Here is a 72,089-nt window from a genome sequence, read left to right on the forward strand (position 1 = left end):
TGTGTTTTAGTCAGCAATTGATGGGGAACTGTGAGTGTTAAGAAGAAATTCTCACATAGACGCCATCTTAATTGGTTGGCATAAGAAGACTGTGCGGCCGAGGTGCACTCGAGTCAAGCCTCTCAATCCCACTTCACAGGTTCATTACAATCATTATTTTTTTACATGCATGCATTTGTAGTTAAATATTTGTGTTTGTTTTTTGTATTGTGATAGCGGTCAATTATAATGAACTTCACGTGAATGGATTGCCATTTAATCGCTACTCGTGGCTCACCACTCACAACTCTTTTGCAAGTCTTGGACAGACCAAGTCTGCAACTGGGTCTGTGATTCTTGCTCCAACGAATCAACAGGACTCCATAACCAGCCAACTCAATGTATGTTTCGTTTCTCTTCTTCTCTGGTTGCCAATTCAGTGTGAAAACTTTATATGAAAAGATTTGCATGTTTTTTGAGGCAATTTTCATGGCTATTGTTATGTTTTTTAAAAATTTGCCAACCTATTGTTATGTTTTTTAAATATGTAGTTGGTTAATTTTAAAGCGCATTCATGGTTGAGACACGGTATAGCAGTAGGTAGAGCTGACATAAAATAAGAGAACCCAGAAGCGTTTATGTTTGGGAGAAAGAAGGGAAAGTGCTTATACACCTAAACCTTATAATTTTATAGGCATCAATTAGTGGTTGCCGGGTTTTTTTTCACCTAACCTCTATTGATTAAATGCCATTAAGTGTAATTTGATTTTGTTTGTTATCTCTTCCCCTCCTTTTCTAATTTAAAAGGTTATAAGGTTTAGAAATATGGCGATGGTAGTACCTGTGAGTTCTTGTTGAAAAAGTCCCTTTGACTCGAGGAAATTTTTTTTTTAGAAAAAGGGGAAATTGTATATGTTAATTACATGTGATTCTCCATCTGGGTATCAGCATGGCAAGCCAAATAATTAATATTGACTTAAGTATTGCCACCATGCTTTGTTTATAATACAAGCATGAGTTTTCTGACTAGTTCTGGGAATCAATTTGGTCAACCTTTATAAAAAGAAACTCAAACTAGTGGAACAATATATCAATAATTGATGTCATTACGCATGCATTCTTCTAATGCATTCCCAATAATTGAACTTTGATATAACGCACAAGGGATTCTTTGCTTAAAATAAAAAGTCTCAGGGTTACCTATACGAATAAACAAAAAGAGAAAAAGAGATATTGGACACATTGTAACAGATGTCGCTACTGAAATTGTGGTGTTTTTTATGTCTTTCCCCTTGGTAAATAGAACTGGTTAACATTGCAATTGTAAATGGATACTAACCGTTGATGATATCTATGATGATTTGGCTATATATTTATCCTGTGGTTCTATAACAACTTAAATCAGAAATGAATTCTTCTTGCAGAATGGTGTTAGAGGTTTAATGCTTGATATGTTTGACTTCAAGAATGACATCTGGTTGTGTCACTCCTTTCAAGGGAAATGCTACGACTTTACAGCTTTTGTAAGTGACCAACTAGTGTTGGAAATTAAATTACCACCATTTGAGACATCATTCCAGTTTAGAATTTGAACTTTAACTATCTTTGTAAATCTTGGAATCTTAATAAATGATTTGTTATACATTTTTCAAGTTCTTTTAGTGACTGCTATTCATTCATTGTTTCTTCGGAACTCTGGAGGTTGGGACAAACAGTCGACCTGTTGTCTTAATTTTCAGCAACCGGCTGTAAATGTTTTGAAAGAGGTTCGAGCTTTTCTTGAAGCAAACCCCATGGAAATTGTCACTATTATCATTGAAGACTATGTTACACTTACATCACCAAAGGGCCTTACTAAAGTGTTTGATGCTGCTGGCCTGAGGAAATACTGGTTTCCAATATCTCGCATGCCCAAAAATGGAAAAGATTGGCCAACAATTGAGGATATGATCCAGAAGAATCAGCGTTTACTGGTTTTTACTTCAAAATCCTCTTAAGGAGGCTTCAGAAGGGATTGCCCATCAGTGGAAAACCAATGTTAGTCTTTCTGGTATATTTAAATTTTAACTTTTACTGGATCTATATAAGAAAATTTAATTAACTGATCATTATTGGCCTTGATACGTATTGCAGATGGGGACGGTGGGATGAAAGTTGGTTCATGTCCAAACCGCGGAGAATCAACTCCGATGAACTCAACATCTAGGTCATTAGTCCTAGTGAATTACTTTCCTGATACACCAGCAATAACGCAAGCTTGCAAGCATAATTCAGCTCCATTGATAAGGATGATGAACACATGTTATGAAGCTTCAGGCAAACGATGGCCTAACTTTATTGCTGTCGACTATTACAAGGTACACATTGTATGCGAAATGTCTTTTAAGCTAAAGCATGTATATGATGAAATGGTGCCCAATTTGGATTACTGTAAAACTAAATTGTGTATGAACATTTCAGAGAAGTGATGGTGGGGGAGCCCCAGAAGCTGTAGATGAGGCTAATGGTCATCTTGTTTGTGGTTGCGATAATGTTTCCTCTTGCGAGGTTTGCGGAACTTACTTCAATCTTATCCTTGACTGCAAGGATGTTTTAGTTATGTTTAACTAATAGTTAGTTATCTGATTTTTATGCAGGCAAATATGACTTATGGAGCTTGTAACGTGCCTGAAGCTGCTGCTGTCCCACCTGCATCTGAATCAGTAGCAAACGAATCCAACTTCATACATTCAAATAGAAGATCAGTTCAATTATGGTGGTTGCTTGGATTAGCCTTGCTGACAATTCTTTTGTAGTTGCAAAAGTTGTTTTGGTAGTTATAATTTGTAACCAATAGATAAATTATTTGGGATATGGTTTGGATGGAAGTCATGTGGTTACAGTAATTAAATGAATAAAGAAGACCAGAATCTTTTGTAAATCCAGTTATCTAGTGTTTTATTAATGGCTTCAATGTGAGTGTAGTTATTATTATTAATCTATATCCATCATTCCTGGTTGAATATAGAATTTGCAAAGTTTAGTAGTGTCTTTCTTTTTGGCATTCAAAATACTACTGAAATAATGTCTTTTACTCGCATAGTATTGATGGGCATCGTGTGATTGAAGTGATTAAATTGTTCATACTTCGTTGTCTAATCTGGCTGCCGATCATTGGAAAAATGTTTGCAATTAGTTTATAGAGATAAATTTTCAAAAGGGTATAGTGGCTGCATGTAGCCAACAAAATAAATAATTTCAAGGCTTCAGGAAGTATTAGCTGTAGAAGCATGGTAGTGATTATAGCCAAATTAATCCACTGATACATCACAGAAAAACTCTATTCAATAATAGTCTGAACCTCCTGCAGATCTCATGTAGAAAAACAAGTAGGTGGTTTCCATGGCCGGGTCTCAAACTTTAAGGTGGCAACAGTAAGAATTCAAAGTTTGATCATTTACAGTAGAATCAATCTAAAACTCTTTTACCAGAACCAAATGCATTTAACTATACATAGAGCACCATGCAAGGAGGGCATAAACAGTTGTGGTAATCAATTGTTTCTTTACTTGTTGGAACCAATAGAACTGTTATGCCTGGGAAATCAAGGGCTGACGTGGGAAATCACGTATGGGGGTGACCTGCTCCCGTCAGAACGGTAAGCACACGTCAGGCATGCAAGGCACCGTGGAGCTCCCACGTGTCCATTTCCCTATTCCAAATCGCGTAAAATCAGCTTGGAAGGTGGGCAATGGGACGTAAAGCCGGATTTAGTCCTGACATTCGCACCAACCCACGGATTTAATGATGGTTATCTACACTCATCTCACTATAAAAAGGAAGGATCTTTTTATTAAAAGGATTCGGCCTTCTTGCACTCTGAACTAGCTTTCTCTCTCTCTGATCATTATACTTTTGTATTTACTTTTCCCGAATTTTTTGTAAGTCAGTCCGCTGTTGCGACCTGACCCACGATTCTAACACAAACTATCAGTGGACATAGGATTTGCTACCTTAGCATCCGAACCACTTTAAAAAGCTCTCATTGTTGCATTTACTCTACATTTCATCCATAATCACGTATGTCTCTTGACCAATCAACGTTANATCGACCATCACCATCAGACAGTGGTCAGAAATCATTGAAATGACATACAATTAATTGAATTTGATCGATCGTGCATCGATTTAGCTAAATTTACTATGAGATTTGACCGTTGATCGATTTAGCTAAATTTACTATAAGATTTGACCGTTGAGGACCACATCTTGCTAGCAAATATGTATTTTATTAGATTGGATATGATAGTTGGGGTGGGGGATATCAATTGGAGATTATGTAAAGTAAGTTGAATCCGTTTTTTTCCCATTCGAAATATATGGGTTAACTTATGGAGTTGACGACTTTTTTCCAATCAAATAATGGTGTAATGACACTTTGGCTTTCAAAATACAAATTTATTACCTAAACATTAGATTTCGTTAACAGTTTTCCGTAAAAATATTGATATTCACTGTAAGATCGAAATACCCCCACCAAAGACCAATCCCCAATCCCTAGCCACTGCAATTTAAAGTTTCGCGCGCCTCAGCCTAAATTCTGACCGATTCCAACACCGAAAATTGACCCCGTCCCCACCATTCAACTCACTGAGGTCGCCCCACCAAAACCCCCCCTCACCCCCACACACAATCACTCCTCAATCGTCGAAGCCACTTGGAGTGGGGCAATTTGTCGAGCAATTGGTGTGCACCAACGAAGGAGTGCCAAATGGCCGCCGTCGGCAATGGAAACAGCCTAGAAAACCAACACAATCATCCCTCAAACATTCAATAAGCCCAAACAGACGCAATGAAACATCAAATCGAAGCCAATTTCACAGGAAAATAAAAACCCAATCACGGCGATGGAGGCGAGTTCGGCCGACGATCGATGGGCTAACAGGTGACGGGGTTTGGGGGGTTTTGTAGTGTGGAGTTCGGTGGTTCGAATGGTGGTGTTGGATTGGATTTTGGCCGCCATTAGCCACTATAATTTGGTTTAGAACACGAAACCCTAACAAGGCGATGGTTGGTGAACGGTGGGAGGAGAGGATTGGAAACGTTGGGGGTTTTGGTTTATGGAGGATGGGGAAGCTGGTGGAGGGGTGGAGGAAAGTCAACAACATCGGATTCTAGCCAAAACAGTCTGGAGAAGGGGATGCGCGCATGAGGACTCCAATGGTGGGTTCGATGAGGACCGTGGAAATGCCGGAATTGGCCAACGATGAAAAAAAGGCAGTCGAGGAAGGGAGATGAAGAAGAAGATGATCAATTAATTTACATTGACCATCTTGCCCTTATTTATAAGACACTTTTGACTATTCTGTAATTCTCTATAGAATAATACTTTGGGTACTAATGGATGAGTACTAATATGTGTACTAACTAAAGCATAGTACCCGTACTATGCGCATAGTACGGGTACTATGCTTTAGTTAGTACACATATTAGTACTCATCCATTAGTACCCAAAGTATTATTCTATAGAGAATTACAGAATAGTCAAAAGTGTCTTATAAATAAGGGCAAGATGGTCAATGTAAATTAATTGATCATCTTCTTCTTCATCTCCCTTCCTCGACTGCCTTTTTTTCATCGTTGGCCAATTCCGGCATTTCCACGGTCCTCATCGAACCCACCATTGGAGTCCTCATGCGCGCATCCCCTTCTCCAGACTGTTTTGGCTAGAATCCGATGTTGTTGACTTTCCTCCACCCCTCCACCAGCTTCCCCATCCTCCATAAACCAAAACCCCCAACGTTTCCAATCCTCTCCTCCCACCGTTCACCAACCATCGCCTTGTTAGGGTTTCGTGTTCTAAACCAAATTATAGTGGCTAATGGCGGCCAAAATCCAATCCAACACCACCATTCGAACCACCGAACTCCACACTACAAAACCCCCCAAACCCCGTCACCTGTTAGCCCATCGATCGTCGGCCGAACTCGCCTCCATCGCCGTGATTGGGTTTTTATTTTCCTGTGAAATTGGCTTCGATTTGATGTTTCATTGCGTCTGTTTGGGCTTATTGAATGTTTGAGGGATGATTGTGTTGGTTTTCTAGGCTGTTTCCATTGCCGACGGCGGCCATTTGGCACTCCTTCGTTGGTGCACACCAATTGCTCGACAAATTGCCCCACTCCAAGTGGCTTCGACGATTGAGGAGTGATTGTGTGTGGGGGTGAGGGGGGGTTTTGGTGGGGCGACCTCAGTGAGTTGAATGGTGGGGACGGGGTCAATTTTCGGTGTTGGAATCGGTCAGAATTTAGGCTGAGGCGCGCGAAACTTTAAATTGCAGTGGCTAGGGATTGGGGATTGGTCTTTGGTGGGGGTATTTCGATCTTACAGTGAATATCAATATTTTTACGGAAAACTGTTAACGAAATCTAATGTTTAGGTAATAAATTTGTATTTTGAAAGCCAAAGTGTCATTACACCATTATTTGATTGGAAAAAAGTCGTCAACTCCATAAGTTAACCCATATATTTCGAATGGGAAAAAAACGGATTCAACTTACTTTACATAATCTCCAATTGATATCCCCCACCCCAACTATCATATCCAATCTAATAAAATACATATTTGCTAGCAAGATGTGGTCCTCAACGGTCAAATCTTATAGTAAATTTAGCTAAATCGATCAACGGTCAAATCTCATAGTAAATTTAGCTAAATCGATGCACGATCGATCAAATTCAATTAATTGTATGTCATTTCAATGATTTCTGACCACTGTCTGATGGTGATGGTCGATTGCAATAATTAGGTGGGTGGAAGAGTTTTTTTTCTTAATTTATAAACTTTTATTTGTGGGGTGAGGTGGGGTGGGGTGGAGAGGGTTAAAAAATAATCTAAATTTAAAAGAGGGTTAAAAAATAATCTAAATTTAAAAAAATACACCGAACATATTTTTAAAATTCTATTCTATGTGATTAAATCCTATTCAGAATAGAATACCATTATAAAAACGTAAATAATCGAAGCCGTAGCGAGTAGCAACATCCATTTAGATAAAATTCACTGTACCAACACACTTTCCAAGAGGGAATTAAACTGTGGTGATAGATAAAATGACCATTTAACCGTGTCTCTTGAATGATAAAATGAAAACAAAATACAATGATAGAAAAACTAACCAATCACAATTTTGTAGAGCAACTAATGTAAACTGGGACGCGTAATTCAAATGTAGCTCAAAACTAGTTAAAATGAGAATAACGAAATGCCAATATAGAGGGTAATAAGACAGAAAATCACCACCTCTAAATCTATCATGTCTTCTAATGATGAACCAAGAAAACTCCTTCTCTACGTACTGGAGTTTTCTCCACCCAGTCTATGAAGATTCACAGTTCGATGAGGAATCACAACAACGGTAACTTTTAATCAATCTTCACGGATGAGAATAGGTAATGGACAAAGTAGAAAGACATTAGGAAGCCGATGGTGCCAGTGGACAACATGATAGCAACTGCCATAATCAGCGAATAACCAAGATAAAGTACAGCAGACACCGGCCCACTCAAACTCTGCAGGTCAAAGACCAAGTAATTGATCGAGTACAGGAACACATAGAGTGCAACTGAACCTGAAGCAAAGAATGCCTTCCACCACCACCGCCAATCCTCAACACAAAGATGCATGTATGTAAGAACCACGGATACTTCCGCACAAACAACAACCAGCAATAACAAAACTATCAGCAGAAACCCAAACACATAATAGAACCTTCCTAGCCAGATGCTGGAGAGAATGAAGAAAAGTTCAATGAATAGGGTTCCAAATGGAAGAGTTCCTGCACCAAGAACAAGAAGCCATGATGGATACTTGCGAGCAGGTATTTCTCTAGGAATCTGGTTGGTTCGTACAGGATACTGAATTGCCTCAGCTTGGGTCCCAAAGAATCCACCCAATAGAGTGAGCGGCACAGAAATGCAGAACCAAAGTGACAAGAGCACAAAATAGAGAGAAATGGGAATGGCACCAGTACTCTTGCTGCCCCAAAGAATGAAGTTCAATACTGTTAGAATAACAAAGACAATTCCAGGAAAGAAGCACGCAACAGACCAAGAGACTGATCTCCATCCTTCAGAGGTTCCCTTGATGGTTCTCCACATACGTACAGCAACATAACCAGCAGCAATACCCAAGAAAAGATATAGAAATATCATCCTTGTCAATAGCATTCCTCGTGAAGCTGGTGACATGAAACCAAAGGCTGCAAAAACAATTGTGACAACCGCCATCCTAGTAATTTGAACTCCATCTCCAACCATCACACAAAGAAGCTTTGAATGATCTGGTTCTCTGAATACATCACCCACAACAAGCTTCCAGCCAGAAAGTTCTTCATTCATTTGTGCTTGAGCTTCCTTGTCCAATTCCTCGTACCTTGTCAAATCCCTTCTCACAGTCCTCAAGAATATGACAAACACTATACCAACCAGGAAAACTATCACCATCAATGAATTAAGGATTGAGAACCAGTGGACACGAGCACCTTCCATCTTCAAGTAAGCATCCCACCGAGATGGCCATCTTGTACTGCTCTTGACAAATTCGACCTCGTATGTGAATGATATTCTCTCTTGCTCCCTTATTATTTGAGACTTGTCAAGCTCTGAGGGGCACTTCACTGTTGTTATGTTATCATACATGTGAAGTTTTGTCATAACTTCTGGATCATGCTTAACACTGCAAGGTACAACCTCAAAACCAACAATCTCATATCCAGCGGCCTTCTTATTATCAGATTCTGAAATCACACCCATACCTTCTTCACCAGTACCGATAATCTCAACCCCACTCCCCACATACTCATGAACCAAAACAGTGAACTTGAGATGATTAATAATGTAATCATCATTACTATTAGCCGGAGTATACCCCACTGGGAATCCAGTCCACTGAATAGTAACCCCATTTTGCTTTGCATATCTCATCACAGGCAAATTGTCCAAAATCATATTCACTTGGTACAAATCCCGTGTTCTCTGTTTCAAAAGCTTAACCTCATGCTCACTCAATGGATTCATAATGCAAAGAAAAATTGTCTCATTCAGATTCATACGAAACCGATATGGGGAGTTATCAATCTGATCTCCCATAAGGAGTTCTCCAAGATTCTTCGCACTTTTCTTGACCCCACCAAGTGGTGTACAATAAGGCAAACTATAGTAACTATACGGAAGCTCAGTCTCAATGGAAGTCAATGAATTAACTTTGGCAAATATGGGCTCCCTATTTGAGTACGTGTGCATATAACTTCCGGGCAAATAAAACCCATTGCAAACTTGCAGGAACAACAACACAAGGAGAAAAGCCCAATTAATTGTGGGCATTTTCTTCTTCGGTTTCAGTGACAAAAATGCCCGCTCAAATCAACCAAATAATGCAAACACTCCATATTTTCTCTCAAACGACGTTAACATGCGCATTCAACACGAAATCTACATCCAACAAACTTAATTTTGTCAACCTCTCAACATCATCTCTTGTATAAAAACAAGTAAACTAATAACAAATTTCTACTCTTAAGTCTTAACAAACATGCATAGATCCACAAACCGACATGTTGTATTTTAATCAGATCAAATTAAGTCACATGCAAACAACACATACAAAATCTACAAATTAACAACAAATAGATCAAGCTTCATAAATATAAATGACGAATCCTTGAAAGCTCACACAAGCAATAAGAGTGAAGTGATAGAAGCGTACCTGAAGCAAATCTGGAGAGATAAATTGGAGATGGGCAGAAATCTGGGAAGGATCCGAATGTGTGAAAATGAAGCAGAGGGTGTGGTGCGTTAGTTTAATTGGTTGGAGAGGAGATGGTTTCTGAAAGAGAAGGAGAGCATGGGTGTTGTTTTATATTAGGTTGAATTAAAGTGAAAAGTGAGTAATAAAACGATAGAAATGCTAAATGTTGTGATTAGTTTTTTCGGGTAGTTTTTAACTCGAGTTAGATCTCGTGGTTAGATTTGACACTCGATTTCGCGAATGTTATATTTATGGAATGGGCCAGCCTATTCGCAGTTTCTTGGGCCAGCCTTCGGGAATGGTTACAATGTAGTATCCATTTACAATAACAATAATACTACATCAATAACCCTCTCTCACAATCTTGACGTAATAGTTTATAATTAGTTAATTCATGACGGATCCCATATAAATTTCACTAATTAACTACGAACTGACCAATTACGAATTACCACGTTAAAGTTGTGAAAGAAAGTTTATAAAAAATGATTGTTTATATAGTATTACTCGTAGGAGGCCTTTGGTTGGAGGTTATGTGAGATTATTGGGGTTAAGTCATCTTATATTATTTGATTATCATGTTTAATTGTCAAGTAATATAAGGTACCGGTAATCTTCAAATACCAATAGTAACTACTATTGGTAATATTGGAGGTAATCTGATTACCTCAAATTTCTTAGGTATCTTATCCCTTATTAATAAAAATTTTGGACAATAATGCCCCTATTTTAAAATAAATGTACATTAATATCCTATTTCAATTTTACCCTTGTTTTATTAAAATTTTAGACAATAATACCCCTATATTTAAAACAATTTACAGACCACCACTGTCACCCAGCCACCACTGCCGACAGCAGGCCAACCACCACGGACTGCCGCCGGGAAGTCGCCGGAGTCCCTAAAAAAGAACGAGATTCGGTGGGAGGCTCCGGGAGGCTTCGATATGGTCGTTTCAAGCCATATTGATGGCCGAAAATGGTCATATCGAAGCCTCTCGGAGCCTCCCACCGAATCTTGATCTTTTTAGGGACTCCGGCGACTTTCCGACGACGGTAGTTTGCGGTGGCAGCAGGTGGTGGCAAGGGGTGGGGATGATTTCGTCATAAATTAAAGTTTTATATAAGCGGGGGTGTTTTAGCTAAATCTGAAATATTGGGGGTTAAAAAATTATTCAAAAATTAATAATAAAATTAATATTATATTAATATTTAAAAAGAGGACAATTTAGTAATTTAAATAACATACCTATCAATTTATTCCCCCTAACCAAACATATTAATATAACATACACACCAATTAACCAAACATATTTTCCTAAAGATTCTCAGTAATCTTCAAGGTAATATAAGATTCTAGTAATTCAACATTCGCTGAACTAAACGTCCTCTTACAATAAATGATTCTTTCCATGCAGCTGCAAACAAAATATTAAGCGTACAATACACTATTCAACCGTAGGGCTTCCTAATTGTAATTTTTTCCATTTTGTATTCGATCCAAGGCCCATGGCTCTTATGATGCTCCCATACTCCTGGTAAAAAAAACTCATAAAATTAAAAACAATGAAACACTTTAAAAATGGGGATTTAAATTTCAAATATTAATCATCTAGAATTCCAGGAAGCGTGTCTAGTGTCTACGACTGAATACTGATAAGCTGCTTGATGCAATTAAAGTTGTGACAATTTATGACAGGTGGCTGTATAGTGACGATCTTGCAAACGTTATCAGTCATGTTCTAAATAGTTTCCAGTAACATATTGAAAATGGCTTTGGAAAGTGATTTCTTGAGTTCACACTTCTACAGATCCTTTGAGCCAATTTGCAAGTAATGGCAACTGACAGGCGAAAACAATTTCTGGGCCACCCCACCAACAGACTCCCATTCAGGCATTCACTTTTGATATCCATCAACTATTCCCACATATTTCCTACTATTTTTTATTCACCCAAAAATGAAATCTAGAAACATGACTGATGAGATGTCTGTCCAAGCCTTTTGACCGATCAACGGCCGTTGGACACCTTATAAATACCACCACCCGACTTTCTCTCAATGCATAACCTCCCGTTTCCATATAAACACTAGCCAAACATGTCGCTTCAGCTTTTAACTTCATTTCTCCTTTTCCGTCTCCCATTACTTGTCTTCTTTCTCATCACCAAAGCCAGAACCACCAAATCTAAAGGATCATCATATCCTTCCTCTGATATTTTCCCCAAATCCTACCCATTAGTGGGCTCCTTCTTCTCCATTTTAGCAAACCGAAACCAATTAATCCAGTGGTCTACTTCCATTCTCCAAAACACCCCCACTGCAACATTTGCTTTGCCCAAGGTACTGGGCACCGTCACTTACTTGACTGCTAATCCAGCCAATGTCCAGCATATTCTCAAAACTAACTTCTACAACTACCCAAAAGGCAGAGAATTCCGAACAACTCTCTTGGACTTTCTTGGCAATGGCATCTTCAATATTGACGGCGAACAATGGAAGTTCCAAAGACAAATTTCGAGCCACGAATTCAACACCAAATCTCTCCGTAAATTTGTTGAAACCGTTGTTGAAACCGAGCTCTCTGATCGCCTTATTCCCATATTAGAGCGGGCTGCAGCCAACAAGGACGTCCTCGATTTTCAAGATGTTCTTCAAAGGTTTGCGTTTGATAATATATGCAAGATTGCTTTCGGGTACGATCCTGAGTACCTGTTGCCGTCTTTTCCAGAAGCTAAGTTCGCACGAGCTTTTGACGAAGGTGTTAGGATTAGCAGCGAAAGATTTCACGCACCTTTACTAATACTCTGGAAGATAAAACGAGTTCTCAATATTGGTTCTGAAAAGCGTCTGAAAATTGCGACTTCTGAGGTTCAGGAATTTTCTAGAAACATCATAAAAGAAAAGAAACAACAACTTAAAGAAAACTCCTCGCCTGAATCCATGGATCTTTTGTCACGATTCTTGAGCTCCGATCAATACGACGAAAAATTTGTTAGTGACATAATCATCAGCTTTACACTGGCCGGCCGAGACACCACATCGGTAGCTTTGACATGGTATTTCTGGCTGTTATGCCTGGGAAATCAAGGGCTAACGTGGGAAATCACGTGATGGGGGTGACCTGCTCCCGTCAGAACGGTAAGCACACGTCAGGCATGCAAGGCGCTGTGGAGTTCCCACGTATCCATTTCCCTGCTCCAAATCGCGTAAAATCAGCTTGGAAGGTGAGCAATGGGACGTAAAGCCAGATTTAGTCCTGACATTCGCACCAACCCACGGATTTAATGATGGTTATCTGCACTAATCTCACTATAAAAAGGAAGGGTCTTTTCATTAAAAGGATTCGGCCTTCTTGCACTTTGAACTAGCTTTCTCTCTCTCTGATCATTATACTTTTGTATTTACTTTTCCTGAATTTTTTGTAAGTCAGTCCGCTGTTGCGACCTGACCCACGATTCTAATACAAACTATCAGTGGACGTAGGATTTGCTACCTTAGCATCCGAACCACTTTAAAAAGCTCTCATTGTTGCATTTACTCTACATTTCATCCATAATCACGTGTGTCTCTTGACCAATCAACGTTTTGCACGTGTCGATTAGTTGGTGTCAAAATCACGCATCAACAGTTTTGGCGCTAGAAGGAGGGCCTGGTTTAGTGTTCATCCTTCATCAGGAGAATCTTCAACCTACTGGTCCTATAGCAACAAATGGCCCACCAATCTGAACTTGAGCAAGCCAACCAGCGCGTTGAGGGAGTTCCCCTAACCCAGGGGGATACCCCTTCCAGGATACTTCTAGTTTCACAAAATGTTGCGGTAGATATCCCGGCAGCTTCGCAGCTTGACCCCGCCATCAGAAGCTACCTGGAGAGGTTCGACAATACTCTCCAGACGGTCAACCAGAGGCTGGACCATTTGGACCAAGGCATATCATCTAGAACAGCTGGGGTGGTGCAACCGCCAGAAACGCCAGCAAGTCGCATGAAAGCACGGCAGAGGGAAATAGCCTGTGCCACGAGCACTGCAGCGCGTAGACGTAAGGGCAAGCAAGTGGCAAAAAACAAGCCTACACGCTCCTAAGGACCAGCGAACACAAACCGTGCCCCAAGCAGGGTGCCGACAAAGCTGAGATTCGACGAAAAAGTGAATCCCGAGCTGTCCCATGCCATGTCACAGGTGAACCCGAGCAAAAGTACCGGGCACGATGATTCCTATCACCGCCAACAGAAGGATCCTGAGATCTATCATGTGGGTGGTCCTCACACCTCGCGGGGCGGTTCGTACCACCGCGAGGGTCGTGAAAATGCCCCGTACAATCCATCGCCTTCACACGCCTCTAGTCAGCATGTGTCGAGAGCAGCCAGAAATGCCGGCTGAGGCGAAGAGGAGTCTGACCTCTGAACTTTCCTGAACCGTAATCGCGAAGGCCGAACTCGCATGGGTGAAAGCAATCCCCAATTAGCTCCGTTACCACAAATTGAGGAGCTACAGCGAGCTCTGGATAGGTTGAGGGAGCAGCAAAACAAGCAGACCCAGGTCACCTCTGCATCCCCTTTCTCTCCCAAAGTGCTAGCTGCTCCATCCCCGTCGGGGTTCAGAATGCCCGACATGCGGCCGTTTGATGGGAATCATGACCCGCAGGATCATTTGTATGAGTTCAACGACCTGATGGAGCTCCATCAGGTTTTGGATCTTGCAAAATGCCGTTGTTTGGTCGTGACGCTGACTTCTCATGCCAAGTGGTGGTTAAGGTCGCTCCTAGCGGGATCGATCAGTTCATGGCCTCAGATGAGTACGACGTTCCTACGACATTTCCAAGCAAATCGAAAGTTTTCGATGCCTTTGAGCTACCTCAGCAACATAAGGCAAGAAAGAGACGAATCCCTGCAATCTTACATCGACCGTTTCCACAGGGAACTCAACAAGTGGCTCATGCCCCCGAAGAGTCTATCCGAACACTTATAATAGCTGGAGTTCGCCCGCAAACCAACCTGTGGAAAGAACTACAGGCTGAGGACGATGTTTCCCTCACCAGATTTTACAACCTTGCAAAAAAATATCTCCGAATAGAGAATTCATTGGCGGCACTCCGTCATCGCGATCACGGTACTTCAAGCAGTATATCTGGTTGGGGGGAAGGTAGGAGAATTGATCGCAAAGGAGACATCGACGATCAGCGAAAAGGGAAGAAACCACGCTATGAGCAAAAAAGGTCCCATGCTCCTGTTCCTCGTCGCGACCGAGACAAAGTTCAATACACTCCGCTGAATGTGTCCATATCCGTAATTCTTGACAAATCTGAGGAGGCCAGCTTGCTCGGTGAGTCGGAACCCATGAAAACCCCTGCTGTGGCCAAAAACAGCAAAAAATACTGTCATTTCCATTGGGACAACGGGCATCACACCGATGAATGCCGAGCTCTAATGCAGGCAATCGAAGAGCTCATCAAGAAAGGGCACTTCAAGGAGTATATTGATGACTCTACTCCGAAAGAGAACCAAGGGGAGCAAAAGAAAAAGCGTCGTGATCGCAGCGGATATAGTAGTGTTAACATAATCTTCGGAGGCCTGCACCTCGCGAGAAACACGCGAGGTGCGCAGGAAAGGCATGCTCGTGAAGCATATCACGACCCGATCAAGGTAATGAACACTTCGCAGCGATCACAAAAGGCTTAAAAGGAGGAGCCGATCACCTTCTGCGAAAAGGAAGCAGCTCGCTTGCACCATCCTCACGAGGATGCCCTGGTGATCACGCCCCTGATAGGGTGCTATAATGTCTGTAGAATGCTCGTGGACAACGGAAGCGCTGTAAACATTCTGTTCCAGACCGCTTTCGAAAGGATGAACCTAAACGAGGCCGACCTGAAGCCGCCTCGATACCTCTTTACAGTTTTACAGGGGACCACCTGATCCCCAAAGGAACGATCCAGCTCCCAGTCACGCTCGGCGACTATGACGAGGTGACTAGGGTTACCGAATTTTTGGTCGTGGATTGCCCATCGGCCTTCAATGGAATCTTAGGGCGACCTCTGTTGAGAAGCTTCAAGGCAGTCACTTCCATATACCATCTCAAGATGAAGTTCCCAACTCCAACGGGGATAGGGGAAGTGATAAAAGAATCAGCATGCATGAAGAGTGGTGGAGATGGAGAATGAAAGCATGGATTCTAAAAAACGGTTTTCAAACAAAGCTTGGAAAAGAGATTATACCTACTCCTTTGCTTTGGATTGATGAAGATCAGCCTCAAAGTAATGAGACCTCCACACTTTAACAGCACCTTGAGAGGTTTAGAGAGTGGTCGTGGCTTTTAGAGAGAGTTTTGGTTTTGCTTTGAGTGAACAATGTGTGTTATGAACAAAAATGCAACCTTTTGCATTTATATATACTTGGGCAATTTTGTAATTATTTATTTTTCACTTCAAAGCCCAATAAAATCTTATTTTATAAAGAGACCCCATGAATTTATTATGCTACCCTTTGAATAATCAATATTATTCAAGGGCCCATGTAAACTAAACTAGTTTACAATGACAACCCATAAAGTTACCCTTTTACCCTTTAACTATTAAAAGGTTATTTTTGTTCATCTCATTAATCTTAACACTTTAAGATTTAATCTTAACACTTTAAGATATAATAATTAAATATAATTAATTATTGCTTGACCATTTTAATCCTTAAAATGTCACAAATAGTTTTCTATGTAACTATTACCATAGAAATCCCGTTATTACCCTCGGAAGGTGCTAGCCCTCTTCGGATAATCATTTCTCTCTCTCATCCTTCTCTAACTTCCCAAGGCTATTGGTGTGACCATGTAGGTCCACCGTGGATTAGCCGTGGGCCGGTTCTGGATGAATCCGGAAACCTGTCCGGAGGCCCAACGACTATGGTAAACATCTAGCAATGTGCCATAGTCCCTAAACCACGATGAAGAAATACTTCATCGAACCCATTTCAGATCATACGTACCATGCAGGTAAAGTCCCTCCATTGAGATATCCTAATCGAGTATGGATTCATGGAACGTCAAAATCCTAAACTCGATCTTCTACCGAATTGTCGATCAATATGTCCGGAACTTGTCATCACAAACTTACTTTTGTATGACTAATAATAGACTCTGGCCAGAGATTCAGTTTTCCGACATTTATCGATGTTCGTCTAGGAACTCGAATCCGGATGGAGTCAGCGGTACTCCCGATCCTATATTTTCGAGTCAATGGATCCCCTCTTGACCATCGTTCGTTTCCGCATATGAACAACGCATGACCAAATAGGCTTTATTGTACGAAACATGATTAGTCTCGTACTTATACACCGTATGAACCATACGCATCCATATCGGATCCGACTACAATGTCTCAGGTCAAAGGACTACATCGTGCACTGATATAACCAAACGATAAATCATTGACTACATGCTTTTCCAAGTGATTTGTCGTTATTCGGTCACGTTCGAAAAACAGTTCACCAACCGTTAATCCATACCAATGCCCTAGTGACATGACTATCATCGTCATCCGTACTTATATCAACTCATGATATCTTTCGGAAGCATCCGGTATGCCTACTGTGCAATATAGTTGCCCAAATTTATATTGCTTCCGTAGGAAACCCTTTTCGATAATTCATTTACCTATTAAATGAATCATCTGGACAATTCATATACATACTTTATCTTAAATGCATGACTGAATAAAGGAAGCAATTTACATATATGAATTGAAGAACTCTTTCTTCTATTATTTATGATATATATAGATACAAGACAAAATGCTCTGAAACCGACAATACGAATGGTTTCTAGGGCATACACTAATATACACTAACAAGTGAGTGGATCGCAAAGCGCATCTCGCGAATGCTACGTAAAAGCGGTGTAGATGGCAGGCAAGGGAAAGGGCATTTCGCGATGTGTGCCTCGCTTGGCTATGGCAATCAGCCGGATCGAGCCACAGCCTGGTCCAGTGGAGGATAATATAGATCCTCGAATCTAGGAAATCTCTCCCAGCAGCCCGGTTAAGGATCTATTCGAGATTTCGGTTGATCCAAAAGAGCCGAGCCGAGTGTTAAGAATTGGAAGCTGTCTCAACCCTCAGCTCGCTTCCGAACTGATAAGCTTCCTGGTTGAGAATATCGATGTGTTTGCCTGGTAGCATGCAGATATGGTCGGGATCAGCCCAGACATCACTTGCCATGCGTTAAACATCGACTGTGAGGCCAAATCGATTCGCCAGAAAAGAAGAGTAATGGATCCGGAGCGGTATGCTGCATTAAAGTCAGAAGTGGAAAACCTCCTCTAGAATGGGTCCATCCGAGAGGCACTCTACCCGACCTGGGTCATCAACCCGGTCCTGGTAAAGAAGACAACCGGCAAGTGGTGGACCTGCGTTGACTTCAGCGACCTCAACAAGGCTTGCTCGAAAGACGGCTTCCCTCTGCCGAGAATCGACCAGCTCGTTAATGCCACCTCGGGGCACGAGCTACTAAGCTTCATTGATGCATACTCGGGATACAATCAATTCCCGATGTATGGGCCACACGAGGAGCATACGTCCTTCATTACGGACCGGGGGCTGTACTGTTACAAAGTTATGCCTTTCGGCCTCAAGAATGCTGGCGCAACCTACCAGCGGCTGGTTAATCGAATGTTCTCTGACCAGATCGGAAAGACAATGGAGGTCTATGTGGATGACATGCTGGTCAAATCCTAGGTCACCTCAAAACACATTGCACATCTCGCTGAGATGTTTGACATCCTCCGACTGTACAGAATGAAGCTAAACCCTCTCAAGTGTTCGTTCGGGGTATCGTTAGGAAAGTTCCTGGGGTATATGGTTAATCAGCGAGGGATAGAAATAAACCCCGAGAAGATCCAAGCTCTGCTCGATATGGAGAGCCCGACCAGCAAAAAGCAAGTCATGAGTCTAAATGGGCGAATAGCAGCACTTAGTCGCTTCATATCGAGACTAACAGACCGCTGCTTACCATTTTTCAATGTTCTGAAGGCCAACAAGAAATTCGAATGGACTCCCAAATGCGAACAGGCGTTCCAGAGTATAAAAGAACACCTCGGGAAGCCACATCTCCTCTCTAAGCCTCTTCCGCAGGAAATCCTGCTCATCTACTTGTCCGTCTCTCAGTTCGCGGTCAGTGCAGCTCTAGTGCAGCTCTAGTGCAGGAAGAGAAAAAGGCGCAATGGCCAGTGTACTATGCAAGCAAGCGTCTGACGGATTCCGAGATGCGGTATCCGGAAATGGAGCGACTAGCCTTTGCTCTACTGATCGCATCCAGAAAGCTGCGACCTTACTTCCACGGCCATACGATCCACGTAATGACTAATTACCTTCTCAGGTAGGTCCTTTAGAAACCAGAAGTCTCGGGTAAACTGCTCAAATGGGCCATGGAATTAAGCCAGTTCAACCTAAAGTACAAGCCCAGGTCGACCATTAAAGGGCAAGCTGTTGCTGACTTCATCTCAGAATTTTCCTATCTTCCGAGCGAGCAACAGCCTGGCGAAGCCATCCAGGAAAGTATTCAGAACCTGTCGACCTGGAACCTTTACGTCGACGGGTCATCAAACAGAAAAAGAGCTAGCACGGGTCTTCTCCTTGTAAGCCCCGAAGGGACTCGAATCCATGGTATTCTCCGGTTCAGGTTTAAAGCGACCAACAATGAGGCTGAGAATGAAGCTCTGCTTGCCGGGTTGCGACTTGCCAAAGAAATGGGTGCAATCGCGATCAGCATTTACAGCGACTCCATCCTGGTCGTCAACCAAATTTTAGGAGAATACCAAGCCAAGGAAGAGAACATGGTCCGCTATCTGAAAGAAGCTAAGACCGCTCTTGGGTCGTTCAAGCACTTTGAAATCACTTAGATTCCCAGAGATAGCAATTCTATAACGGACGCCCTAGCAAAGATAGCCTCGTTGTTGGATTCAGAAGCTCCAGATAACATTCCCATTCGGTTTGTCGATGCTCCAACTATCAGTTCGACCGAACAGGCCGTAAATATGACTCAACCAGACTCCTGGATAACTCCCATTTTCCAGTACCTCAAGGATGGGACCTTGCCAGACGACAAGGTCGAGGCAAGGGTCCTGCGAGCAAGATCTGCTCGTTACACACTCATCGGAGACCAGCTGTACAGGAGAGGATTCAGTGCCTCTCTCCTCCTATGTGTAACCAGTGAAGAAGCAGACTACATCATGAGGGAAATTCACAAAGGGATCTGTGGCAATCACACAGCTGCTCGATCTCTTGCGAACAAGGTTGTTCGTCAGGGGTATTATTGGCCCCGGATCCAAAAAGATACGCACAATTTTGTCAAGAAATGTGACAAGTGCCAGCGGTTCGCGAACATTTCGCGAGCCCCCTCTCACGAGCTGATAACGATGTCTAGCCCCTGGCCATTTTCCATGTGGGGGATCGACCTTATCGGTCTCATGCCAGTCGGAAAAGGAGGAGTCAAATATGTCGTGATCGCGGTAGATTATTTCACAAAATGGGTGGAAGCTGAACCGCTGGCCGCGATCACGACTAGAAAGCTAAACCGCTGGCCGCGATCACGACTAGAAAGCTGAAACACTTCGTTTTCAAGAATATAGTGTGCCGCTACGGAATTCCCCACACCCTCATCTCGGATAATGGAAAGCAATTCGATAACGAGGAGTTCAAGCAGTTCTGCGACGAGCTGGGCATCCATAAAAAATTTACCTCAGTCACCAGACCGCAATCAAATTGCCAGGTTGAAGCTGTCAACAAGACCATCAAGCACACTCTAAAGGCCAAGCTTGGGGCAGCCAAGGGAAATTGGGTCGACGATCTCCCCGAGGTCTTATGGGCGTACAGGACAACTCCAAGAACCTCCACCTCAGAAACCCTTTTTTCGCTAGCTTATGGCTGCGAAGCAATGATTCCTGTAGAGGTGGAAACTCCCCAAGGTCTTATGGGCGTACAGGACAACTCCAAGAACCTCTACCTCAGAAACCCCTTTTTCGCTAGCTTATGGCTGCGAAGCAATGATTCCTGTAGAGGTGAAAACTGGTTCTCTTCGGAGAGACTTGTACGACGAGAATGAAAACGAAGCACTTATGAGAGCGAGTCTGGATCTTGTCGAGGAGCACCGCTAAGGATAGCAGCCTACCAACAGCGTGCGAAGAGATTCTTCGATTCAAAGGTCAAGCGAAGAGACTTTCAGGTCGGTGACCTTGTGCTAAAAGAAGTTCTCCCTGGAACCAGGGAGCCAAGCGCGGGAGTATTAGGACCCAATTGGGAAGGTCCGTATCGGGTCAACAAGGTGATCAGACCGGGGACTTACCATCTCAAAAGGCTAAATGGTTCCAAAGTACCCCGAGCTTGGAATGCCGAGCACCTCCGGCCATACTATCAGTAATCCCGAGCTCAGCTCTCATTGCAAATTAGGTTTTAATTTTGTTAGATTCCTTTTTATTGTAAAATATTATCATGTTCGCTTGTAACAATTCGCATGTGATATTGCCTATGTAAAACGAACTGAATTGTAAACTGCATTCATATATGATTAAGCGAACAGCAATTAAAAGCGGTGTATTTCATGTACAAAAATTGTTCAAGACCCTATTAATCCCTATGGAGTCAGTCTCATCGCACTAAGCCTGGTCGGTGGGGGGAACCTTCGAAGCAAGACCCGAACCTTTAGCCTGATCAGATCCTCGGGCGGCCGCTGCTGCTTGATCATCTTCCTTCGCCAAAATCTGCAAGGTCTCTTGCCACCCCTATGGGAGGTCGGACATATCCAGATCTGGATTCTTTGGTCGCAGGGTATAGATGGACCCGATCGCCCAGTCGGCGGCCTTATCCTCGATCTCCTCTAACTGGATCCGCATTTCTTCAATCAGGGAAGCAATTTTTTCCTGACTCTCCTGGAGTTTGGCCTCGAGAGCTAGCCTTTCCTTTTCGGAGGCCTCCCTTTCTTGTTCTGCTCGCTGGGCCCGTGTTAAGATCGTCTGGAGCTCTTGGTCCTTCTCCCCGACTTCCTTGGAGAGCCTAGCGGTTGTCCTCTGAAGCTCTTTTACTTCGTCCACACGCCGTTCGAGCTCCGCCTTTTGGAAGTCAACTGTCCGCATAGCGGCCTTCTTTTGGCTCAAGTATCTGTTCTCCGCCTCAAACGATTGCGTTCTTTTGGCTTCGACAGTCGCCAGGCTCTATTTGAGCTTCGCGATCTCCTCTTTCAGATCATTTGCCCCCTTCGCGGCCCCCAGCCAAGCTTTCTCCATGGACATCCTCATGGCAAGCAAAACCTGCGAACAAGAAGTTAGAATGAAAATGACGTACAAGCTTTAAGAATAGTTCGTTTACCTTACTTAGATGCTGGAACGACGTGGTCAACAGGTCGTCGCCCGTATCAGAGAACTCATCATATGACTCCGATAGCCCACACTCGAGCAGAGAGTAGACTATCGGCTGCAGGTATTCGGGCAGGTTCCCTAGCGAATCCAGCACTGGTGTGTCCTTCGCCTTGTCGATAGCGACCGTCTCATCTACAGGCTCCTTCTGACGTCCCGCCACGACCTTAGTGGCTCTTCCTCAGATTCGGTCTCTGACTCCTCGACCTGAATCTGCTTCCTTTTCTTCGACCGCTGGGCCGGAGCCTTCCGCCTTGGGCGACCAGGTGGCTGAGCGACTTGTTCTGTCTTGGTCAGGACGAGACTGGGAGGGCATGACAGTTCGCACCGGTTGTGCCGTTGGGCGAGCAGCTTCGACTTCCCTTTCTTTCCTCGAATGAGGGAAGTTGAATGGTGCTCGCCGGGGCTGCTCGGATTCTTTCGGAGGCATGGTCGCTGCGTAAAGGTGTGTTAGTAACTAAGCAAAAATTATTCCACGACCAGAAAGGAATCAGTGTGCAACTTACATTCTGAGGACTCTAAAGACGCCTGGTCATTGAAAAAACCGTACTTCCGTAAGTTCACAGTCGTCACGAGCTTCCTCGCGTCCCGGCTTTATTCAGGGAGAACCCCAAAAGACACAATCCTGTCCAGGTCGGTGAGCAGGTCCAGGCTGGTCATCTTGTTAACTGCAAAAGAATACAAGTCGTTAGAAAAGGCGTTCACATAGTTAATGAATTTAGCAAAGAGGGACCTACTTGGTTTCTGAAAGCGGCAGTAGCCATCATAGCAGAAGAAGAAGAACTTCATCTCATAGGCCCCCGCGTTGCCGGGATAGCTATGTATCCCTTCGGCGATGGTAGATCGCCGAGACAAATAATATGAGTCTTTCTCCTTGCTCCTTTTTAGGTAATACGAACAGCCGAGCTCCACCGCTGTTAATTCGCCCAAGCCGCTCTCAAGGCACGCGATGTACATCGCAACAGCGATGACATACGCGTTTGGCGTTAATTGCATTGGTGCGATCCCGAAGTGATCCAGGACTGACCTAATAAAAGGGTGGAGAGGAATCAACCCCCCACCCTTGAAGATCTCTACGGAGATAGCAGCCAAGCCATCGAAAGGATGCCGCGATGACTGGGTGGCGTCGAGAAACACCTCTGCGTGGACGCTGAACTGTTTCTTTATCCTATCGAATTCTTCTCGGGTGAGAACCGAGAAAACCTCGAGGGATTCATCCACGGGAACATCCTGCGAAGACAAACCGGCTCCTTCTTCGGATCTGGATGCTGAGGGTTCCATTTCGCAGTCTGTAGCACCGACAGACAGAAGGTCATTTTAGCCATCGTACGTCGCCCTGTACGGCGGCTTGGGGCAAATTCCCTAAAACCTAACAATGACTCCAACCACCTAACAATGAAACATCAGATGACGCAACGCCATTGTACCACCAGATAATAATTAAAAAAAAAAAAAAAAAAAATTAAGAGGGAGCAAAAACCCTTACCTTTTGGGGGACGTGGCCGTGAACGGTTCTTGCTTCAGGTATCGGGAAAGAAAGGCTTCCGATTTGCAGGGAGTTTTCGTTCGAGACAAATGGGATTCTGGCGGCCTCATCTGGAAAATCTGGGCTTTTATATGGATCGCGAACCAGCGTTAACCACCCCTCGAAATCGAAACGACGTTTCTCTCTCTCCGCATTAAATGCGCCCCGCGCCGCATTTATTGTTGTGATGAGGGTTGTCGTTTCAGGAGCGTCGTGCAATTAATGCTCTGCCAAAGCAGTAACGCGTCAGCACATAATGCATTTAATGCGCCTGGCAGACGCCTGACATGCGCAGAGCTCCTGTCAGCGCAAGAGCGACCTCATCAGTTCTCCATCTCTAAGGTGTGGTAAGGAGCGCCCGGTGAAGTCAGGACTCTTAGGCAACGGCTGTCAGGTCATTCGGACGAGGTTTGCGCGAAGTCATGTTCGCAAAAGGTCATATCTCGAGCTTCTTTCATTCAGGTCAGAATGGTCAGGGCCACCACTCACGGCATGACTTAGTTTCCAAGGTTTGACCCTCAAACCTTAAAAACTAGGGGACTTTTGTTATGCTTGGGAAATCAAGGGCTGACGTGGGAAATCACGTGATGGGGGTGACCTGCTCCCGTCAGAATGGTAAGTACACGTCAGGCATGCAAGGCGCCGTGGAGTTCCCACGTGTCCATTTCCCTACTCCAAATCGCGTAAAATCAGCTTGGAAGGTGGGCAATGGGACGTAAAGCCGGATTTAGTCCTAACATTCGCACCAACCCACAGATTTAATGATGGTTATCTGCACTCATCTCACTATAAAAAGGAAGGATCTTTTCATTAAAAGGATTCGACCTTCTTGCACTCTGAACTAGCTTTCTCTCTCTCTGATCATTATACTTTTGTATTTACTTTTCCCGAATTTTTTGTAAGTTAGTCCACTGTTGTGACCTGACCCACGATTCTAATACAAACTATCAGTAGACGTAGGATTTGCTACCTTAGCATCCGAACCACTTTAAAAAGCTCTCATTGTTGCATTTACTCTACATTTCATCCATAATCACGTGTGTCTCTTGACCAATCAACATTTCGCACGTGTCGATTAGTTGGTGTCAAAATCACGCATCAACACTAACTGATCTCTAAACACCCAAAAGCTGAAAAACAAACTCTCGATGAAATCAAAGAAAAATCAGACACACCAGTTTATGAAGATATAAAAGACATGGTGTACACTCATGCGTCACTCTGTGAGAGCATGAGATTCTATCCACCGGTACCAGCAGACACCAAGTTAGCAGAAAACGACGACGTACTGCCCGACAGGACCATAGTGAAGAAGGGAATGCGAGTGTCATACCTTCCATATGGATGGGGAGAATGGAGAAGCTTTGGGGAGAAGATTGGCCAGAGTTCAAGCCAGAAAGGTGGTTGAAGAGAGAGGAAGATGGGAAATGGAGTTTTGAGGGGAGAGATCCGTACACGTATCCGGTGTTTCAGGCAGGGCCTAGGATTTGTTTAGGGAAAGAGATGGCATTTTTGCAAATGAAGAGGGTTGTGTCTGGGGTTTTGAAGAGGTTTAAGGTGGTGCCAGCGATGGAAGAGGGTGTTGAGCCGGAGTTTGTTGCACATTTGACTGCCAAGATGAAAGATGGCTTCCCGGTAAGGATAGTGGAGAGGACTCAGTGAGCACAATATATATGGTGTTAGGTAACTAGGTACTCTGAAATTTTATAACTTGTAATAAAGATTTGATGTAATTTTAATTTTGAATTGCAGTTGGTCGAAGTATTATTTGTATGAGTCTGATTATGAGTCTATGATATGATGAATTTTGTTCCTTTCCTTCCTTTTCAAGTAGTTGCCAACTAAATGTCAAATATGAAATCAAAATATAACAATGGGTTGGGTTCAATATCAACAATCAGCTGGCTCGCTCTCCCCACATTTAATGCTTCAGTACAAGAAAAGTAATTAAATATCTCAAAATCATGATGTTAGTTCTCCCTCATTTACATTTCTTTTTATAATCAAATGTTGTTACTTCTGGAGATATTAATCCATAATTATAAAATCGAAATTTTAAGTGGAATGGGAGATTATATAGGGGAATTATTGATCATGACATGATAAAATGTTGTTGCTTTGAAGTGTTTCTTCTCGTAAAGCATTTCTTGTTTTGCCTGGCTGGGTTTTGGTGCAGGTGTGTTTTTTATCTCTGCGGTTGTGTTGCTGTGCAGGATGGTATTCTCAGGTTCGGTTGGGAGGATGATTTGTGGGAGAGTTCCCAGGTTCAGATAGATCTTTGGGGAAGCAGCATATGCCCTATGTTTGGGGTGTTTATTTGTTTTATTTTCCTCTTTTGGTTAAAGTCACAGACTGATTTTTTAGCTATCAGCAATAAGGGGTGGAATTGGTTATGGCCCGTTTTCTGGTGGAAGCTGCTGACTGTTCTTACTGGCTGTTTTTGATGTTATGTGATGGTTTGGCAGCGTTTTGTAAGTGGTTGTTTGATGGTGGTACCGGGTGTGGCTTGTTTTGTTGGCACCTGATTTGTTCTCTGGAGATTGCTGCTGGGTGGTTGAGGTTGGATTTTGGCTACTCTCAGTTGGCTGTTTTCTTGTGGTAGCTTGCTGGAGGTTTCCTGTTTTGTGACCTTTAGTGTGTGTTTGCTAGCAGATGGCCCTTTATGGGGTTTGTGACGAAATATGGAATGCCTTTTATTAATTTCCTTGAATCTCTGCTGGCTGAAATTAAGCAGTAATTAGAGTTTCAATCAATCAACTTAATTCAAGTGATTGATTGGACAATTATAGGGATGTTTTATATTCATTACTCTCCTTTTTTTTACATTTACAAAGATGTATAAATTGGCCAATTGTACAAGCTTACAATATATTGAATATATAAATTTATTCTCTTTTTCTCTTTTTTTGGGCATACTCTGGCAGTGTCATTGTCTTGAACTGCTTCTCTTTGTCCTGCTCTTGGTCTCTGTCTCAATTCCTTACATGGTATCAGAGCACAGCTAACAGCTTCCGCTTGCCTTTCAACTCAGCTTCTTTCTCTTTGTCCCTGCAAACAGTCAAAAACCACCATTAACCTTCAGCATGGAACTCAACCCAAATACAACTACAACAAACCCAGACAGCCCAACCAACAGCCCGATCACCATAGACAACCCACACAGCTCTGGCCCAAACAAGTAATCTCTACCTACTACAACCCAAGCCCAAACAATTCAAAACAGGTCTGACCTAGCCTGTTATCCATATGGAATGTCGGGTTACAACTCGAAATCTTTTACCCATTCAAGGCCTGACCCAGCGTCTCTTGGAATATTAGGTTACAACCTGGATTCTATTCCCACATCGGGTTCGGATCCAAATCCCTACTCGCACCCTTTTCAAATTATTCCAGCCACCGGGAACAATCGCCCTGAACCAGGCGATGTTCTCTTCTCATCGATCACCAATGAACCTGAATTAGTCCTCATCAAACAAACCTTCACCGGATCTGACAACTATGCCTCCTGGTCTTGCGATTTCCGACGAGCCCTCATAACCAAAGACAAAGAGTCATTTCTTGATGGGGTTTTTCAACCACCGCCGCAACCTCATCTTCAACGCCATTGGAATCGTTGCAATATGCTAGTCCGATCATGGATCAGCAATTGCCTTTCATAAGAGGTTGCAGTTGGGCTCCCACCAATAGAAATGGCTGCTGAAATCTGGGCTAACATCAAGGAGATGTATGGGAAGCTCGATCTTGCCAAAATTTTCACTCTCTGGCAGCGTCTCATCGAACTCAAGCAAGGGAACAACTCGGTCACCACTTATTTCAATCGGCTCTCTGCCGTTTGGAACGAGTTAGACGCTGTCAAAGAAACGCTTAAAGGGCCACCGGAAACACTCAATCAATATCATAGAATGCAAGATCGCGACCGATTGTCGCATTTTTTGCTCGGATTAAATGACAATTTTCTCTCTTTCAGGACATAGGTACTGGTCGCGTCTCCACCACCCTCTCTCTGCCAGAGTTTTCAATTGGCAGTGCAAGATGAGAACTAACGCTAGTTGAACTCCGATAGAACATCACCGGATTCAATGGCACTGGCAAGGTTGAGAGAAAATGGGGATTCACAGCGACTAGGGCACAATGAAGGTGAAAAACTTTCTCTTATATATGACGAGATGAAGGGCTCAAATTCAATCTCAAGATCTGACAGCCAGAAACTTATCACGTTTTTAAACGCATCTCACGGTTCCAATCATGCCACGTCACGCAATGGGTCAAACAGGTCAACTTCTTGGTCAAACGGGTCAAGTGGATTTGGAAATGGGTCAAACGGGTATGGATCTGGGTCAAATGGGTTGGGAAATTCAAGATCCAATAAAAATCAATTATATTGTGATTATTGCAAAAGAAGAAATCATGATCGAGACCATTGTTGGAGATTACATGGTCGTCCAGATTTCAACAACAAGGAGAGAAATGGTCATTCTTCTTCTTTCCAAGTTTCTCTTGGAAATCAGTCAGCACCTATTCTCAAACCGAAACAATATAATCAATTGCTCCAATTACTGAACAATGCCCCGACTACTCCCATTGCATCTTACGCAGGTACCTCTTACTGTTTTAATGTACTCACAACTGATATGTGGATTATTGATTCAAGGGCTAGTGATCACATCATTTGTCACCCAAAATTTTTACCACAATTTCCACTACCTCATCCACTTCCGTTCATATGCCGAACAGAAATATCACCCCAACTACTCATATAGGAACCGTCCACTTATCTGCCACTTTATCACTTAAAAATGTGTTATGTGTTCCTGCATTTCATTTTAATCTTATCTCAGTATCCAAAATATGTGAAGACAATAGTTGCACTGTAGAGTTTTGTCTTAACACATGTAAATTTCAGGACCCTTCGACTGGGAAACTGATGGGCTTGGGTAAAGTTAATAGAGTCTATACTACTGGGCACCTGCTGAGTCTCCTAAAAGTTTTCTTACTTGTAGTCAAAATAAAATTTCCCATTGTAATATGATGATTAATAAAAATTCATTTATTCTTTATTAACGATTAGGTCACAATGCAACTATCCCTCACCCTTAGTGTCCTATATGTCCATTGGCTAAACAAGCCCGCATTACGTTTCCACATAGCACTTTCACTACAACCCAACCTTTTGCTTTAATCCATCTTCATATTTGGGGGCCCTACCACACCCCAAATCATGATGGATCTAGATTTTTCCTTACCATTGTCGATGACTTTTCCCAGGGAACATGGACATTCCTCATGCAATCCAAATCTCAAACACTTACTCACATTAAGAATTTCCAGTCCATGGTCACCACCCAGTTTCGTACTTTTGTACAAAGAGTTAGAACCGACAATGCTAGAGAGTTCTTTAATTATAATTGTTCATCTCTATTTTTATCTCTTGGCATTCTGCATGAAAGCTCTTGCACATATACACCACAACAAGATGGGATTGTCGAAAGAAAACACCGTCATCTACTTGAAGTAGCCTGTGCCCTCAAACACCAAGCCCACATACCTATTTCTTTTTAGGGCAATTGTGTGATCACAACCACATACCTAGTTAATCACATGCCAACCAGAGTTCTTCATGGTAAGACTCCTTATGAGATACTATTCAAAAAGCCACCAGCTCTTGACCACCTCCAAGTTTTTGGTTGCCTTTGTTATGCTACCACCCTTGGCTCCCATGACAAGTTTGGTACCCGGGCCACCCGCTGTATATTTATGGGATATCCTATGCTTTAGAAAGGTTACAGGCTATATGATCCAGTTGAAAACAAGTTTCTAATCTCCAGAGATGTTGTGTTTCATGAAGACACTTTTTCGTTTGCCAAAGATACCATTACTACATCTGCATCACCCAGACTGGTTCCTGAAGATACTATCCAACATGATCCTATATTATATATGATACCGAATCCTCTGGTTCCTCAACCTGGCTACACTACCAATGATTTTGATACAACAGCCACTAATGATCCCTAGGAAGAAACACCTATTCAGATTCCTACTACTGGTTCCTGACTCGAATCCCCTATTCCAACTGTTTCCACACTAGGATCCACTGTTCTAGTTCCAGTTATTCCCACATGCCGCAGTACTTGGCAGACTCGACCTCTAATCTGGACAGCAGATTATGAATGTCCTACTGTTTCCGATTCCTCAGGTACATTATATCCTACCTCCAATTATGTGAGTTATGGATGTCTCTCTCCTGTACACAGAGCCTATATTAGTCACATCTCCGCTGATCGAGAATCCACTAGTTACTCAGATGCTGTTCAATACTCTCACTAGCGTCAAGCAATGGCTGATGAACTTACTGCTCTTACTCAGAATCATACTTGGGATCTAGTGTCTCGTACTTCTCACAGAAAACCCATTAGTTGTAAATGGGTCTACAAAATCAAGCACCGTGCTGATGGATCCGTTGAACGTTACAAAGCTCGATTGGTAACTAAAGGCTTCACTTAGTGGCCAAACATGTCACCGTTCGTACTTTCCTTACAGTGGCTTCTGTTCATGACTGGTATCTCCATCAAATGGATGTTAACAATGTTTTCCTTCATGGTGATCTTCATGAAGAAATTTATATGGATCTTCCTCCCGACATTCGCAAACAAAGGGAGAATACAGTATGTCATTTGCGAAAATCCCTCTATGGCCTCAAACAAGCATCCGGACAATGAAATTAGAAATTCAGCAAAGCTCTCATTGGCATAGAATTTGTTCAGTCCAAAAATGACTTTGCACTATTCATTTGGCACAAAAGTAAAACCTTTATTGCTCTAATCATCTATGTAGATGACATTCTTATTACAGGAAATGATGAAGTGGGCATCAAATCCTTGAAAGAGCATCTCAACAGACAATTCCGAATAAAAGATCTAGGAGAACCAAAATATTTCCTAGGAATCAAAATTGCACGATCCCCAGCAGGAATATCTCTCAGCCAATGGAAGTATGTCTTGGAATTGATTTCTGATTCTGGGCTATCAGGATGCAAGCCAAGTATTATTCCAGCAGAACAAAACATCAAATTGACTACTCAGGAATAATACAATGAGATATCATCTACTGAAGTTGGTCCACTTTTGGAAGACCCCACAAATTATCAAAGACTTGTGGGGCGATTAATCTACCTCACCATGACTCACCCAGACATCAGTTATGCGGTCCACATCCTTAGTCAGTTCATGCATAAGCCTAAACAATCTCACATGGATGCTGCGATAAAGGTTCTGAAATACTTAAAAGGATGTCCTGGCTTAGGTCTTCTCCTTCCTCAAGACAAAGGTTTGGATATCACAGCTCATTGTGACTCAGACTGAGCCACATGTCTAATGACAAGAAAATCACTTACAGGTTTCTGCATCAAGCTAGGGGGAGCTCTTATTTCTTGGAAAACAAAAGAAACAATCGACTGTATCCCTTTCTTCAGCAGAGGCAAAATACAGAGCCATGGCAAAGACAACATGTGAGATTGTCTAGATTCTGGGATTATTAAAGGACCTAGAAGTATAGGTAAGTAAACCGGTTCTTTTATACTGTGACAACAAGGCTACAAACGACATAGCAGCAAATCCAGTATTCCATGAAAGAACAAAACATATAAAAATTGATTGCCATTTTGTCAGAAACAAAATACAAGAAGGGGTAATCAAAACTTTACATATTCGTACTTCAGAACAACCAACAGACATCTTCACAAAGCCATTATGTAGCAGACAACATTCATATTTACTTAACAAGCTTGGAGTTTTTGACATCTACAAACCACAAGCTTGAGGGGGAGTGACGAAATATGGAATTCCTTTTATTGATTTCCTTAAATCTCTGCTGGCTGAAATTAAGCAGTAATTAGAGTTTCAATTAATCAACTTAATTCAAGTGATTGATTGAAAAATTACAGGGATCTTTTATATTCATTACATTCTTTCTTTTTTTACATTTACAAAGATGTATAAATTGGCCAATTGTACAGGCTTACAATATATTGAATATATAAATTTATTCTCTTTTTCTCTTTTCTTAGGCATACTCTGGCAGTGTCATTGTCTTGAATTGCTTCTCTTTGTCCTGCTCTTGGTCTCTATCTCGATTCCTTACAGTTTGCTCTGGCTTGGGGAGGTTTGGGTCCTCGGTTGGCTGGTTAGGAGATGATGGTCTGCTGGTGTGGTTTTTGCCACTCTCATGTTTCTAATTATGGTGGGTTGTGGTTGTGGTCTGCTAGTGTTGACCTGTTGACAGTTGTTGAAGTTTTGGTAGTTGGCTGAGTGCCTTCTATTTGTTTTTGGCCCCTTCGTCCTGTTGGGGAGTGCAGCGACTTTGTTCACCTTGTTGGGTTGTTTTGTGGTTTCTGTGTATAGGCATCTAAGGACCTTTTTTATTTATTTATTTATTTTTATTTTTACTGGGGTGGTCCGATTTGTAAAGGATTGTGCCTTTCTTATTCTTTTTGCTGTTTCTTGGTCCTTGGTTGTGTCTCGAGGTGATGGGGAGATCCGCTCCTTTAGGTTAGGTGTATTGCTTTATTCTTTGTAAAATTAACATTTACCAAAAATGAAAAAAAGCAGTTCTTGACTTCTTGTTCAAGTAATTTTGTATTATATCATATAACACACCCTAAAAATAACAGTTTTGTTTTAAACATAGCTCTATGTTTCTCTGTTAGAGAATTAATGATTTAATAAGCCAATTTTAAAATTTGTAGAATAAATTGTTTTCATATCTAGCTTAGGAGTTAATATCCTTAGAATATAGGTGTGATAGTGATACAATTAAATTCAGCTTGAGTGAGCTGCGTGGCCGACTGATATACGCCAATCTCAAGAGCAATATCTTGTTAAATTAACGAATGGAAAATTACACTCGGAGAAAAACAGAGAATCGTTCATACACCAATGATTTCTGTTAATGTTACTTGATCGAGAGACTGACGACGATTTGTGCATTTATGACCTTTATATATAGCAGAGTACAGGCTGAATCAAAGTAAAATGGATTATAGTACTGAAATTGACCATAATCTATTTTATATGAATTTCAATCTCTCCCATTCTCAATCTTTTCCGAGTTTCACTTCCAATTGATTTGGCACCAGATTAAGAGATGGATTAATATGAAAAGGTTTGTGAATCTACAAGTTTCCACCCTGCTTTCATAAATTCCAAATTCCCACCCTTAAATTAACATTATTATTAATATTTAGGTTTTAAAGAGTGTTATTACTAAACTGTCTGCAACAAATAAATTAATAAATCACTTTTCACCCCCAAATTAGTATAATTAGTTAAACCATCTTGCTTTCTAATTTGTTTCAATAACACCCTTTTCTTCAACCCTCTACTTCTCTTTTCTCTCTCTTTCTCCTTATCTCTTCTCTACCTCTTTCTCCCTTCTCTTTTCTTTCTCTTTCTCCTTTCCAGATGTTGGTAGTGGCCAGATCCAACAGCTAGATCTGGCCTGCCTTTTTCTCTCTTCTTTCTTCTCGCTCTTCCTCCTTGTCTCTTCTCTGCCTCTTTCTCTCTTCTCTTTCTCCTTCTCCTTTTTTGTTGCAGGTGTGCGATCGACAGATTTCAAACTTGCAGGGATTGTTGGGATATTTGTCAGGGGTGCTTGCAAGAGAATTTTGAAATACAGAGGGTTATTTTGAAATTTTGATTTTCATGCCAGATTTTATGCAGTGTAAATGACTATAGGTGCATTTGTTTCCCCTTTTTACACTATCCTATTCCTATTTTTTCTAAAATACACATTTGTTTCCCTATTTTGAAAATCTTATTTTATTATATTTTATTAATTTTAAACCCCCTAGGTTTGTTAATTTAACTAAACACCCAAAAAAAATTTAAAAATTGACAAAAACACCCCTACCCACATTTGCCAGATTCCGGCCACCACCGCCGACATGTGGCTGGAATTTGGTATAATGGCGCGCTACTGGTCAAATCCTTTTTCGGCCAGATCCACAGTGGATCTGGCCGAAAAATGCTAGATCTCTGGCTGTAGCTACTCGTCAACGAAGGCTAAGATATGGTCATCGTTGACAACCAAATGTAGCCAGATCTGGCCGTCAATGGCCAGATCTAGCCATAGATCTGACCTTTTTCGGTCAAATCCACGGTGGATCATAGATCTGGCCTTTTTTCAGCCAAATCTACGATGGATCTGGTTGGAAAAGGTCAGATCTACACACGACCGACCAAATCCAACCGGTTGTGCGCCATTACGACGACTCCGACCACCCTCTGACGGTGGTGACCGGTTGCCAGTATTTAGTGGGTGGGTGGGGGTGTTTTTGTTAATTTTTAATATTTTATTACATGAGTGTTTAGTAAATTAACAAACCTAAGGGGGTATTTTGTTAATTTTCAAATTTTACCTTGTAATAACCACTGAACTCTTATTTTTTCAAAAATCCTATAATTCTTATCCGAAATAATAAAACAAACAGGCCCTATTTTATTCTTCAACGGTTACATTATAGGATTTTGTTAATTTTAATTTAAGGGTGGGAACATAGAATTTATGAAATCAAGGGTAGAAGCTTGTGGATTCACCAAACCTTGAGTGCGCACATGTCGTTTACTCTATGAAATATTTGTAAACCAATTGACCCAGCTTCATATCACTATAATTGGGTAAATTAAGTACTGTTAATTCGTATATCCCTTATAAAATGCAAAAACGTAAATAGGAGATATTGCAAGTCAAACATTCAACAATTTTGCCTTCCCATTAACGTTTCCATTGAACTCATTCCACGCAACAGTCCCTCCTCTCTATAAATTTGCATCTCCTTTCTTTTGCCCTCACACAATAAGGTAGCATTGGGAGTTCCAGAGCCGGTTTATAGAACGACGCAGATGGAAGCTTGCACTGGTAATCATTTTAATTTTATATATGTTTTTAGCAATAGTAGTCCGCCTTCTTGTCTTGTTGAAATTTGAACCTAAAATCTAACATAAATATGTGTATGATCGATGTTGTTAACCATAGAAACAGGTAAGAGCTCATGGCCGGAGCTAGTGGGTGTAAACGGAGAGGTGGCAGCTGAAGTCATGGTGAGAGAAAACCCAAAGGTTGGTGCTGTGATTGTCAAAGAAGGGATGATGGTGACCATGGATTACCGGTGTGATAGGGTCAGGGTGTGGGTTGATAAGTATGGAATCGTTAAAGAAACACCACAGATTGGTTAGAATTGCTGCAGGCCGATCGATCAAGAGCTAATTAATTAGACTTGTTGCTTTATCAATTATCATGTAATACTTGTTCATAATTGTTAAAAGCGTTCCATAAATGGAGCTTCTTCTCATAATTTGCACGCATGTATGTTATCAGCATCTTAATAAATTGGATGTAAATTAATAATTTCAATATTGTTTTTTAAGATCACTTTCTTGTGCTTATCATAATATTAATATATACATGTATAGCTGGATTAACTGTGATTTCGTGTATTAATAATCAGTTGCAAAAGACCTGCAAATTAGCAAATCGAAATAATACAAAAGCAAATGTGCCAAGCCAGGCACATAACATATATTGAATTAATTGACTGATATATCCAAATATATTTACCATGTTATAAGAAGTGAGATTTTCGATCCATTTGTCACTAATGCAATGAAAATTGACCCCATAAACAATACTCGTTGTTTTTTACTAGCTTCTTTCTTTAATCAAATTTTATCTCTTAGACTTCAAACAAATGCATCTTTTTTTCTTTTTCAGCATAAACCAAATCCCGTAGCAATATTTGTCGAAACTGGAAAGTACTTTCAGCAATTAAAACTTTGTATGAATTTATTATTTCTCGATGGAAAAACATGAGAAGTAGAGCAAAGAGAAGAGCGAAACTAAAACCAGAATGCACTGCGCTTAAAGTTGAATATCACTTTATAATGGATCAGATTTAATTGACTTTATAATAGTCACTAGTTTCAACGTTTTATTATGCTTATGGATAAGCTAGCCAGCCGGCGTAATCTTAGAAGCAAAGACAACCTAATGCAATTAAATTATATTATGTAGACAAAACAAATCTTCATAGTCAATTTCACCACCGGCATTCAACAAACACAACCCACCCCCCACCCCCCTTTTAGAGAATGGAGAACCACTTTTTAGCTCATCTTCGTGGCATTTATTCACCTACAGCAAAACAAATTTTGTTGTCCTCTCCTATTTGCAATGTCGCACTATTCTAGTAAGATCGTTCTTGATAGTCATGCTACGGTTGGAAGGAAGCTTGATTCCAGGTGGAAGCTAATGCTGAGACCATTTAATTGCATAAAAACTCACCCTTGGTTAACAGAGAGTGAGAGAGAGTTGATTGGATTGAAAGGGCGCTAGAGTTTATCAATTAATTACGTGTGATTCTTCCTTGTTATTGGGTTTAGAGATTAATATGATCTGTAAGTCTAAAAGATATAGTTAATTCAATGTAATACTACCTTGCCTTGAAGAGTAGACGTAAGCCTTGAGTGTTGTCCTTTATTTTTCTTGTTTTTTCTCTTTATATTTTGATGCCTGATGATTATTCTGTACTTGATTATATATTAATCTCGTTGGATTGTTTATTTGAGAACATAGTTTATTATTCTTCTCAAAGAAACACTACAATATATATATATATACGTAAGAAGTCATTTTTCAAAGATCTCAGCTGTACTGCCTGTACGTGACTTGAAAAGCTAGATCTCTTCACACTACAAATTTCGATCCTATCTTCCCACAACTCCAGAAGCAAGAATTCACTCAATTTCTGATTACAAAAGGAGAGATTACAAAAGGAGAGTGTTGTTAATAGAAAGAAGAATATAGCCGATTGTCCAGATAATAATCAACGCTAAGTTTAGTTAATTATATGGATGTGATTGTTACTTAGTTACAGCACTAATATGTATATATATATATACAGGGAAGAAATTACTATTACAGGGATGAGCTCATGGCCGGAGCTGCTTGGTGCAAATGAGGAGGCTACTGCTGCTCAGATAGAGAAAGAGAACAATAATGTTGATGCAATTGTTATACTGGAGGGTTCTCCAACGACTAAGGATTTCAGGTGCGATAGAGTTTGGGTATGGGTGGACAATGATGGGAAGTTTACTCAAGTTCCTACCATTCGCTGAACAACTGATTATTAATTTGGATGGTTTTAATTTTAAGTTTTTATTCTGTGTAATAAGTGAATCAATAATGCTACGGACACCGGGACTCTACATCGAAATCTTACACCGACTTACGTGTCCCGTGACTCACACCAGACATGTTTCACGTTCAATTTTTTTTTTCTAGTGAACGGCCGATCATCAACTATAGACGACCGTTCACTTACATGGACTCCCGTCGATGTTGTCCCCATTTAAAGGACGTCCGTTCATCAGTAAATGAAATAAATAATATAAATAAAAATAATGGACGGTCGTCCTTAAATAAAGGACGGCCGTCCACATATAATGGACGCCCGTCCAATCTTTAAATAATAAAAAATTTATAAACAAAATTAATGGACAGGCGTTCATATGTAATGGACGCCTGTCCATTATCAATGGTTTTAAAAAATTAAAAAAAAATTAGGGATGCTCGTTCATCAGTTATGGACGGCCGTCCCTGAATTTTGGATGGGTGCCCGCAAATACGGGATGCCCGTCCATAATGTAAATATAAAAAATAAAATAAAAACTTTGGACACCCATCCCTAACTTGTGGACGGGCGTCCATAAGGAATGGATGCCCGTCCATAAGGAATGGACAACCGTCCCTTATGTAAAGGATGGTTGTCCACATAATATGGACGACCGTCCATAATATAATAAAATGTTATTTTAATTAACTTTTTTTTTTTCTTCGAAAAACATTAGCTTCTCCAATACGACTTCTCCAAAAACCAGTGCCAAAATTCTTCGAGCGAAAGAAAAAAGAAAAAACTTCATTTTATACCTATCGCCGCCTTCTGCTTCATCGTTCCCGTCTGTTCTTCGCGTCTGCATTCTTCCTGAGTTTCTTCCTCAACAGCCGTTTCTTCCTCAAAAACCAACTACTATGACAAGAACAAAAGCCATAAATTTTTCGTAAAACAATTGTTTACAGTGGAAAGGGAGATAAGAAGATCAAAATTTGTCCACATTAGAAAGATTTGAGGTTGTTAAGTGGTTTTTATTTAACTTATGCATTTATTTAATTTTGTATTCTATCTTGGATTGAATATATGTTACAATAGAAAAAAACTGATAGAGAATATTTGTCGATGATTGTTGTGAATTAGATTCGTGAACACGAACACTAGTATTGGTTTTGCATTATATTATAGAATATGGAAGAGTCCAGTTTGCCTAATTTCAATGATGTTGAGGTAAATTGTACTCGAAACCTTAACTTTTTCGTTAACATGATTTTAAATTTATTGTATCGTATTGTTTCTTTTGATGTGTTGTATTAGTACATTCTAATTTTGTCTATTAATTATAAATAGTGGTGGAAAAATGACCCGCCCGGCCCGACCAATGGCGGATTATGGGGGTTGGCGGGACGGGCCTAACCCGACCCGCCAACAAACCCGGCCTGCCTCTTGGCCATAAAGGCTGGCCCGGCCCCGACCGCCAACCCTAACCCGTTGGGTTATGATGCGGCCCGGGCGGGGTAGCCCACATTTTTTTTTATTTTTTCTTTTATGTAATTGTTTTTAGTAACTTTTCAAATATCAATAATTCAATTCAATTAATTTTTTTTTTGTTAACATTTCAATATTAATTCAATGTTAATACAATAAAATTGTAATATAAGAAAAATTAGATTATTCATTTATCGAAAAATAAATAAGAATTACAACAATTATTGCCTCGTTAAAAACCTTACCAAGAAAAGTCCAATCGGACAAAAACGGTAAGGAAAAAAGAGTGCAATAATTGACAATAATTTACAAGTTACAATTTACAAAAAAACTAATTTGGGGGTTGACTAGGACATCCCTCGTCCGTATCATCTATATTACAAAATTGAAATGATCTATAAAGTATCGTCGACAACCTCGTATTGACTTGATGGCGTGACCGTTCAATCTCGAGACATGTGAAACTTCAATCATTTTTTTGGTGAAAGTTTAGTCTCCTTTTTAAAATTCTTCCACTTGCACTAAATGTTTCCAAATTCTAAGACATCACAGTTGGCTCTTGTTGTAGATATGCTGGTAACACTTCGGGGGTTCCCAAATATTTATGAAGCTCATTACTCTGTGACTGCATGGAGAACAATAATTCATTTGGTGCTTCTGAAGAGGAGGTTGTGCTTTGAGTTTGGGTCTCTTCGGCCATTAAGTGCACCCAAGAGTCGAAGTCTTCATTTGTTTCTTCTGATGCAACTTATCTAGGTATTTCGCTCTTTTGCTGGTTCCCATACCTGTTTTCATATTGCAAATATACCTTTGACGACACTCTTACCTCTCCTGTTGATTGGCATATGCCGTTTTGTAATTTTCAGTTAATGTGTCTAAACCATTTTCTAAACTTGCTACTTAATTTAGGATCAAATATAGCACCTAAACAATAAAGAAAATGAATGGGTTTCCAATATTTAAAAAAAAATCCATTGCCTTTAGTGGTTCCCTTAAAATTTCATTGTTTTTGTTTTTTCTAAATAAATCTGAAATTTTATAATTGTATGTATTACTAATGGACTAATAGGATAATACATACCAAAAAGTTGTAAAGTGGATTGGTAAAAAAATTTAAGAAAAGAATGAAATTTTTAGCTATATGCCAATCATTTTTACCAAATAAGAAGACCTCTATATTGTTACAAAATAACTAATTAAATTTGCATAAGGTAAACAGAATCAAGCATTAATAAGTACTATTCCATCAAAAGACATGTCTAATGCAAAAGTTCTAGAAGACATATTTGATTTTATACAAGCATATTGAAATTGAGTATTTTTTATTATTACTAGTAATCCAAGTTAAAGAATCTCTAATTCTATCAATATTATCTCTAATTGTTTCATACTAGTTTTCACAATTAAATTAATAATGTGACATGCACAACGTTAGTGAAAAAACTTCAAATTGTTATAAAAGGATAATTACTTTTAAAAAACTTTATAGCTGTACTATTAGAACTTGCATTATCTAAGTTAAACTTACACTTTTAATAAAATCATAATCATCTAAAACTTCAACAATTTTATTAAAATTGTTGAATACTATGATCCATCCATTAATCTAAATCTAATAAAGATTTATTTAATTTACATTCGTTATCAAAATAATGACTAGTCACACAAATTCGGCGGTTAGAGCCACACTAAATGACAACTATGTATTTTATTTTTTAATTCTAATTATTTTCCCAAACAATTTTATAAATCATTTCTAGTGGTAGTTTTAGAACAACTTTTAAATCTTGGAAAAAAAGAATTTTTAATAAATTTTCAAAATATTTATCTTCAGCCATATAATAGGTTGATCAGTTGCAGCAATATATAAAACTAATTGTTCCCTAAACATCAGAATTATAACGCCAAGTTACCCATATTAGTATTTGAGTTTGATTGGTTTCTCTATTTCCATGTTGAGTAATATGTTTATTAGCATGCCTTTTAAAGTACTAGTATCATTCTTGAATCAGCTTTATAAATATTTCCACAATACTTGCATCTTGCTTTTTTCACTTGAACTCCATTTTCTGTCTCGAAAACTTATCAAAATGCACCCAAACGTCGATGTGTGCCTGTCGTCGGTTTCGCAGCAGTTGATGAACCCGCTTTTGCTTAAGATGAAGTTGGACGAGGACGACGATTACGAGGACGACTTCTAGAACCACTGGGAGCTGTAGCAGCATGGGGCGGAATCTGGGTCATGTTTTGAGGTGTATCGGATTCTGAGAATGGGAAAGCGGGACATTGAATCTGCTACATTTATGTTAATAAATTCACGGGACTAGGATAGTAGTTTCCTTCATCATCGAAATTGATGGGAGAGAAATATCTATCCATTGTAATTAAAAAAAAAAATTGATATAGAGAAATAAAAATTAAAGAAGGAGAATTGGAATTTGGAAATATGAATTGAAAATTGCAAAAACTAATAAAAATTAAAATGAGAGCAAATTGACAACAAGAGGATAATGAGAGATTTCAATAGAGATTAAGAACATGAGAGAATGAGAGAATTTTGGATTGAGAAAATATGAGGTCTAGGGCCAATTTATAGAAAAAAAATGGGAAAAGAAAATGACGAGAAAATACCCCTCCAACTGATAAAACAGCTATATTGTTTAAAAAAAAAAGGCAACCGCCGGGTTGCCTTTTAAAAACTGGCCACCTGGGGAGGTGCATGCCGATCGGGTTGAAACCTCCTTAATGGTCAGGTTAGGGTTGACCCGCCTAACGACCCATTTGTTCCAACTCTAATTATAAAACTATTAAATGATCAGAAAAATGAACGTGATGAATTAAAAGATATGGGATGTGCAGAGGAAGAAGTGGAGCTACATATGGAATGGTGTTTGATTCAGTTGATAGTCTGGTGAAGTTTACAAACGGTATGGTAACAAAATGGGATTTAAAACAATGATACGTACGTCAAAGAAAGGCGATGATGGAGAGATGAGATATGTGATAGTGGATGTTTGTTCTGGGAAGGAGAGATGTAAGTCCAGAAATACCTTGAAAAAGCAACATGTTGCCAAACAGATTGTAAGAGTCAAATTAATACGCTTTGAATGGTGATGAAATGGAAATTAAATCAGTTGTACTTGAACATAACCATGATCTTACAAGTCCGACAAAAAAAAGATATTTCAAGGTTAACCGAACGATAAAACCTTATGTGAAAAGGCGACTTGAAGTTAATGATGTGGCTGGGATTAGACCGTGTAAAAATTTTCAGTATGTTCAGTTGAGGTAGGAGGTGTGTAGAGATTTGACGTTTCTACAAAAAGATTGTAGGAACTACATGAAAAAGTGAGAAGGCTACGACTTGGAGTTGGAGTGTTCGGCAGTACTTGAGATTTTATGAAAATGCAAAAGGAGAATTCAAATTTCGGTACATGATTGATGTAGATGATATAAAGAATTCGGTGATGTTGTCACCTTCGACACAACGTATTTGACGAACAAGTATGATATGTCATTTGTTGCTTTTGTGGGGGTTGATCATCAGGGCATTCGACGGTGTTAGGTTGTGGGTTAATTTCTCATGAGGGCACTAAGACATTTGTATGGCTATTTCGTTCTTGGATTGAATGCATGGATGTTGCTCCTAATGGAATTATCACTGATCAAGATAAGGTCATGCAAAATGCAATTGAGAGTTTTCCCTGGTACAAGACATAGGTGGTGTTGTGGGATATAATGAAGAGACTGCCTAAAAAGTTAAGAGAGTATAAGGAATATGAAACTATAAGGTTTAAGTTGCAAAATATTGGTATGATTCTTTACGCATGAAGAGTTCGAGAACGTGTGGAACCAGTTTATTGATGTGCACAACCTCACGAGAATGCATGGTTATGATGTGTACAAAGAAATAGTACGATGAGTGCCTGCATTTCTTAAGAAAACTTTTGGACAGGTATGTCAGCTACTACCCAACGTATTGAAAGTATGCATGCATTTTTTGTAGTATGTAAATTCCAAAACTACTTTGAAACAATTTGTGAAACAATATGATAATGCATTGCAAGATAAAGTGGAAAAAGAAAGGGAAGCTGATTTTAGATCTTTCAAATCTGGGTACCATGCATAATTAATACCCTATTGAGAAACAATTTCAAAGTGCATACACAACTGCAAAGTTTAAAGGTTTCAAGGAGAGATTGTGGGAAGATTATTGTGAATTATCTTTTCTGAATAAATGGATTCATACGAGGAGTATCAAGTTTTGGAAGATGTTTGGTTTGGAGATAGTAGTCACCGTGTTCCGTTTGCGGTATATTTTGAAGAAAGTTCATGTGATATTCGTTGTACTTGTCATTTGTTTGAGTTAGGGGGATTTTATGCAGACATGTCATATGGTGTTGATTCATACAAGGGTTTCACACGTTCCGAAAAGTACATTTTACGGCGTTGGAGGAAAATATAAACGGATGTCATACGAAAATTGAGGTGAGTTATAATGATGGAGCACCAACACTGCAGGACAACATTTTGATAAATTGTCTAATTTAATGCTGACAGTAGCCGATATGGCATCAAACTGAGGAAGATTTATATGTTGACGGGTTATGATGACATGAGGAAAAAGTTAGAGCAAAAGGAAAATGAGGGAGGGCTGGTACAAAAAGTGAACATCTCTCCACAACCAATTTGAGTAGTCAAGATGGGAACAGTCCTCCGAAGAGGGGGAAAGTCTAATTATTAGTCCACAGGCGGTTCATAGCAAAGGTCGTCCTCCATGTAGAAGAAAGCAATCGAAGGTTGAAGAATTGTACGTAGGGTTAAAAAGAAAAAAAAAATACAAAAACAAAGAATTGGTTTGAGTATACACTTATTCTTACATGATATTTCTTTTTTGAAACATTATTTACTTATTTGAAGTTTAGAATAATATCGACTTGATATTAATGTGTATGCTATTTTAGGAAAATGTCATCAGTAGATCGACAAAAGGAACGTTTCTTTATCTACTTCCGTGGCCGATGCTGAAACTCAAGTTGTCGAATGATGTTTACTACCCAAGTATGTGTTATGTTGTTGTATAATTGTAATTGGCTTAAGTTTTCTATAACATGTGCTAAATTGTGGTTGTTAAACAATGACAGATGTCCACTGGTCCGGTTCAGAACTCGCAGGACAAATTAATTTCTATATGGACAGGAGTTTGTAAATGATGAACATGTCTCATTGGGAGATGTTTGATATTGTTGACAGGTTGAAGCATATAGACTTGTATTTGGTAGAAATTATTCATGCTTTGGTTAATTTCTACCGAATGCAGTTGAGTTGTATGGTGATTCAGTGTTTTGTTTTTAGTATTTGGTCATGGTGTGTTATGAGTAGGCTATCTGTTGTAGGGTTGTGAATTCATGATAATGACTTAATGTAACTTATTTGAATGTTTTCAGTATATATTATCGTCACATTGCAGACTAGGGTTGTAGATGGAATTTTGGATAGCATTTCATTTGAGATTTGAATTTTGATGTCTTTCGGTATGTCTAGTATTACTATACAATGCATTCAAAAGAGTAGTTGAGATTGTATAAACAAAAGGCAAATCTATTTTAAACAAAAGACAATCTTTACAGAAACATCGCTGAAATCAATCTATTTATAAACAAAAAGCAAATATAATCTTCGTACATAAGCTTAGTAGTTGAAGTACACATAATCATAATTAAAGTTCATAGTGCGTTCCCCAGAGTGTTGACAAGGAGGAGGCTATTGAGAAATTCTTCATCATGGTGCAAGGGGTGGAGGTTGATTGGAGAGGAGGAGGTTGTTGTTGAGAAGTTCTTCATCATGTGAAAATCTCTATATGCGTTCCCCAATGATGTCAACGTTTCTTCTATTCTTGATGCAAACGAGTTGAAACACTTGCAATTAATAATGTTGTTCTTGCTTTGCTCTCAATACGTGAAAATGGTCATCTTGAAAATTTCCATCCGCTCAAATCGTTACTATTTGTCTAAAGTATGAGAAGACATATCTTCTACATTCTCAGATGATCCAGGTTTAATACTCGTTCTTCTTCTTTGCGCACATATACTTGTCATCATTACCCCTTCTGGACAGACACCTCCTAAACCGTTGCATCTCCCTCCATTTCATCCCCAATCACAAACCATTCTCCTACCATATTCTTTTAATCAAACCTATTTTATTCAATGTCAACCCCCAACACATTATGCAGAAAACTTAATCTTATTTGCTGCATCATTAGGGGTGATCTCAATACCCAACTTCCCACATGAACGTAACAAAGATCCCCTAATATATTTCTCTTTTTTCTGCTTGAACTCTTCCAACTTCTTAATCAATAACTTCGCTAAATTTACTTGCCTCCCTGCTACCGCTGCTTCCATAAACATTAATCTTAACCGTACATTTCCATTTGTCTCTTTCTTACCATTAAATGTGTAAGTCAGATATCTGTGAAAACTCATAGCAGGATTCTTTAACTTTGTAGATTTACACCTATGTGGATGGAAGTCCCTAACAGAAACATCATTCCAAGCTTGTTTGGATCCCACATTCTAGATACGTTATCCAAACCTTCAAAATCAACCTATCCAGGTTGTTAAATCTTATGGTCTCACTTCTGATTCTTTAATCTAAAAAACATTGTATACGTCGGAAACTCATCGTATCTATCTCCACAACTTCAAACTACCAAAAAACTCTAAGATCAAATGCTTATATCCATCATATAATACTGGCCAACCAGTCTCATTTCAAATTATTAATCCACCATTCATTTCATCACCTAAACCTAAACTTGTTATAAGTCCTAAATCCAAACATCTTCCAAGGCAAATATCTCTTTTCGACACCTCCTTGTATTGTATTTTGTGTCGCAAGTCTCGAAATTGGATTGCAGATGATGATATGCCTTCATGAGGAATGGTTGTACTTTTTGCTCTCACCATTTTCTGTTTTCTTCTAAAACCTGTATACATAAAAAATTCATTCATAATCAGTCATAACTGAATTCATCATCATTCCTTACTGTTAGTCTGAGATAAGACAATATGAAAACTTTGAAACAAGGAACTTATTTAATCAACACCATCACATGAAGTTTCAGTAAGTAGAGATCCAGTTAGTACAAAAAAGCACACCTTAAATGATCAAATTCTATCCTGCTTCAAAACCATTAAATGGATGACATGATTATAGATATGATCTACAAACAATTGTCAATTACCTTTGAAAGTATTGCCCAAAAGGTACAATAAATTTGGTAGGATTGATATCTTGTCTCCTGCATGCTTTGTATTTTTGGGAGTAGTTCTTTCAACTTTTTTATTTTCTTTTTGCATATCCACAAACTTAATTCATTTTACTAACCCTACCAGCTGTTTCTATTCCTAATTCCTGTTGGACTTTGATTCAAGTTATTTAAAAGTACAGTAAGTGAAGCTTTTTCCTTTTTAATTTGCTATAATTGACTTTAATATTTCTGGCTATCCATAGCAACTTTGTTCATGGAGCCATTAAGGAGGCCAACTGCAGACAAGCATTGCAGCACATTTTCAATGTAATATGCTTACTGTATCTTAAGCTTTTTCTTGGGCATAACACACATATAGGTTCAGTTCTTTCCCTGTATCACCCAGAAAGGAGTCTAGTGGAAACTTGATTGAATCTCAGCTGTTTTGAAAGTGTCTTAATCTAGTGGCTAAAAACTTGTACATAGTTTCGTCAAAGTGGTGGCCTTGAATCTATATGTATATACATTAGGTTGAGATATTGTAACTTATATATGAAACTATTCGTTAACATTGATTTCTTTTCAATCTAATGTTGTGGAGTTGCTAACTTGGCCTTAAAAACACCCACCTTAAAATCCCTTTCAACATCATTGAATTAAATTAATCAATGATTAACAAATGATATCACTAAATCAAACCAAAATTTATGTTATCCACCACACCCACACAAAAAACACAAACACATTACATATATACACACAAATTCCCTTTCAACATCATTGAATTGAAGTTAAAAAATGCTATCATAATTAAACCAAAAATAAAAATACCACACACCTAGACTAGGGGAAAAAAAAACAGTCATAAGAGTCTATACAAACGGCCTTCAAAGAGAGCAGATCACACAACCAACAAAAACAAGAGGGAACTGCAGCAGACATTTCCACAAAGCAACACCAAAACAGCCCAGCCCAGCCAACACAAAAACATCCCACAAGAGGGGACTGCAGCAACCACCAGCCCCTAAAACATACTTGCAAAAATCACAAAATAGCCCACCCAAGATCCCTATTTAGTTCTGGGTTCTAGGTTCCCTAATGGCCTGAACAGAGTAGTATTGGCAAGAGCCTCAACACTCCGGTTCTCAACAAGTTGCTGAACAACAACTCTAAACAACTGAAATGCGTGATCAGATATATCATAATCCAAATCTAAAATTGACGCCACGTCATGATCTACATATATGCTCTAAATTAAGCTGTTATTCTGATATATACTGAATTGAAGTTATACTGACTGCAGTAAAATAATCTAAGCTTTTTTCCAAGCCAAAAACACTCAAAGAGAACACTTCTATTTATCAATCACACAAACCAGTCCCACCAAATTGACTGGATTTATCTTTATCAACTCAACTCCATTCAACACAAATTCATAATCCAACACATTCATCCAACATAAAAAAAAAAAAAAAAAAAAAAAAATTTGAGAAACCAAAGTGACTAATACCTTATAATAATATGGCAGATAAGGAACTTAAAGAAGAATCACAGCAGATGAGGATCCTCGACGAGAAGAAGAGCCCAACAAATGAGAACTCGAAGAAGAAGAAGAGGTAAATGAGGAATGAAGAGAGAACAAGAGCGCAAATGGGAATGAAGACGAAGAAGAAGACCGCGGCTGTGTTTTAATTTTAAAAACTTCCCCCAAATTGTGTTTTAACCTAATTTTTTTTTTAATTTTCTTTCAATTTACAGTACGGACAACCGTTCAAAAATAAAGGACGGCCATTCATAGGTAAGGGACGGCCGTCCATTCCTTATGGACAAGCGTCCATTCCTTACGGACACCCGTCCACATGTTAGCATGCGTCCACAAGTTAGGGACGAACGTCCAAAGTTTTTATTTTTATTTTTTATATTTACATTATGGACGGGCGTCCCTATTTGCGAGCGCCCGTCCAAAATTCAGGGACGGCCTTCCATAACTGATGAACGGGTGTCCCTAATTTTTTTTTTTATTTTTTAAAACCATTGATAATGACGGGGCGCCATTAACATATGAACGCTGTCCATTAATTTTGTTTATAAAATTTTATTATTTAAAGATTGGATGGTGTCTATTATATGTGGACGCCCTTGTTTATTAGGGACGGCCGTCCATAACCTATGAACAGCCGTCCATTATTTTTGTTTATATTATTTATTCCATTTAATGAGAATGGGCATCCTTAAATGGGGACAACCGTCTATAGTAAATGGACTCCGTTCATATAATGTGGACGGGAGTCCATGCAAGTGAACGGTCGTCTATAGTTGATGACGACCTTTACTAGAAAAAAAAATTTGAACGTAAAACGTGTCTGGTGTGAGTCATGGGACACATAAGTCGGTGTAAGATTTTGGTGTAGAGTCCCGGTGTCCGTAGCATTATTGTAAGTGAATATACATGAAATAATGTCATCCCACTCATTTTCATTTCATACCAGTTAATGTTATGTACGCCCTTTCTCCCTGAAGTGAAGAAAACACCAGGATCTCGGCCCAACTCATTGACAGTTGAAAAAGGCCAACAACAGCGTTAGAAGAGGTTAATAAATAGTGTCACCTGCTATATCTCTTATATAAAGTGCTTCCATTTTTAATTTGAATAAAGATACATTTATTATAGACAAAAGTCACAAAACAGATAAATCAAATTCAGAATTTGAAAGGGAAATATTTTAGACCATCTTCAATCACAAACACCAAATTAGTGTAAGTTTCACACCAGATTAGTATGATTTTTGGTATATTTCACTATTGCATTTTCAACTCATTGCACCAAATATTACACCAAAAAGAATATTTTTTTTTCCTTTTATTAATAATTAATAATTAATCTATTTCACTCATTATTTTTGTATATATTAATTAAATATTGTGAATGATATTTTTATTAAATAATAATTACTTTGAAAATTATACTAATTTAATAAAATTAAGCATTTGTTTAATAAAATAAACATTACATTTATTATAGAAAAACATTACATCTAATATTCTAATATAAAATGCCACAAAAAAAAAAAAAAAGACAACAACAATACAAAAGTAAAATTCCATATTGATAGTAATTTAATTTTCTGAATTAGTATACTCTTCCCATAAATAATCAATTAATACATTTCGAAGAGTATAGTGAGTCTTTGTATCCTTGATTTGTCTATGTCGAGCAAGAAAATTTTGAAATCGGACATTTTCATCTATGACAATTTAAACTTTGAGAGTTGACGCTTCCATCTGATTCTCAATCGATGCATCAACATTACGATCATTTTTTTACTTTTCATCGTTTTATGAATTTATTATTATAAATAATAATCAAATTAATATAAATAGAAAAATAAAATATATTTTATAGTATATGAACAGTAAATTTGTCGTGATACTGTTCACTTACACCAATTTGGTGTAGTGATTGGTGTTGTATTGAAGCATATTTTTCATACCATTTTGGTGTTTTGGCGTTGGGTTTAAGATGCCATTACATCATTGAAGAAATACTTAGAATAATAGATATGTCAAAGGAAAATAATCTTTAATAAATCATCATAAAAGCAATATGAATCAAATAAATTCTAGAGTAAGATAAAAGAGAACATAGGTGCCCTACAATAGAAAAGAGAAGCATTCATGGACCAGCAATGAGCCGCAAGCAATGCCACCTTTTGCTTTTCTCAAGACAAGGAGGGGGACAATGTATCGTGGGTTACAGCGTGCTCAAAGATGTTTGCATTTCATTTTTAATTTCATGCAGTTAAAACTTCAACGTAAAATTAGGTTTATGACAAAGTAAGGGCTGTGAACTCTGCCCAGTTACCACAGAAAAAAAGGTTAAATATTACAAACACCTCTGATTCTCTATGGTAATTAATCACCCCAAGAACCCGGATAGACCAGAAAATAAAAGTTTCAGGCTCCTATGGTACTTGTTCGTCTTGGAAATTAAATATTTCTTCCATTGGATAGCAAAAGTACGAGATGGCCGACAATATTTTTGGTTAATTATTCTTTGATTAGGTATTTGTAGCTGCCCATTAAATTATATAATTAAACAGAATGAGATCAAATTAACGAGAACCGTTAAATTAAGCAATGTGAGTTTCACAAGTGAAAAGTGTTTGAAAAAGACGAAACTTAACACACTTGCCAAAGCAGCCAATTCTGACCATTCTTTGAGGTAATATTACTGCTCTGCAATGAACATCTTCGGGTTACTGTTAATTATTCTAATTTCTTCGGGTGCATTCGTTTTGGTTTCTAAAACCTAAAATATGTGATCTTATACTTTTTGAATTTGAGAAAAAAGAAATTGCATTTGCTAGTGATTTTTTACATAATTATTTGAAAAAAAAAACAGTTTTTGAATCTTGAAAAGGAATATAGACAAACATTAATTTTTAAGTTATTTTCTTTGAATTATAGAAAGTAATTCATAATTAATAGAGAACTAAGTTTTAACATCGGATACTCAAGGAGCTTCCTTATATATTTCAGGTTTGTAAGCTATATTTATGCACAGAGAGAAAACACAAAATGCAATACAATAACCATAGACATGGGATTTATAATTAGTATTCGGACCATTTTAAAAATCATTTCTTTGTATCATTATTCATTTGCTTATTCATTCATCGATCTTGCATCGAGATCACGGGCTTTATATAAACTCTTACGTAAATTTCACCATGGATCCTACATATTTCTTGTTGGTGCAAACCTCAGCATCACATGTAATTAAAGATAATTTAAGTTCTAACATCGGACATTTACTCGAGGAGTACATTTCAAGTTTCTAAACCAAAGAAAAAAAAATAGAATAGTCAGATTGTAAGTACCACATCCAAAGCATGAATTCTAAAAGCTAGTTAATAAACAAATAATTTTCTTTCTCTTTAAAGAGAGCTGCGGACGAAGTTGTTGTTCATTCAAGTCTTGGCTAAAGCTTACTTCTCCAAGATTATTTTAATTTTGGTGAAAATCACCAACAAGTTCAAAGGATTCAAACCACCATTCCATTTTCTATACAACAATGAAATTTAGCCTGAAAATTATCTTTACGACTGTGAGAGTGATGCTCTTCTTCCTATTGACTCTTACCGCCAAACCTGTTGCATCATTTAGGGCCTTAAAAGAAGAGAAGGCGCACGGCGATAATAACTCAGTATCAATTCCACAAGAAAAAGGTCCTGTTCCACCACCTGGTTCTTCTTCATGCACTTATATTGGGGGCAATCGCGGGGGCCACTGCAAGACTAAAGGTTGAACATGCATAGGTTGTCTGGTGCAGTTACCCTTTTGAGGGTATGATCATTTTAACATATATTTGTACTTGTGATTGTAAGTATCAACTAAATTAAGAATAAGGTTGAGATTTATATATGTTTCTGTATTTTGTTTCTCATGCAATTTGTGGTTCCATCAGAAACTAGGGTTGATGTATAAGAGTATCTGTGTTTGCAATATATATATCTGTGCAACATAATATGTATCATTGAGATTTACTTTTCTGAATTGTTTATAAATCAAACTAGGCACTTACATGAAAACATATATCTAGTTGTGAATTTTAGATAAATCTCATGTGCGATTGATCATTAATTCTTCTTCTCAAAATTAATTCTTTCTGCTGTGCTTTAATATATTCCCTTTGTTTCCATCCAACTTTTGAAATAGTATTCTATATATATGGTAAGTATTACTGTATAATAATTGCAGCTTTCTCTTCTCTTTTTTTTTAAAACGTTTCTCATGGCGTTGCAGCTGGCACCAATTTCGGATTTGGAGTTTCTTACCCATTTTAATTTTTTTTATTTTCTTTTTGTGAATCTCGAGAAACAAGAAAAAAACATAGAAGTAGTGGTGTAAACTTTTCCTCGATCCTAATCAGCCTCATCCTTCATACTTACAAGAGGTTATAATGCCTGGAAGCGGTCACTAATTCAGGATTTGTTGAACATAATAAATTTTTTTTTTTCAAAAAAAGAAGGAAGATTTCAGTGGAAACCCTAGAAAATAGTATGTGGTTTTCACGCAAAGGAAATAAAATATTATTAAGGATGGTGACTTTACAGGATATGATCAACTTCTGTTTCCTAGTTAATAATTAACTCTGGTCTATGAAGTTTCTTGGAAACCCTTAGGGTTTCAGTATTATTAGTTTTATATTCTGCCTTGTATTATCACTAATACGATTATATCAGTTATGGAAAGAAAGAGAATAACAGTTAATATCACAAGGTACGTACATGGAAGGGATTTAATTTCCATTAGTGGCGCTGTCTCCCCTTGTCCTGCTCATGTGTTTTGATGTGAGCATACATTTTCAAGATAAAGATTGGCTGATAAGTGTTCAGGATTTGGTATAAGAGGATCTTCAATAGTATTTTTTATTTTAATGAGTATCTTTCATATAAATAAAGATACTTATCTTCATTAATTTTTAAATATAAAGAACAAAATTTTTATTTAAATTCAATAACTTCTTTAAATTATACTTAAAAAATAGGAGAGAGACTCAATAAATAAAAGAGAGAATGAATAAATAAAATGTATAGAAACTTATAATTTATTAAATAAAATTAGTATAAAAAATGAAATTTGACTCTCTAGATATAGAGAATCAAACTCACTTTTTAATTTATATTTAAAGAATAAATAGTCTATCAGACTCTTATTTTTATGGATAAACTCTTTATATAAAGAGTTTAAATCATATAAAGAGTCTTTTGAAGATACTCTAAAAAGGCTCGAGGATCTTAGAATTTGCATTTCATCGGCTGTACATGTAAATTAAAGGCACAATTGCTTTATTTCCAAACACTCAAAATGAGAATATATGAAAGAGAAATGACATAGAATAGAACTATATATTACTTTTAGGATCTATATACATATATGATCGCACTAGGACACATCCTGGGATTGAATATTACGTATGAACGTTGAGATTTGAATGCTTAAGGGTGACCTGATTTATACATAAACAGAAATTATCCCTTTAATTTGTTTCATGTCTCTACCAGAATGGAGAATATAGATTCAGGGTGGACTATTGTTGACTGGGCTGCTTGGTGTGACTAATATATTGAGAGGTTGAAGACAATACTTTTAGGATCACTACTTTTTACGTGCTTTTTTCCATCATTATTTTATATCAAGCTCCAATATAATGTTTTTTTGGTGTTCTTTTGCGTATAGTTACTGATAAGCCTCGGAGTGCTATGTCTACTCAACTAATCATCAACATAATATGCTATAGTCAACCTTAATCATTAATAATAGATAATTAAATCCGAAAAGGAACCTCTTTTCCCTCTCCAGCTAGCTCTTTTACTTATTCTTAACTCATCTCAGAAAATTAATCACCATGACTTTCTATTGCTGAGACAGTTGCTATATTTTATTAAACCAGGGATATTTGATTAGTTCATCCAAGCGGCTAACCGATATATGTTTAAAAGAGTGATCATTGATTCACCTGACCCGAGAACATTGATGACAAGTACTGGGAGTCTGGGAGATTAGTCTTAATTATCCTAAACATGCAACTACACATAGTGATGATCTTCACGACTAAAATATTAATAAGTAGTCCATGATTTTAAACCAACTTTTGTTTTTCTTTTTTTGTTTTAAATCTTCATTACCCTTGTGCTTAGTTAATTTACATCTTGATACAAATCAATGGTCCAACTGATCAGGCTAGAATATCTAGCAAAATGAAGGATGGAGGCAGACCAACAATGCAGTGTTGCAGCTGTTGCTTCTTTCGTAATGCCCCAAAGTTATGCTTGATGTTTAGACTTGAATTTGATTCTTTGAATATATTGTTTGGTGCTCATAAGCTTCAACTATATCAGATCAGCATAGAACACGAAGAAAGTATATATCATTTTATTGCATGCATGTGAATTTGAAAGTTTTTGAAATCAAGCTACCATCTCAATTATTAAAGGCGGCGTGTCGTTTTCCACCATTCATATCAGTGAGCACTTTAAAAAAAATTAATAAAATATATTAAGAATTTTAATCTTTCTAGATAGCACTACAGGTGGTTGCGGCAGATCAGGATTTGCATGATTGCATCCTAAGATATTGGATTTGTTTTAAAATTTTATTAGAACGCCTTTTTTTGTTTTCTAGAGGAACTGATTACTGGAATCAAGCTATAAGTTGATATATATTAAAGCACATATCCACATTAGTTTAATTTTTCTCATGTAAGCACGCCACTTGCCAATCCAGGAGATTCTTCCTCAGCGAATGAATTAGGTCATAAACTCGAAAAGTAGTTTTCATGACACAAATTCCAGGAACTTTCCAACGAGCTTGGTGGTGGTGCTTTAGGATTGATCGATGATCAACAATTTTATAAAATCTTTCTTATTATATCAGCGCACACTGTCACACGCCACTCCACATTTTTCATTGATATTTTTATTCCTTCTCATTCTCCTAATTTGAAAGTTAAATAGTATTTGGCTTTAGTTTATCTGAACTAATTAGATTATAGATGTGGAGAAAACAAAGTTCCTTTGATTAATTTCAATATTATTCTAAGAACACAAGCATACGAATAAAGAAGCTAAATCATATTGAATTGACTCCCACTAATACTAGGGATTTGATTAGGATTATCATAAACAAAAAGGGTTCTGTTTTATATTTTTTTAACCATTCATCTAATTTGATTTAAGTTGTTAGAGAAATGTTGCTCTTTTAGCTTTAACTAGATGTTAACTATAGGATCAAGTAAAATGAATAATTAAAACTTTAAATTCAAAGACCCTAACCCGAATTAGAATAAAGCAAATCAAAAGATAAGTCTTTACAAGATAAACATAATTAATCCTAAAATGAACTTCATCAATCAAATTCGACGTCTGACAAAATTATTCGAGGCAAAGTCTTGCAATAACCTGAAAATCAATTGGTGTAAGTTAAATAATACACCTTTACCTTTAGATTTAATTAAGCTTATTTAACTTTGGCATCAAGTCGTGATAGTGCCTGCGAGTTGGACTTGAGCTATCATTTTCTAATCAGTCACGTATATTAATGCTGTTGCTCCTCGCAAATTTCGGCTTTTCGATGATTTAATATCCAATTAACGATTTTGAAGATGCAGTGACATTGCACTACTTCAACTTTAAATGTATATTGGAGGTGCTTTGGTCATCTTGCTTACAACCACAGCTGTACAGTCCTGATTATATCTACTAATTGATTAGTTGAGTTTACTTTGCAACCAAACTATGAAGTGGAATTCAAAAGAAAACTAGCTAGAAAGAAAGATATGCGCAGTCATGTCATTTTCAGTAAGCATGCCATGTTAAAGCAATCTAGTTATTATCTAGTTGCAAATCTTATACGAGCTTAAATATAGAGATTCATATACACGTATATATAAATAGTAAAATTCGATGGGATTATTACTTTAGCAGTAGTTACTAGTATTCGTCATAATTAATTAGCCCAGATGGATGGCGTATATATATTAATGGAACAATCCATATTATACAATCCATATTATGGCTTCATCACTTTTTCTAAATCACATAAGGACGATGCGATTCACTTGGCAATATTATGATATTTATGTTAAAGTACTAGAAAAGGCTACAAATAAATATTTCGTAGAGAGTTCGAATGGCTTTAAGGATATGAATCAATGATCAGTGTGATGTGGTGACCCCAATAACTCATAAATTTATGAAATAAAATATTCCTGTATATGATTGAAGTGAAAAGCACTTGTGATCAAATATCTTTATCTTTTTTTATTTATAGCTAGCTTGCTCATGCATGAATTGATTTCGTCTCTTTTTTCTTTATGCCAATGTCTTGTAGTTCAAAGGAAAACAACAAATTTTATTTGTAGGATGGGTTTCTAAACGACAAATCAAAAATAGTAATTTTAATTTTTAAGATCAGTGCTAAATAATTAAATAAAGATTATTGGAGTAAGAAGGGTATCTATAAGGATATATGGTCGGCACTCGGCATTTAATTTAAGCAAGAAAAACTGAAAAAGTTACGATCCTTTACAGCCAAAAAGAGACGACAATACCTAGTGAGTGGATGATATGCTTTTTCTAAAGCATGAGGATCAGTGTTAAATCTTCTCTCTCTAACCCATAACGATGGAACTGTTTCGAAGTTAATAATATCTATAGTGGAAGTTGGAGAGAAAGAATCGTTCCTCTGAATTAGTGACTGGTAGTGAGAGCTACACAACTTTATACTCAATGTCAATCCAGCACACTAAATAAAATTATTCATAGTTTAAACAATAATGAAGCAAAGGTACATATATTCTATTGCTATCTAGTGCGCGTTCAATCGCCCTTTGAAAGAGATGTAACTGTTTGGCACTAATAGTGAATATATCCAATAGTAGTAAACTTCTCTGGAGTTTGATGAAAGAAAAAAAAGATCATACCGCACTGCGTTTAGTTTGAACTTATATGAATCACCATCATCAATATTGAATTACAAAAACAATAGATATATTCAAAATTATAAGAAATAACTGTACATGCAAAAATAAAAAAGATATTATAGGAATCGCAATTACTTTATCGACTTACGGATATAGAACATGTTTCAAGAATGAAGCTTGCCTTGTACTTGTACACCAAGAAGACTTGTAGAATTTCCCAATTAATCAGTTGAAATTGACTTCTCTGTGTTTTTGACTAAGTTTAACACAGGGTCCTACATAGTACGCTGACGTTTTTAGATAGTATCTAAAAGTCAAACTAATGAGGATTAACATTTTAATTTTCACAATCTTAAGAAAGCCTTCAAATGGGGATTTTATTAGAGAAAAGGAAAAGTAAACGAGAAAGGAATTAGAAAGAACAATTTCCTAGTCCTAGGACCCATGATGTACTTCCTAGAATATCCCAGTTGACATCTTAGACACTAAATATGTCAGCCAGGTATATACGTTATATATGAATCGTGATCCTCAAGCTTTTAGCGTGTTATTTTGTTTGACAGTTGACATCTTAGACACTAAATATGTCAACCATGTATATACATTAGATATGAATCGTGATCCTCAAGCTTTTAGCGTGTTATTTTGTTTGCCGTGATTATTGAGCTGCCTAAATGTGGAGAAATTCCTCAGAAGAATTTAAACTTGGATTTCATTGATATCGTGGCAAAATCTTGTAGGAGTAGACATGTTGTTCATTTAGTTAAAGGTTTGACATTTAATTAATTCATTTTCAAGAATTAACTCCGAGGAGTAATATGTGAACGTCTTATTGCTTACCTAGTACCGACGTCTGCAAAACAAATGCAAAATGTCAGCCCAACTCCACTACCATTTTTCCTAGCTTCTTCCTCAGACAGTCACTTTGTGTTGACATGTGAGCGTGTTGTTTACTTCTACTTTTGCCCATTTATCTTTAATCGGCACAATGTTTGCAATAGTCGGCTTAACATTACCTAATTCAAGCATAGAGATTGTGGAAAATAATTTCAAGGAAACTTCACCCATACAAGTTTTCCAAAAAGAAAAGGATTTAAATAAATTAAAGAGTTAACATCTATCTAGAGGATATGTAAGCTGATAAATTATATATAGTTGATTGATGTGAACAATCTGAAAGCTTTGTACTCAAGAAAAAAGTCTAATGTTGTCTTCTCATATGTTGTTTCTTGGCCACTTCCCTGAACCGTATCCAGCATTTCCACCATCGCCCATGTATAAATCTTTATATCTCTCATCATCTCTCTCCTCACATTTCTCCAATAAAACTCTATATTCTCAACCTCTGCAACTATAATCAACATTCATTGAAAGTATCTCACATCACAAAACAATGTCTCTTCTCTTCAAAACTAGTTTTAATACCTTTAAAGTAATTATTCTTTTGTTTTATATTTTGAATAATACCGATTCTCTTCTTGCTGCTCGGACTATCCATGACAATAATAATTTTAAGAACACGTATCGTTCAAATGCGGTTTCGTTTCCACAAGATAAGGCTCCAGTACCACCGATTGGTCGTTATCCTTGCACTTACATCCCTGTAGGCGCTCCGGGTCACTGCAACAGACCATAGTGAATTTCAGCTTCCGTATGATTTCTAGCTACGTCCTACCAGTTTAGTTACATGTACAAATACTAGTACTATTTTATGGAGTATTGTAAGTTGTAGCTATTTTCTCTTGGATTTACTAATTTTTTTTTTTTTTAATTCCGTTTTAACATTTCTAACATGAGGCATATCTATTGAAAAACAATTTATTTATTTTTAAAATTTTGTTTTTTAATGAATTCCTCATGTTAGATATCTTAGACGGAATTTTTAAAAAAAATCAAGACATCTGAGAATTTGTTTATTTTAATTTTATAAATAACGTTGCTATTTGCTTTCATTTTCTTGCTAGTTAATTCTAAGTTCAATTACTGTAAGTACTATTCTGTAATATATGTTGTAAATGAATGAAAGATCACTTAGCCGGTGGTTAATTGTGATTCTTTTACCCTGTTAATTTATACCTTCAGATTTAAACATAATTAAGATTATCTATATATGGACGATACACATTTTAGCAGGAGGAAATTAATAAGTTGATGCAACTGTGTGTATGCATGCATATTATAATAAAAGCTAGGAATTTGCATTCTAGACAGAAAGAACGAGCTTGTTAATTTCATTAGATGACGTCTCCCCTTGGTTTCAAAATAGTATACATTTAATGCCTGAATTGCAGATAAGCAGTGGATCCAGCACTGAATCACTGATCAGTATCACCATAATCCACGGTTAATTTACGACGGATTTAGTTTCAAACTTGGTTGCAGATAAAACTTATGCAACTCAATCAATGCAAAGACAATATTTTTAAGAGTTTTGAGTATATTGATCACCAAAGATTTCACATAAAATGATTTTAAATATATAATATATATATATTATATATATATATAATATATATAATATATATTTATTTAAATAATCCCGATTAACAAAATGACAATTATTATTAGTTTATTACACGTAGATTGAATGCAATCTGAGGTTTTGGAATTTGGCCCCCAAAGTTTTGTCTTTGTTAGGAAAAGAAGGCCCCATGGACACACCCTGTCGTGCCACTTCCCCAACCATTTATTACACCGAAAGCCCATGAAATTTATGTACAACTTCCATGCAGCAACTAGGCATGGCAATGGGCCCCAAAATTCTGGGGCCCCATCCCGACCCGTCCCGTATGGGGCGGGGATTCCCTAGTTTTTTCGAGGATAGGAGCGGGGATGGGAGGAGTTTTAATCCCCATGCCCGAGGGTGGGTTGGGGGTAGGGGTGCCCTTCCCCTGCCCCGCCCCGTCCCACCTCACGTATAATATATAAAATTATATATATACTTTTCACTAATACCCCTATATATTTCACTTAATTACACAATTATCCTATCTATATAAACTCATATTTTCCCAATTTCCCTTAACCTAAACAATTGAACAAGAACAAACCCTAACCCTTAAGTCTTAAACTTGTCACCATTGCCATTCGCCCTTGGCCGACTTCATATTGTCGTTCATCATGTGGACGAATACATAACGAGTCTGTATTTTGGACAAGTGCAATGCTTTATCTTAAGTTTAAACGATTAATTAAAGTGTTTGTCATGTGGATGAATCTAAACATTAAAAGAGAATTAACTATTGTATTTGGTAATGCTCAAATTGATGTTAATGTAAAATTAATGAGGCGGGGCGGCCTCCAACATTCCCCATAGGGCAGGGATGGGGAATTTCTGGCATCCCCACAACAGGGACGGGGTGGGGGTGGGGATTGACGTTGAGGGCCGGGATGGGGACGGTGAATGAGATCCCTGCCCTACCTTATTGCCATGCCTAGCGGCAACTAAGCACTCCTTTCCACACAGTTAGAAAGAGCCTTTTATTTCCTCCTCTAGAGAGCAAATTGTAATTTTTCTTCATTGAATTAGTTAAAGTTTGTAAATATTTTTATAATTAAAAGTAGAGGTAAAAATTGTTAGGGCCAAAAAATGTCCTCGACCCAAGTAGGCCCAAAGATGAAGACACCTTCATCCAAGCTGGAACCTCGGGCCCAACTCCGATGGGGCCCAAATCAGTGTTCTGCAGATGAGGCCCATTCAGTATGCTTTCTTAGCTCCTCATCATTTAGACCTAGGCCTCCTGACTCTAGAACACCTTTTGCGCTTACAAGCAACTCGAATCCCACAGTCGCCTACGAAATACATTCCTACTTGAACTTTGCCAAAGAAGTCAAGTACTATCCTAACTTCTGCAAGGTCCGTATCCGAGGCACATTCGAACTCCCTTTGCTGTTGAGATAAGGGAGCCAAAGGCTACACCTTTTGAGGGGACTACCATCACAAGGACTCCTAGTCCCACCAGGACTCAGAGGCCATACAATCACTATTTAAACAGAGGCCAACTCTCTCGCAAAGGACAAATTCCATTACACCTTCAGACCTCAGAGTTCTCACTTGAGAACTTCGCATTATAGCCGTAGTCATAGTCCCCGACTAGACTTCTGATAACCTTTCTTCTCCCTAGCCCTCACTAAATTAGCCCCATTCAGCCTTGCTGACTTGAGCGTCAGAGTGCCTACGGCAAACACCACCCTGGTGGTTTCTGGCCTTTTACGCTTGTTTCCTTACGTGTGCAGGTGCAGCAGATCACTAATGGCCTCAACCTCACGGGATCAATCCCTCCTTCCGTACAGGCAGATTTCTATGTCTACAGTTTGGCATCCACCGTGGGGCCTCTGGCAGTCGTTCGTTTTACAAACCCTGCTACGTAAAGAAACTCTCAATGGTTGAAAATTCTGACAACACTATCCCCAGCCTCGAGGCCAAACTGGAGGCACTAACCGCCCTCATGCAAACAAGGTGGCCGCATTGGAAGCTGAGAACACTACCATCCGGACTGAAAACGCCTCCATCAGAGCCAAAAACCAGTCTTTGAAAGAGAAGGTAAGTCAGTTTTATGATCTTGAGCTTCTACCTTATCAGGTACAACCCAACCAGTTACGCGGCTCGGTTCCATCTATACAACCTCTCCAAACTCCAGAGCACAGACCCACGACCTCAGATAAGAGGTCACGTCAACTATGTTCGTCATTAGCCAATGATTCAGCCCTGATTCATGGTGAACGGGGTCTGCCAACCAAACCCCTCTCAGTCGATTCACTTTAGGCGCAAGATCAAGGCATCCAAGTGACAGCAAGCCCGCTACAATAAGAACTGCCCATCATCGCCATCCCACCTCACCTTCAGTCAACTGTCCTTACATAAACTCTACTCGACTCGGTTCGGTTCATCCTCGCAGGTTGAGCGGTCACCCACTTCAAACCATCCCAACGAACCAAGCGAGTCCCAAATAACCCTCCTAACCATTCATATAGGGCGAAACACCTAATCAGTTACAATGGGAGTCGCCTAACCAGAGGGGATGAATGGCGATTCAGGCTACCAAACGATACACAAATTAATGATCCACCAGGCTACACCACACGGATTGACCCAACAAAATGCACCAGTGTGAATCCTTTGGCTAACTGAGTCAATCAAGATGACCTAGTGGTATCCGCCTCTCCCATGGAACAGATATTGGCTAAGAGATTGGCCGACGTAGAGGCAGTGGTGAGGCGCATACCAGGAATGCCAATCCCTACCAAAAAGAGCAAGCCTTACTGTTATGTCGATTAGCCCTTCGTGGATGCAATCGCGCTAGCCGACATGCCCCACAAATTCACTATCCCTGGAATGAAGCCCTATGACGGCACAACCGAACCAGATGATCACATAGCCTCGTACAAGCAGCAGATATTCACCGTCTCGATACCCCAAACACTAAGGGAAGGCTGCATGTGTAAGAGCTTTGGTTCAAGACTCTCTGGTCTGGCTCTTCAATGGTACACTAACCTCCCGAACAGTTCAATCAACTCATTCACCGAGCTCATCGACACCTTCGTTGAACAATTCGCCAACAACAAGAAATTTGAGAAACTATTGGTCAACCTATACAGAGTCTACCAAAAAAAGGGGGAGTCACTGAGAAAGTACGTCAGCAGATTCAACAAAGAAAAAATCTTCATCCCCTCCTATAACCCCGAGATAGCCACAGACGCCTTTAGAAAGGGTCTCCTCCCGGATGGTGAACTATACAAAGATCTGACGAACCTTGGTTGCACCACGATGGAAGACGCCTTGGCTAGAGCGGTGATTCAAATAAGGTGGGAGGAAGATGAGATGAATCAAACAAGTCATGCTAGGTATGACCCAAGGCGCAATGATAGAAGGTTAGAGCCCAGATTAATTGAACCCCGTTACCAACCCTCTCCACGCAATCTGAACAAAGTCAGAAAATCGTATGACTGCCAGCCACTTAGAACTGACAACAGACCAACTAGGTCGAGCCGATACAAAGTCCCAGAGTACAACCTCAACGTCGAACCAGCCTAGGTCTTGGCAATCATAAAATGAATGGGACCTACTGTTAAGTGGTCGGGCAAGCTCAATGTCGAAGCAAGAAGGGACATGACCAAGTGGTGCGAGTTCCACAGTGACCATGAACATAACACCGCGGACTGCAGCACCTGTGGTTGGAAGTCGCCATACTACTGAAGAGAAGACATCTCCGAGATTTGTTGACAGATAAAGGGAAGAATACAATCAGCCAGAAAAGCACAAAAGAAACATCTCCACGAGAGCCTACACCAAAAGGATTCTGCTCAATCATCTCAGGAGGTTCGGAGATCAGTGGGGTCAGTTTTTCCTCAGCCAAACGCTACGCTAGAGCCAACAACCACCATGAAATCCAATCCATCCATCTATCCTCTCGATCACACACCCACCAATTAATTCAGTTCGAAGATGACGAGTCAGTCACCCTGGCCGCCCCTTATCACGATGCTCTAGTCATCTCCTTCCAGATCGCCAACATCTTGGTCAAGAGATATTCATCGATGGGGGGTCCTCGGCAAACATTATCTTCCTTGAAGCAGTGAAGGCCATGGGTCTGGAAGAAACAAACATCAATAGACGACCTACCATATTGGTTTGGTTCAGTTTCGAATAGAAATACACCATCGGAGAAATCGTTCTTCATGTTTATGCCAGCGGAGTAAACAAGCAAACCGTTTTTCTAGTGATCGACTGTCCTTCACCATACAACGTCATCTTGAGCCAACCTTGGATCCACGACATGCGAGCTGTTCCATCCATCTTCCACCAAACCATCAAGTTTCCAACAAAATAAGGAGTAAGGGAAATCAAGGGCGATCCTAAGGCTTCTAGAGATTGTTACAAGAATGCTTTCAAAAGCAAAGGTCATGCTTTATAGCAACTACAGTCTCATCCAACCCCTCCGACCGAGCTAGATCAACCATCTATGTAAGAGTTGAATGAAGTGCAGATACACCCGAAAGACCTAGAAAGAAAGACCCATATAGGCTCTCGCCTCGGGCCCGAGACAAGAGAAAAACTAATAGAATTCCTCAAACGAAACCAAGACTGTTTCTACTGGTCCCACACTGACATGACAGGAGTCAGCCTAGAAGCAATCGTCCACCACCTCAAAGTAGATCTAGATCCCCCCCCCCCCCCAAGTGAAGTAGAGGCATAGGAAATTCGCACCAGAGCGCAACCGGATCATCATTGAGGAGATTGATAAGTTACTGAATAACGGTTTGATCAGAGAGGTTCATTACCCCGATTGGCTGACAAACGTTGTGTCGTAAAGAAAAAGAACGGAAAGTGGAGGGTTTGCATTGACTTCATAGATTTAAACAAAGCATGCCCAAAGGACTCCTTCCCGCTCCTACACATCGACATGATGGTCGATGCGACCACAGGCCACGAGCTCCTAAGTTTCATGGATGTCTTCTCAAGGTAAAACCAGATTTTGCTGCACCTCGACGACTAGGAGAAAATAGCTTTCATCACAGAAAGGGAAACCTACTGCTACAAGGTGATGCGTTCGGTCTCAAGAACATTGGGGCTACCTATTAGCGGTTGGTTAACAAAATGTTTACCAAACACCTCGGAGACACCATGGAGGTTTACATCGACGACATGCTTGTTAAGTCCCTGATGGCGGAGCACCACCTCAGCCAGGCGTTCGTAGTCCTAAGAAAGTATAACATGAAGCTGAATCCAGCCAAATGCTCGTTTGGTGTCTCGTTAGGTAAATTCTTAAGGTACATGGTAACTCAACGACGGATAGAAGTCAACACTGACCAAATCAGAGCGATCCTTAATATATCATCACCAACTTGCATCAAAGACGTCCAGCGCCTCGCAAGATGAGTAGCCACCTTGAGCCGCTTCATCTCTAGATCCGCTGACAAGTGCCACCACTTTTTCCACACATTCAAGAAATCTAAGAAGTTCGAGTGGACCCCTCCCTGCAAGGAAGCCTTGCAACAATTGAAGAGATACCTAACCTCCCCTCCGCTCCTTTCCAAGCCTGTAGATGGAGAGAATCTTTACGCATATCTGGCGGTCTCAGAGATAGCAATCTCAGTAGTGTTAGTTCGGGAAGATAATATGAAGCAGCTACCGGTGTAAGTAAGTCACTCCTCAACGCGGAAACATAATACAGTCAACTGGAGAAACCAGCCCTTGCCCTTGTCCTCGTCCTTGTCCATGCATCCAGGAAGCTCAAGTCATACTTTCAATGTCACTCCATAGTCGTACTCACCTCTTTTCCACTCAAGAAGATACTACATAAGCCAGAGTTATCAGGCCGACTCACACAATGGACGGTAGAGCTTAGTGAGTTTGACATATCTTTCCAGCCACGTACAGCCATCAAGTCCCAAGCACTGGCATACTTTATTGTTGATTTCACCCCGAACACCACCGTCCAAGCAGAAAAAGAGTTATTATGTATGAATAATGGGTCGCCTTCAAACTGGACTCTATCAGTGGATGGCTCAAGTAATGTGAATGGAAGTAGACTCGGGTTAGTACTAACTACACCAGAGGGAGATGTCATCCAGCGGGCCATATGATGTGGATTCAAGTGCACCAACAACGAAGCTGAATACGAGGCTTTCATCGTTGGACTCTCCCTAGCCAAAGAAATTGGAGAAAAAAGGCTAGAGGTAAAGTCTGACTCCCAACTTGTGGTAAACCAGCTACAAGGCACTTACCAAGCACGCGTCTAAAAAATGATGGCTTACTTGAACCTGGTCAAAAAATTGCAGACCGAATTCGAAGAATTCTCCATCGCCCAAGTCCCAAGAGCGGAGAACACTCATGCTGACGCCCTTGCAAACCTCGGCTCAGCCCTTCAATGTTCTTCTCAGTCATCCATCCCTCTGTTATTCCTACAATGGCCAGCCAACTGGAAGGAACAACCAACAAACAAGTCCCCGAGGAAGCAATGGACATCGAACTGGCAGACTCTTAGATGACCCCGATAGTGAAGTACTTGGAACACAATGAGCTCCCAGCCGACAAGAACGAAGCACATTGTCTGAGAGCGAGAGCCGCCAGGTTCACCATATATGAGGGCCAACTCCTTAGGAAGTCATTCTCTGGTCCCTACCTCAAAGGCTTAAGCCCAGAAGAGGCCAAACAGGTTCTCACCAAATTGCATAAAGGCGAATGTGGAAACCATGTAAAAGGACGCAGCCTCGCACACTGGGTGATCACCGCTGGATACTATTGGCCAACCATACGCACTAATTCAGCAGCTTATGTGAAGAAATGTGACAGTTGTCAGAGGTTCACCCATGTCTCACACCTCCCATCCGAGTGACTCCACTCCACTTCACTCTCACACCTTGGCTATTCATGAAGCAGAGAATGGATATACTAGGAAAGCTACCGACAGCACTCGGGCAACGAGTCTTCATTCTGGCTGTGACTAGTTACTTTACTAAGTAGATCGAAGCCGAAGCATTCGCACAAGTCATAGACCGAGAGATAAAAGTTTTCATCTGGAAACATGTCATTTGCAGGTTTGGGATACCGAAGGAAATTATTATCGACAATGGATTCCAATTTATCAGCTCATGCTTCGGGGATTTCTGCGACATGTGGGGGATCAAGTTAAGCTTCTCTACCCCCCGCAACCCCCAGTCCAACGACCAAGCCGAGTCATCGAATAAAACCATCATGCAGACTTTAAAAAAGTGCCTGCTGAAAGCCAAGGGTGCATGGGCAGATGAACTACTTGGAGTCCTTTGGTCCTACCAAACTACAACTCGTTCATCAACTGGCGAAACTATTTTCTCCTTCACATACGGATCTGAAGCAGTCATCCCAGCCGAAGTATCAGTTCCTTCCACCAAACTCCAATGGGCAGACGAGAAAATCAACAACCAGAACCTTTGCCAGAACCTGGACACCGTCGATGAGCTATGCGAGTGGGCAAACATCCGCAACACAATCTATCAATAGCAGGCCACCTGACACTACAACCGCAATGTCAAGATCAGAACTTTCAAAACAGGTGACTGGATCCTCCACAAAGTCTTTCAAAACACTAAGGAGATCAACTCTGGCAAGCTCGGCCCCACCTAGGAGGGTCCCTACAAGATCACCAAAGAAGCAAGGAAAGGCGCCTACTGACTCCAAACTCCCAAAGACAAAGACATCAACAATAGTTGCAATGCAATCCATCTCAAACGCTACTACTTTAGGTGAACTCATTCATCTACATATTTGTTTTCTTTTTGTTTTTATTTAAAAAAAGGATGAGTGGGCCTATCCACCTCCTTCAAAAACAGTAGCCCTCATGGCACGAATTCAATGAAGCATTATTCAGCAAATTATAGCATCGATCGGCCCAGGCTGATTTATGAGTTTACACCTTCAATCGGCCAAGTCCAATTCACGAGTTTACACCTTCGATCAGCCCAACCCAATTCATGAGTTTACACCTTCGATCAGCCCAGCCCAATTCATGAGTTTACACCTTCAATCGGCCCAGCCCAATTAATCAGTTTACACCTTCGATCGACCCAGCCCGATTCATGAGCTTACACCTTCGATCGGCCTAGACCAATTTATAGATTTACACATTCAGTCGGCCCAGACTGATTGAAGGGGATTTGCACCTCAAAAGAGACAAGTCATCGACCCAACCCAATAGAAAGTCCACATGACTCAGCCACTTGGCCGCGTCAAAGTCATAACACAAGCATGTAGTTTAACCCCTAGTGCATCTACAAACAAACAAGTAATCAACTCATTCATCCACAAGGGAAGCACCAAAAACAGGATCACAAGTATAATATAAGAAGAGCCTCAAGCGGCTAAGTTCTGAGTACAAAGTAAGACGCACATGCTAGGGAAGGGCATCACAGGCCCCAAAAATACATGAGCCAAAAAAAAAAAAAAGCTGAGTCTCATCGGTGCGAGTCATCTCACCCATCTCCGACTCGATCACCTTATCACCAGCCCCAGCACTCGCCCCTACAGCTTGGTCGCTCACATCCTTCGTAATTGATGGCCCCGACTGGCTAGCAAAATCAAGCACCTACTCATCAATCTGCTCCTCCGTATGCCCAGCAGTCTCCTCTTCCATGATCTCTCGCATAAGTTGGATGTCCTCATCCGGGTTCCTATGAGAGGTGTTCCCAGCCTTATACTCAAGCATGAGTTCTCCCTTGGCCCTAATGATAGTGTCATCGATAATGCTCAAGCATTGCTCCCTAAGGGACTCGACCTCCACAGTCTTCTCGACCAACTCCCTCCCCAGTCGCTCTAACTCACTCTCGACCTCCTTCAGATGTTGTTGGCTCTCCTGTTCGGCCTTCTGGGTCGTCGCCTCTCTCTAGCGCAAACTAGCATTTATCTTGGGTACATCTTGTATCCTCTTCTCCTGCGTCACGATGGACTTCCTCAGGTGCAGGCTACTCGTGAATGCCTGCATAACAAAATAACTTGATCAGTATACGACCACGATAAACACAGTAAAGTAAAACTCTGGCTCATACCTGGAAAGCACGGATAACCCCCAATCAATGGCCGCGACTACACCCATCCGGTTCAAACGGGTCTCGTCCACTGGGAACAGGAATGAGTCGGCCAACTGGCTCATGGAAGCCACGTCCGAATAGGTCAATGCAGAAGCCGGAATGTTAAAGATAATCATCTTAGTCTCCTCATCCAAGACTGCGGTCTTGGATGATCCAGCTTCGACCACGGGCTAACGAATTGGTGGAGTCGCCACCACATCTTCTGCACTCCTCTCCTCTCTGACCGAGGATTCCCTCTTCCGCTTCTCCCAACGCCTAGCAATAGACTTGCTCGCACTTGGGACGGTCAACTTCTTCATTAGCTTTTCTACAATCGCAAACTATCCAATAGTTAGTGGGTTCAGCCTTAACTTACCATACAAGGTATGATTGCAATAGCGAGTTAGTAGTACATTCTAGTTCTGCTTCAGCGAAGGGAAAGGGATGCCTCATTGAATCGCTCCTACTCCGGCCCAAAGATGACTCGTCCTGAGGTTAACTTCCTCCAACACCACCCGCTAATCCCTCTGCGCTTTGGGAATGGCTAGAACCTTCTAGCTCTACACGTCCAAGCCGACCCCACTTAGCCCGGCTCGATTGAATTCAAGCTCTGCAAAGAAAAAACACAATGAGATTTAGTAATCAAAATACAAGATAAAGAAAAAGTTTCTCATCAGTGGCTTGGCAGGTGCACGAAATCTTGCCATGGCCTCTCTCCCTAAAGACTGCCTCACCCCTCACAAAAAAGTACTGATCCTTGCAATTCTTGTCACTCGATCGAAGGTCCGTTACTAGGTGAGACCGATCATGCCTAAGGTTGATCAGATATCGACCTTTCTCCTTATCGTTTTCCTTCAGTAAATACGAATACAGCAGCTCGTGCAGCCCAAAATCACCTGGTTCCGCACACAAAGGTCCACCAATGCCATCAGCAACCTCCAACCGTTTGGTATAATCTGGGATGGGGCAATCATGAAATGGTTCAGTACCTCCCAAACAAGGCAAGGAATGGGAAACCTTAGCCCATCGTAAAATCATTTCTCGTAGATACTCACCCAACCTTTTACCTCCCAATTGACTCGCTCGTACGACCGCGGCGCCTTGATCTCGATCGAATCAGGAATGTGATACATCATTCGGATCCACCACACATAATTTTCCTTAAGTAGGGGCGGATAATCCCAGCTTAGAATTCCATTGCCAGGCCGACTCGACTCGTCCTCGGAGCCATTACCGGCGGAAGGAGAACTGTCAGAATCGCTAACTCTATCAAAGTCTTCCCCGCTCCCCCCCCCTGCATGTCCGATTCATCACTCAAGGTGGCGCCACTCGGCCCAGCGACAACCACGTTCACCTCGATCGGTAAACCGACCGAGACGCCCCCACCTTCAGGCATCATCACTATGGTCGAGGCATTCTCGTACCCATCCCCAACTTTTGCCTCAACTCCATTCAAGTTTCCCAACCTTGACCTGGACATTTGATAACTTACCCACTCGCCCCAGGAGACCGACCTCTCTAATTAAGAGCCTACTCTTCAAAAACTACCTGATCACCGCTGCTCCCTCACCACCGACCGACCGACCTACTGTATTCAAAACCTATCACCACTCGCCCCGACTACTCCCTTCAAAACCTATCACTAACTGATCACCGCTCACCTCGACCGATCGACCGACCGACCGACCTATTATATTCAAAACCTATCACCGCTCGCACTGAAAAGCCAACCGACCTACTTTCTTCAAAAACTATCACCAACTGATCACCGCTCACCCTGACCGACCGACCGACCTACTCTTTTAGAACCTAGTATTAACTGATCACTGCTCGCTCTGAATGACCGACCGACCTGCTTTCTTAAAACCTACCGCTACCTAGTCAACGCTCACCCCAAACCACCGTGAACCGACAACACCTTTTTTCGTTCAACCGGAATTTCAAGCTCCGTTCAACCAGAATTTTAAGCCTCTTCAGAATAAAACCTCTTCTACAAACTTTTCAAAATCTTTCAAAAAGAAAAAAAAAATGATTGAATCCAACTCCAAATCTATCAGAACTCAAAGCGAAAAAAAAAAAAAAAAAGAACAAAGCAGACAAACAACAGTGCAAAAATGCAGTGTTTACCATGAATGAAGCCGGAATCTGTAAAAGAGAACCACCGTCACTAAAGAAAGCTTGAAACAAAGGAAGGAAACAGAAAAGAAGGGAAGAAAACTAAAGAAAACTGGAGAAAAACGCGAAATGAAGATGAACTGTCCACCCCATCGGTTTTATGGAAGAAGCTTGACAAAGGGAGACATGTGGCGGCCCCCCATTAGCTATGGGACAGAGTGACTCTTCGTTTTCCCACCCAAAACAAAGACCAAATCACCACCGTACATATGGAGGAGATCTGTGCCACCTAGGAAATCGCAATCCTATGCAAGAGCCACGTTGAATCGCCCGGCCTATCCAACCGAGCTAGCATGTTCAAGCATACCAATCACCCGCGACAAAGGCAACGCTCCTCGATACTTTACCACTCAGTCATCTGGACCCGATTGAGGAGTTTTACCGATTGATCATTACATACCTCCACTCGGATTCAACCAACCAGCCTAAGGTACTACCACCCAGTTGAAGATAACGCACCCTACTCGGCAGGAAGTATTGAGCGTGCTCTCTCCTAAGTTATAGCTCAACTTGCCTATTCACTTGTTTGGGTAGACCTATTCATGCCACTCCAGGAGGTAAATAAAATAGCCACTCGCCCCAACATACCGAATGAATATACCGTCATTTGATGTCTTGCACACCTCCTTGCTTGGGTGGATGGACCGAGCTAGTGTATGTCTAGTAGAACCTTTTGTGATCCCTACGACTCGGTATATCGGTCGAACCCAACGAGATCGACTCTACTCCTTCACTCGGTCAGAGGCACCAAACGCGCCCATGTTTATGTTTCTCCTCGACTCGGTACGCTAGCATACCTAGTGCCCCGAAAACAACATGAGCTATACCTTTCGTTCCCGAGAGTAGAGAAGTCATACATTCAGAAGCTTAAATGGTCTGTTGCAAAGGCAAACCAGATACATCTACAAGCCGTGCCTACTCTCTAAGCTAAGTACTCCTTAACTCAGAGGGTGGGGGGCAAACTGTTAGGGCCAAAAAATATCCTCAACCCAAATAGGCCCAAAGATGAAGACACCTTCATCCAAGCTGGAAGCTCGGGCCCAACTCTGATGGGGCCCAAGTCATTGTTCTGCAGATGAGTTCCATTCAGTATGCTTTCTTAGCTCCTCACCGTTTAGACCCAGGCCTCCTGAATCTGGAACACCTTTTAGGCTTACAATCAACTCGAAGCCCACAGTCGCCTACGAACAACATTCCTACTTGAACTCTGCCAAAGAAGTCAAGTACTATCCCAACTCCTCCAAGGTCTGTATCCGAGGCACATTCAAACTCTCTTTCCTGCTAAGATAAGGGAGCCAAAACCTTTTGAGGGGACTACCATCACAAGGACTCCCAGTCTCACCAAGACTCGGAGGCCATACAGTCACTATTTAAACAGAGGCCAGCTCTCTCGCAAAGGACAAATTCCATTACACCTTCAGACCTCGGAGTTCCCGCTTGAGAACTTCGCATTATAGTCGTAGTCATAATCCCCAATTAGACTTCTGGTAACATTTCTTCTCCCTAGCCCTCACTAAATTAGCCTCATTCAGTCTTGCTGACTTGAGCGTCGGAGTGCCTACGACAAACACCACCCTGGTGTTTTCTGTCGCTTTACGCTTGTTTCCTTACGTGTGTAGGTGCAGCAGATCGCTAGTGGCCTCAACCTCACGGGATCAGTCCCTCCTTCCGTACAGGTAGATTTCTACGTCTACAAAAACTTAAAAGAAAAAAAAAAACCATGAACAAATGAGGTTGAGAATATAAAGAATAAAGCAAAGCTACTGAAATTACCGAAAAGAGCTTTAAGAACATCTTCAAAAGACTTTTTATATGACTTAAACTCTTTATTATAAAGAGTTTATCCATAGAAACAAGAGTCCAACAGACTTTTTATTCTTTAAATATAAATTAAAAAGTGAGTTCGACTCTCCACATTTAGAGCATCTCCAATGATACTCTTTATTTTGAAGAGCATCTTTCATATAAATAAAGATCATCTTCATTAATTTTAAAATATAAATAACACAATTTTTATTCAAATCCAATAGACTCTTTAAATTTAATGAAAATGCTCTTTATTTTTAAGAAAGGGACTTAATGGGAGAATGAATTAATAAATAAAATGCATAGGAACTTGTAGTTTATTAATTAAAATTAGGATAGAGAGTGAAATTTGACTCTATAAATGTGGAGAGTCAAACTCACTCTCTAATTTATATTTTAAAGATAAAGAGCTTATTGGACTCTTATTTTTATGGATAAACTCTTTATAATAAAGAGTTTTGGTCATATAAAGAGTCCTTTGGAGATACTCTT

General features: G+C 39.8%; 3 protein-coding genes and 2 pseudogenes across 3 annotated transcripts; 4 read left to right on the top strand and 1 right to left on the bottom strand.

Annotated features, from left to right (window-relative positions):
- The first annotated feature begins 216 nt into the window (after positions 1-216).
- On the top strand, positions 217-2,880 carry LOC116120635 (annotated as a pseudogene).
- A 4,192-nt stretch (positions 2,881-7,072) lies between these two features.
- LOC116120634 (transmembrane 9 superfamily member 12) lies at positions 7,073-9,906 on the bottom strand. Its single transcript, XM_031406596.1, has 2 exons — positions 9,725-9,906; positions 7,073-9,450 (listed from the first exon to the last, which is right to left on the bottom strand). The coding sequence occupies exon 2, from the start codon at positions 9,340-9,342 to the stop codon at positions 7,384-7,386; it is 1,959 nt and encodes a 652-aa protein (XP_031262456.1). The 5' UTR covers positions 9,343-9,450; positions 9,725-9,906; the 3' UTR covers positions 7,073-7,383.
- A 1,959-nt stretch (positions 9,907-11,865) lies between these two features.
- LOC116120629 lies at positions 11,866-25,343 on the top strand (annotated as a pseudogene).
- Positions 25,344-34,490: 9,147 nt separating this feature from the next.
- On the top strand, positions 34,491-35,090 carry LOC116120625 (inhibitor of trypsin and hageman factor-like). Its single transcript, XM_031406588.1, has 2 exons — positions 34,491-34,595; positions 34,713-35,090. The coding sequence occupies exons 1-2, from the start codon at positions 34,580-34,582 to the stop codon at positions 34,910-34,912; spliced, it is 216 nt and encodes a 71-aa protein (XP_031262448.1). The 5' UTR covers positions 34,491-34,579; the 3' UTR covers positions 34,913-35,090.
- Positions 35,091-61,380: 26,290 nt separating this feature from the next.
- On the top strand, positions 61,381-62,106 carry LOC116120668. The gene has a single exon (XM_031406643.1). It carries the CDS (start codon positions 61,381-61,383, stop codon positions 62,104-62,106), a length of 726 nt encoding a protein of 241 aa, XP_031262503.1.
- Positions 62,107-72,089: the final 9,983 nt, after the last annotated feature.

Source organism: Pistacia vera, unplaced genomic scaffold (assembly GCF_008641045.1).
Source record: "Pistacia vera cultivar Batoury unplaced genomic scaffold, PisVer_v2 Contig940, whole genome shotgun sequence".
Lineage (NCBI taxonomy): Eukaryota > Viridiplantae > Streptophyta > Magnoliopsida > Sapindales > Anacardiaceae > Pistacia > Pistacia vera.

Bases quoted from the DNA above. Each gene is read 5' to 3' on its own strand.
- LOC116120634 (XM_031406596.1), bottom strand. From the start codon at position 9,342: ATGCCCACAATTAATTGGGCTTTTCTCCTTGTGTTGTTGTTCCTGCAA.
- LOC116120668 (XM_031406643.1), top strand. From the start codon at position 61,381: ATGCCCCACAAATTCACTATCCCTGGAATGAAGCCCTATGACGGCACA.